The sequence below is a fragment of the Nannobrachium achirus genome (assembly GCF_963921795.1).
Source record: "Nannobrachium achirus genome assembly, chromosome: 5".
NCBI lineage: Eukaryota > Metazoa > Chordata > Actinopteri > Myctophiformes > Myctophidae > Nannobrachium > Nannobrachium achirus.
Genome location: NC_137814.1, coordinates 45,309,398 through 45,381,486, shown reverse-complemented (window position 1 = coordinate 45,381,486; position 72,089 = coordinate 45,309,398). Strand labels below are relative to the sequence as shown.

General features: G+C 41.7%; 4 protein-coding genes across 6 annotated transcripts; 2 read left to right on the top strand and 2 right to left on the bottom strand.

The window, feature by feature from the left end:
• Positions 1–991: 991 nt before the first annotated feature.
• LOC308285112 (uncharacterized protein) lies at positions 992–3,079 on the top strand (the record flags this gene model as incomplete). The annotated part of the gene is made up of 2 exons (XM_080725830.1): positions 992–1,352; positions 2,643–3,079. The coding sequence occupies exons 1-2, from the start codon at positions 1,016–1,018 to the stop codon at positions 3,077–3,079; spliced, it is 774 nt and encodes a 257-aa protein (XP_080581956.1). The 5' UTR covers positions 992–1,015.
• A 14,399-nt stretch (positions 3,080–17,478) lies between these two features.
• On the top strand, positions 17,479–31,067 carry LOC308285111 (calcyphosin-like protein; the record flags this gene model as incomplete). The annotated part of the gene is made up of 4 exons (XM_080725829.1): positions 17,479–17,555; positions 19,217–19,394; positions 20,342–20,548; positions 30,960–31,067. 4 exons carry the CDS (start codon positions 17,479–17,481, stop codon positions 31,065–31,067), a joined length of 570 nt encoding a protein of 189 aa, XP_080581955.1.
• Positions 31,068–35,311: 4,244 nt separating this feature from the next.
• Positions 35,312–58,230, bottom strand: ranbp3b (RAN binding protein 3b). 3 transcript variants are annotated; one of them, XM_080726033.1, is made up of 17 exons: positions 58,179–58,230; positions 52,796–52,851; positions 52,418–52,454; positions 52,211–52,300; positions 52,039–52,110; positions 50,518–50,583; positions 47,772–47,864; positions 46,635–46,750; positions 46,323–46,439; positions 46,055–46,149; positions 45,487–45,562; positions 45,267–45,363; positions 44,944–45,068; positions 44,724–44,844; positions 42,166–42,308; positions 40,725–40,917; positions 35,312–37,230 (listed from the first exon to the last, which is right to left on the bottom strand). In XM_080726033.1, exons 1-17 carry the CDS (start codon positions 58,198–58,200, stop codon positions 37,181–37,183), a joined length of 1,569 nt encoding a protein of 522 aa, XP_080582159.1. In that variant the 5' UTR covers positions 58,201–58,230; the 3' UTR covers positions 35,312–37,180. The 3 variants fall into 3 exon arrangements, with proteins under 3 accessions (XP_080582159.1, XP_080582158.1, XP_080582157.1); XM_080726032.1 differs by lacking the exon at positions 58,179–58,230 and adding an exon at positions 57,347–57,379; XM_080726031.1 differs by lacking the exon at positions 58,179–58,230 and having other exon boundaries at positions 52,796–53,099.
• A 2,677-nt stretch (positions 58,231–60,907) lies between these two features.
• On the bottom strand, positions 60,908–65,771 carry LOC308285110 (putative ATP-dependent RNA helicase DDX5; the record flags this gene model as incomplete). The annotated part of the gene is made up of 3 exons (XM_080725828.1): positions 60,908–60,944; positions 61,085–61,115; positions 64,316–65,771. 3 exons carry the CDS (start codon positions 65,769–65,771, stop codon positions 60,908–60,910), a joined length of 1,524 nt encoding a protein of 507 aa, XP_080581954.1.
• Between the last annotated feature and the right edge of the window lie 6,318 nt (positions 65,772–72,089).

The window sequence follows — 72,089 nt, the reverse complement described above, 5'->3', positions numbered from 1 at the left end:
TGTGAGCTTGCAGAGCGGCTTAGGCCTAGCAAGTTATGTTTTTGTTGACATAGACAAAGATACAGTTTTATTTCTGTCCTTTTTTTTCTTTCTTTTTTTCTTTTTTAAACAAGCCCAAAACTCCACAGACCAACCGCATACAATACAGAATCTAATCTGGCAAAACACTTTAGAAGACTGGTCTGGATTTGTTGTTAGACGTTGCCAGTATACCATTTCCGGGTCTGGGAAAATGTTTTGCAATGCATGCTTGTGTTGTGATATAAAAAATACAAAACAGCGGGCTTGTGAAAGCTCTCCAGTGTCTGTGGCAGGAGAACAGAGATCGTGATTCTTCCCGACTGTCTTGTCTGTGCGCTCTCTCGTGAAAGAGACGTCAAGTTTGATGGAGGGTGTACAAACACAGAGGTTTGCTCAACATGAGGCCCCGCCAGCCTGACGTAGCCAATACGTGTGGTCAAGGGATTCCTTTTAGGGCGGGGGGTTGAGGGCCCTTAAAGGCATTTGATCTATAGCACAAACTGCATTCTTACATGTCAACGAGTAATGTCATTTTTGCAGATGACTTTGGCTACAAGTCATATGACAGCAGTCTTAATTTGACATGAGACTAAGTAAACCGGTGGGCATTTCAAAGCCCTCTTAGGGAAAAACGTTGGTTGAGGGAAACATTTTGCGCAAGGTCCTGGAAATGAAAAGAAACGCAGGAAAACAATTAGGACCTTGTTCTATTATGTTCTGAGACCTCAGGAACTGTCACAAGGTGAAATCATAGTGAGTGATCATCTTACAATTCAAACAGATGTACTCACATGGGCTACGGATACTTGGAACTAACTGCGGTCCTCATAATCGGGTGGAGAAAGATGGTTTATATTATCGCAGGTGTAGGACTGTTGTAACATGTCTAAACTTTGTGCCTCCCTTTTATGCTCTTTCTCTTTCTGTCTGTCTCTCTCCCCGTCTCTCTCTCTCTCTTCCTTAGCAGAGTTTCAATGCTCCTCCACGTTCTAAGATGAAGTTATGGAAAGGTGCTACTTTTGCCTTCATGCTCTGCGGCGCTGCGCTCTCCCTCCTCCTCACTAGAAACATGGCCACTATCGGACAGTTCAAACCTACCAGGGTAAAATATCCACAGACATCCTCACTCTCATCGAGACCATCATCATCATCCCCACCATCATCATCATCATCATCATCATCGTCGTCATCACCATCATCAATATCACCATCGATGACCACAAAACCATCCTCCTCCTACTCATCGTTGTCTTCGTCGTCGTACCGACGAACGGGTGGTCTCCAGCGGAGAGCGAGATCGACAGACGGCATGAACTCTATCTTCACAGAGTGTAAGATAAACTGTTTTGGTCTTCCCTGTAAGCAACCTGTAAGATGAGATGCCACGTGAGGGGGCGTCCGGCAGGCAGAGAGCCCCAGTCTGTGTTGTTTATCTCACACATCTTTATGCCGTACAATAACCCATGCAGTCACTTAACACCTCATGGTTCACTGGCTGTCCATATGGCTGAGGGGCCGAAGGGGTTAGGTGGGCAGAAACCATAAAACCTTCAAGGGGCTTGAATAGAGGGATGATTTAGCCATTTTATTTCCGAAGGAGTGCCGTTTTAACACGACCCGAGCGGAACCTCCTCCACTTGTAGTTGTCATCTTAATTATCACGCCGCGTCAAAGCCATGTTATGCTTAACTTTTCGTTTCATCACGTTGAGATTTTAATTTAATTTTGTGCTGCCAGTGATAAGAACCTGAGGTTCTTCCTCATAACTCTATAGGAAGAGCTGTAACAATGTGACACTGTTGAAATTAATTAAAACTAGGTTGGCAGTACACTTAATCACACCGTTTCACACATTCTTGACCACAACTTTAAGAATGTAATTTAGATTTCAATGTACAGATTGTTATTTCGATAGTATATTGTTTAGACAGATGTTACGTAGGTTCTTGGTTCTCCTGGGATCCTTGTTAGTGTAGTTGCCCTAACAGGCCTAACACAATAGTACTTGTCCAACTTTCTTCCATTCCATCCATCTTTGCCGCGCTACTCCTCCCACAGTTATGGTGGCACGCACTTGGGCCATTTGTCAAATCGACCGTCTTCATCTGGACTCGTCTGCTTGCACTTTGCTAATGCGTTATATATAGTTTAATTTAAATTAATTCATTAGTGAATAATTATTTCCATTGACTTGAATGGGAAAACGCTAACATTTAACTGTTCCCAAATATGGAGATGACTTCATAGACCACATGAGACTGACACAGTATGTCCATATATGGGCATTCCAAGATATGGGCTTAATATTGATGATATCAGGGATCTCCATATATGGGCATAAAAGGGACAAGGGTGGAATTCACACTTCCACGGCAACCACACTTGCAATTTTTCTTATTGTAGTCGCTCTGGATAGGAGCATCTGTTAAATGCCTGAATTGTAAATCTAGAGTTTTAACATACACTGAGCTTTACACAGGACATTAACTGTACACAGAACACCATATTGTGATTATATCAGAAACGTGCACTTGCATGAGTCACTGAAGTATCACAGCCTTCCTGTGTACGTGTACTGTGAGTGTGTACACACTAAGATGTCTGATTCATCTCTCACACAGTTTCCAGGCTGTTCCAGAGCTTCACCGAGGGCGAGCTCCAGCAGGTCGTGGGAGCCTTCCTGGACAATAAGAGACGGCTGTCCCACCAGCTGTACAGGAGCCACACCCGGAGGACTAAAAGAGCCCGGCGGCCCAAGCCCTGCTCCCTGCGCGAGGTGGAGCTGACGGTTAGCGAACTGGGCCTGGGCTACGAGAGCGACGAGACGCTGCTCTTCCGCTACTGCAGCGGGAAGTGCGCCGGCCACCGGCGCAACTACGACATCACCATGGACCACATGAGGCGCTCGGGCTTCCGCAAGAAAGGCCGCAAGGACAAGGTGAGCAGCGGCCCCTGCTGCCGGCCTATCGCCTACGAACAGAACACCTCCTTCCTGGACAACAAGAGCCGCTACCACACCATTAAGGAGGTGTCTGCACAGGAGTGCGGCTGCGTATGAGGCAGCCGCGCTGCCGTGGTGGAAACCAGACAATTCACAACCTCCACCGACTCACTTGCTGCTCTCGGGCTCTCCGTTAAGTGTTACATGGATGCTAATAAAAGACAAGTGGAGGTGACTATGGAATATAAAGCTATGGCGACAACTATGGAATATATATATATAAAACCAAGGTGGAACTCATGGAATATTATGTAAAACCAAAGGCAAACCTATGATATATATATATATATATATATATATATAAAGCCAAAGGAACCTATGGAATATAGTCATGGCTGCTCACTGGTGAACGATGCCTTTTTCATAGGCAGATGTTCTTAGCATCCACTGCCTCAAGCTGGGAACAAATCACAGGAACAACACAGAGCTGTTTTTTGTGTTTGTCCACATGCAACAGGACACCGAGAATGACTGTTCATACCCAAATGGAAGCTATTTGTTGTCTTTTCTATCTGTGTAGTAACACTGTGAATTGTAGTGTAACAACAATGTAACATGATGTTGTCGATGACGTTACTGTATGGTTTCCCCATAGTACATGGAATATATAGACAAGTACCTGTTTTCAAACACGTGGAATAGATTGTTGCTGTTACGCCACTCCTGTACACATCACTGTTAATGAAGTGATGGATTGCAGTGTTATTACACAGGTGTTATTGAATGAGAAAAAACACAATTATTGTAGCTTCAGATTTGAGAACCACCATTAATTAGTGTTTAATGTAACTTATTGTCGTTTAGTTGAGAAATAATGAGGCCATGCATCAAATGAAAACCCATCAAGTAGCATTGCTTTCTCTCACCATGGAGTAAGCATGATATAAAACCATTTCTCCCTCATCCACCCGTCCTGAAGGTAACTCATCAAACTCCAGGAAATTTAGATTCTAGATTGTTCATCATCATCAATCTTCTCGTGACGATTCCCAAATCACCCAGTGCAAGTATTTCCCATAATCCTTTGGAATTATTTTCCTCCAAGTATTGCCAAAGCACATTCAGTCGACCCGAACCTCATGATTAATTCACAGTTCGAGATTTATAAACATGTCTCCAATTACAGGTGATAACAAGTCTTAAAATGTATCATCTCTGGTTGTAATTTGTGAAGTTTACACTCAGTTTTTAACACCACTGGTGGTTTGGGTAATCAGAAGCAAATGTGTGAAAAAGAATAATAATCATATCATTAAGTAGTGACATGTTTTCCTAACTATAAAGTAGTGGGAATTGGAATTGTGTTTGAGCCCATCCATCCAAAAAAGCATACATTTCTACGATCCAAACCCCACTGTTTGGCCTTTGTATTGGCCCGACAAATGCCTGCTTATTGTATTGCCTAGTAGAATTAAAGAGAAACAAGCTGCTGAAATGAATTATGATGCATATTGTCCCCCAAAATACTTTACGCCATCACGACTCGTTACTTGGTCTGAGCCCATTGCAACTGTTTGCCTGAAGTATAGTAAATTATATATGTTTGTTTTGTTTTTTGTTCTGAGCAGATGCAGTTCTGGGTGTGGATGCGGTGCATCTTTATTGTGGAATATGTGTATTTATTGGGGCTGTAAATTATGGATTGCATATTTATTTCGTTGACCACACAGAAACAGCTTATTATTGAGCAACTGTGCCAAAAATGTTTTATCTAACATTCTATACTGACTGCTGAATAAACAGAGACAATCTCAGAAGTATGAGAGCTTATTATTTATCTCCCAGCACTCCTCTTTGTGGCGTCAAACTGGCATAGATTGTATCAAATAAAGCCCAGAGAGGTATAGCAACTATAGTGTGAGGTTCTTTTGCTAGCAGGGCCCGGCAACGATATCTAGGCCTATTTCACGTCACTACTTCAAGTTGATGTCCAAAATACAATTTGAGGTATGTGACAAATGCTTGCATGCTTTACAAAGCTTATCTCTTTGTAAAGCATGTCAACGAAAGGTCAGGTGTTGTGACGAATCAAAGTGACATGGATTCCCAAAAGGTAGAGGTTGTGCAAATATTTTACACGACTTCCTGTAACCTATGTGCCATGGTTTGATTCCCTGGAATTTAGAGCATCCCTCTGAGCACGCCGTCTAAAAGTGGTCTAATAGTGGTATAGATTTGAACGTTTTTTAGTTGTCTAAACTTAGACTAGACGACTAATAGACTTCTAATAGTCGTCTAAATGTAGACCGTCTATATTTAGACGACTATTAGAAGTCTATTAGACGGCGTGCTCAGTGGGATGTCTCCGGCAAAGACAGATCCCAGCAAAGAGAAGTGTTGCACACATCTTGCATGTTCAAGACTGGTTGATGGGATGGAATTGGTGCATTAGTGCATCAGATTGCATCTCTCTCTATTATGCCTCATTCACATACAGAAAAGCCAAACTAATGGTTTGCTTGGTAATTCAATGTATTCTCTATGCAAACCAGCTTTTAAAATTTCCAAGCTGGAAAAAAAGCTTGGAATCTTTTAAAGCTGGTTTGCATAGAGAATACATTGCATTACCAAGCAAACCATTAGCTTGGCTTCTCTCAGTGTGAATGCAGCATTATGGATGGGACGATATGAAAATGTCATATCACGATTATTGTGACAAAAGAAATCGCAATTTACGATATTATCACGATAATCAAAATCCATTATCCTGGGGTTGAACATTTGCCAAACAATAGCCGATCTACAAGCTCACGACACGTCAAAAGACATTTGATAGAGAGTGAAAAAAAGACTGTATCAAGTACGTATATTATAAGTACCTTTTACCAATTATAGAGGGTTTAAATGTTACCGGATATGCATCTCGGCAAATAAAAGGTGAATTGATCCCAGTGCATGACGGAGGACAATATCACAATAAATTAAATCTCCACGATACGATTATCGTGCGTGTTTTTTATCACGATAAACAATAATAACGCGTATCGTCCCATCCCTACTCTCTATATCTCAATCCCTATCATCTCTCTCTCTCTCTCTCTCTCTCTCTCTCTCTCTCTCTCTCTCTCTCTTTCTCTCTCTATCAAGAAGACATTATGGAAACAGTCACGTCCCCTCAAATCTTCGATTAATAATCTTCCCAACCATGCCAACTTCTACTTCTAATCTACTGAACAAATGCAGCCCGAACAGCTTCATCGTACACCTCTGCACGTATTCATACTGGTCCTCACCACTGCATACCAACACAGTATGGTGAGAAAGCACCGCACACCCACCCACTGTAGGCCTACCAGCCACCCACCCTCACCCCACAAACATCTCCACAAACAGATTTTCGGCTGTTTTGACAGGTCTGGGACGTGGTCCAAGACCCACCATGTAGTATATGTGAAGCACACATATGCATTTTGCCATAAGCTTGTTTTAACTGTGTCTAGAAAAATAATTTGACATCAGCAGTTAGTGAAACCATCTGTAATTCAAGACATGTATAATTGAAACCACCACCAGAAATCATACTGTATTGCATAAATTCGCCCAAATACAGACTAATGCTAAACTTAAATGCACTATTTATGTGGATTATATTTCTTAAGACTATTAAAACAGGATAGTGGGGAAAATACAGCATTTCGTCAAGTTATCTGTTTTACTTTTCCCACTTTTCCACGAATTGTAATTTCTTTTATGGGGTTCCTTTTGGGTTTACTTTTCATATCCATAACCTGGAAAATTGTTCTCTCAACATGTTATTACAGGACAGTGAAAATGGGGATACTTTTCTCTGGTGTAAACAGACATTTCCGTTCCATGTCGTGTAAACCTGAGAGGAGGAATGGCCTTCATGGAGCAGCCTGCCTGTAGACTCTCTGGAGCGAGAGACGTCTGACAGGACGTCCTGCTAGAGGCTGGAGGGCAGGTAGATCCCCCACCGCAGCACAAACCTTACTCCTTTATCTTATTTAGACCTGAAACATAACTAAAAATGTCTTCTAAATCGTAAATACCTATGTTTCTTTACCTGTGGTGCTCAAAGTTTTTAATGTCAAGAGCCCCTAGAATTATATTTGGCCGTCGATCCCCATCTCAAAATATTTTGTTCTCGGAACCTCCCAGAAGAAAATATTTGAGTTTAATGTTCGCTTTAAATGTATATATATATATTCAAAGATTAGCAAAAAATGTCAAGATTTTTCAAAAATAGCAGATCTACAAGCTCGCAGCGTGGCACTCGGTGCCACGCTGTGAGCTTGTATATCTGCTATTTTTCAATAGCTAAAGCATGAAATAATGGTTATGGTTACAATCTAAAGTGACACAATTCTTAAAGGGTTATCTTATGAGTAAACATTATGAAATATCACACGTTTTCCCATTCAAAACTAGCGCTCTTGGTGATAAATGATCAGCCCCAACATCTGAAACACTGTGGTGAATGTACAGGTATAGGAATTTGTGGCAGGCTGCCTACGCACCTACACATCACAGTTTCTTTTTTCTTTTCTTTTTTCGGCCATGCCTTACCCTTTTTTAGCTATTTTGCAATTTTTGACCATTTTGAAAAGATTTTTTTTAAATAGTAAAAAAATAAACTAGGAGTTGAACTTCTTGGCCAGATATGGAACATGAAATAGCAAGTTTCACTTTACCTCACCTGAGGTACAGTATTTATGGCTCATTTTCCTCATTCCCTCCTGTCTGTACTGTATGTAGCCTCGGAAACCCAGGCTTTTATTTTGGCGATAGGAAGAAAAATAAAAGTACTGTATGTAATGTTGCCATTTTGCACTTGTCTGACTATGTAGTTGTTTATAATATTGGGTAGGCTTACTTAAAGCTAGAATTAGCATTATATTTGACAAGTGTGTGACACCTTGTCATAGCAATGGCAGATGCATTTTCTATGAATCAACAAAGATGTGTGGCTGCTAGTATCACCAAGCACATTGAAATACTATACGTACTACTGCTCAGCAGCACATCTGCTGTTGCTAACAGCACCGACTTGTTCTACAATAAACATGTCAAGGTTTTACAACAAGCTCCCCTGACCAGCTGCGATGGGATGGTGAATTCAGATGTCTTTAAAGAAGGATGAGGGGTCGGAGGATTGAGGAGTGGGTTTGAGAGGACGGGTGGACAACAACCGCCAAGAACACCCCGAATAATCTCAAGTCATTCCAAGGAGGAAATATTCCTACAACCTTGAACTCAGTTAAGTGTTTTACGTTTTATAGCCTACATACATTTAACTGGTGTTTGCACATGGAATACGAGTATTACAAGAGAGGATTGCCAATGAGTTTGGATGGGTCTAGTATTTCTTTCATAGATAAAACATATATATACATACATAACTATCCATAAATAAACAGTAATATCAAATAATATGGATGAGCATGCAACTGCACTCATGTATGCTGTTCACGGTCAGTGAGCTGCTTTTGTTTTATCTTGCTTTGACAGAAAGAATGAATGAAATTTCATTCTGAAAGCTTGATTATTAACCTTGTTCTTTACTCCTGTTCTTTTTAAGACTGTGGTGCCCCCTATTGTTGACCTGCTTACATGGTCCTATCCTTAAAAGAAAATGAATGAAAAGAGAGTGGGTAGTTCAGTCTTACTGAGACAGTGGAGGCGTAGGCAGAAATCGATCTTAGGCCAGCTTGAGGTACAGGTGTGTTGGGAGCCAAGCTATCACCCAGTACTGGAGACATAATATTTTGTTAAATATATAATTCTTTAGCATTCTTTTTTTCTTCTTTTTTTTTTTTTGCTTCTATTTAGGATGTTGAGTTAGAGGATAGAGAAGGCATGCAACACATCTCCAGACAGAAATATTGCAATTATGTGGCCAACACACTATCCAGTCAACTACTAGTAGGCTACATAGTACAGCTAGATCATTTTTAGGTCTCCTTTTGCTTATATAAGACCAAGGAAAATGTATAAATATAAATGCATACATATTACATAACATTTCCACTGCAAATCGAGAAAACCAACAACCAAAAATAATTGATGTTAAACTTTTACCGTACACTGTCAGAAGCTCTTCTACTGTAGATGCGTCTCCCACAGGTACAGTCAAAATAACAGTAGACTCACACTCGCTCATAAATGCTCACATGAAATAATATATATTGATCCAGAAGGCTGTGGCATATAATCATTATGTCACATTAACGTCACTTAAATGTGCATCAAGCGAATGGGAAATCACTCATGTTTTATTAATGAAGCCTATAGGAAGACACCACTCCCAAACATAGTCTACATACAATGTTTCATATGGGTCACCTTTTCTGTCTGTCTGTCTTATCTATCTGTCTTATCTATCTATCTATCTATCTATCTATCTATCTATCTATCTATCTATCTATCTATCTATCTATCTATCTATCTGTCTGTCTGTCTTATCTATCTGTCTTATCTATCTATCTATCTATCTATCTATCTCTCTCTCTCTTCTCTCTCTCTCTCTCTCTCTCTCTCTCTCTCTCTCTCTCTCTCTCTCTCTCTCTCTGCCTGACATGTTGTGAGCTTGTAGATTGTCTATTTGAACTTGAATTTAAAAAAATCAAACTAGTAAAAAATGTCAAAAAGGTTTAGGGCGAAACCTAGAATCAGCTTTTCCCTCTCAGGGATGGCAGGACTGATACCACACCATTATACCAGTATACATAACCACTGGGAGTGGTGTGGTGCTACTGTACTGTATGTAAATCAATTTTTCGTTTAGCCTATGATGAGGTAACAGTTGTTTAAGGCTAGAAATAAATAATATACAGTAAAACTTATGACTTTGAAATATTTATGATGTCTGCCTGATACAAAAAACACTTCCTTATGTGATAGGGTGAAAGAGGGTATTATTATTTTTCCATTTTTATTTCTACTTTCTTAAATACATTTTGTTGTATTTTTTTTATTTTTGTTGATTTGAATACACATTGTATTTTCGTTGTTTGTATTGTGTAAGTGTTAATATTCCTCTTTCCCCTAACCATGTTGTATTTAAGTGAATGAGGACATGAGGGCACATGATAGGATAAATGGTGGGAATGGCTCAGCAAATGCAGCGAGGGCTGACATCACCGCTGGCCAACCGAGAAGTGGCTGGGCGGAGCCACTGGGTATATGAATGAACAGCGGGCTCAGTTGCGGGGAGACGCCGCGCAGCAGCCAGGGTTAACTTGGGGACCCAGTACACGAGCATAGATGAACTTTAAGTATACCGTATAACGAACTGTGAGTTCGTTGAGATCTGTTATTAGTATTAAGAGAACCAGCCACGGAGAGACGGGCCTTCATCCTACCAAGTCCAGCATCCTGGAGAGACGAGTGCCTGGACCGGAGGTGGCGAGCCTGGCCGGGCTGTATGGAGAGGCGATCCCAGTGTGACGTACCTTATCAACGCCGGGGCAAGCATCACGCTTGCCTTTGTGTGTGAGTACCGTTCCGAGTCACACTGTCTGCATATATCGCTGTCCTGATCGAATAGAACTATCGGAGTCTTGGGAACAAGTTATCTGGCGGTTTCCCTCCTGTGCTTTCAGGTGTTCACCGAAGTAGACGAGAGAAGAGTGACTGTGTCCTGCTGTTCATTGCTCGTTCACTGAAGACATTGGGCTGCCTGGTTGAGCTGTGTTAAGTAATAGAGTATACTGTGGAAGTAATTGAGTAGTTACACTGTAGCGTGCTGCGCCTTATTCGCTTCATGGCTTTCCATGTTGCTGAGTGACTGAGTCTGAGTAGTTATCCTTTCAGTTGGATATTAAGTAACTAAGTACGAACTGTGAGAGTAACTGAGTATATTGTGAAAGTAATCAAGTAATTATACTATAGCGCTTTGCGCACTATTCGCGTCATGGCATTCCACATTGTTGAGTATTAGGTATAAGTAATAGAGTAACTGACATTTTGTCACTGACTGTGCTTTTTATTATTCTTCACTGCCTGGTAAATTAGTATTTTAAATCTACTTTTTAATGTAATAAAGTTGTACTCTTATCCATATTAATACCTTCTAGAACACGGTAGTTATAGCGGCGCCTTTTAGTTAGGACTTTTTCTTTCTTTTCTTTTTAATTGTACTTTGGCGAAGATGCCTTGTAAAGGGACTTACACATTAAATGTACCTTTGTAACCCCCTGAAACCTTTGTTTGGTCTCGTTCTCTCTCCGGGGTTTACACTCCCCAAGGTTGCTCTCTCTCAAGTATAAAAACGAACCTGTGTTATTCTGTGAAGAAGCCTTTTATGGTTTCGTTGGTTTCAGCCAACTGGCGTTGTCCGGCAACATTCTTTGAACATTTGGTATAAAGTACGACATAGACAAGTAATGGTATATGGATATTTATTGAATTAATACATTTTGAACTTGAACTTGATATCGAACTTGAACCAGTTTGAAACACTTGGCCGCCTTACACTTACTCACTCCCTCACTCCCTTTAGAGCATTCCAGGAACTCAATTTAGCATTTTCATCACAGTCTTTTATTAACGTCTCCCACACGACCTAATCCTTTCTGACATGATTGTCCAGAGCCATGCCAAAACACTTTTAAGTCAACTGGAACCCATGACTCATTTACAGATGTGGCTTATATAAACACGCTTTAACTTACAGGTGATAACAAGTCTTAAAAATGTGGTGTCTGTGGCTGTAATTTCAGAATTCCACACTCCCTTAACGTCTGGTGAACTATATAATATAATGAGAGGCGAGAAATGAAAGTGAGAAATGGATATAGAGTGGGCTGTGGTGATTTGTTCTCTGCTCTGAGAGAAGTATTCCTATTTCCATTTGTCTTTTTTTTTTTGTGCAAATGGCGAATGGATTTTGATATAATGAAATGAATAACAATGAAATATGTCTTCTTCTTCTTTCGTGTATCATCGTCCTTGATGATTGGTTGACAACATTGTATTTCACAAGATTTCTTGGACTACTGTATTTCAGGAGCTTTTGAAATGAATCTATGTACCGTATATCCTTTTTAACTTTTACCTCCACCTAATAATAATAATCTGACATCTGACATCATAGATGTTTGACATCATAGATGTCTTATGTTATATAGACCACATGGGACTCACACAATATGTCAATATATGGGCATTCCAAGCTATGGGTTTAATATTGATGACATCAGGGATCTCCATATATGGGCTACAAGGGATTGTGATGTCACAATAATGTGATGTCATAGGTCATAATTAACTGCGACCTACGGTCGCAAGTAATCTAGCTGGTCGAGTCATCATTGTGAAGCCAGAACAGGTCAGCTCCATATCTGGAGTCTATGAGGTCAGATGCAGAGGTATTGGCCAGCTCCATATATGGAGATATGTCTTGGCCATATATGGAGCGTGACATGAGGCGTCCGTGAGGTCAGATAGATGTATTGGCCAGCTCCATATATGGAGATGTCTGGGGGCAGTAGTGGCTCAGGGGTAGAGAAAACGTCATTAGAACACGGAGGGTTCCCTGTTCGATTGATTGGAAGCGCAGTGTCTGGGGGCAGAGTTAGTGTCGAAGAGTCCTTGAGCAAGACTCTGAACCCCTAGTTGCTCCCGATTGGTGGTTGGTGCCTTGCATGGTTTCCTCTTAACCTGACTGCACCAGATAATGGCAGCAGTGCGTATGCCTGGCTGCATACAGCTCTGCTTACCATCATCTGGAATCTCTCGGGCAGACCCAATGTAAGGGGCGGGCCATTTTTTCAAATTCTTTAGCAGGTGATTGGATGTGGCCGTCTCTCTATCACAGTCTGGGAGTGCCAACTCCAACCACTCATATTGGCCTGTCTGCATCCACGTGGTCTGCAATCAGACTCTACTGGCTCAGAGACGCTCAGAGCCCGCCCGTAGCTGCCGCTGATTCGTCCGGCCCGGGACTTTACGAGCGTTATCAACTCCCCCGAGAGATCTCAGATGGTAAAGTAGGGCGGTAGCCTACGCACTACTGCCACCATCTGGCGCAAGTCAGGTTAGTTTCCTCTGCCATCGGTGTATGAATGTGTGTGTGAAGGGGTGAATGTAATGCGCAATCTCTGTAAAGCGCCTTGGATAAAGGCGCTATATAAATGCACTATTTACCATTTATGTCTTGGCCATATATGGAGCGTGACACACTGACGGACAGATCTGCAGGTTTTCATACTAAATGCGACCTACGGTGCCTAGAAAAAACTGTTCCTAGAGAAACTGTGTGCTCGTTGAAAATAAAGTAAATATGTTTAGCATTTCACAGGAATGTATCTTCAAATGTGCAAAAAGGAGAAAAAGCTGTTGAATAAAATATTGATTTAAAAGCATGAATATATTTTAAATAAATTATATTTGGGTGTAATGTAACTTGTAAAGTTGAATAAATGTTTGAGGTAGCTTTAGATGATGGTGCTGAGAGGTACCATCATCTAAACTAAATGTGACCTGGTGCGGCTTTGCATTTACTCTTAATGTACCAGACAACGCCACCTCTATTCAATAGAGGACAACTCAATACACCTTAAATTAGGCTCCCCAAAAACAGGCTCGAAACAAGGCTTGAGACAAAGGTTCCTCTACACACAGAGGATTTTATTTAAATTTCTGACAGTTTAATAGCAATCAAAATAAAAACTTCAGTGATCCAACATTCGATATCAGGCAACAATAGAATCAGTAAATCAGTGAATATTCATATCAGGCAACAATAGAATCAGTAGCTTTAACTGTGGCTGAGGGGCTGAGTAAACACGTATGACACAAGCAACAGGGGGGCTAAACTATGTGGCTAAGCTAAAAGAAATTAACTCATGCCCAAACTATAAAAATAAGCACACGCACACAGCATGCAAAGGGAGAAATAAAGCGACACCGTGGAAAAGGGGTGATCGCGAAACTTTCACACAATTCTTACTGTGGTGGACTAGCAGTGTCCTAAGCCGCAGTGAACCCCCCTGAAACCGCCCGACTGTGCTCCTCAGCTCCCAGCAACCCTCCGATCGGCAGCCAGTTGTTGCATTTAGAGAAAACAAAAGAAAGCAATTAAAATACAAGAAATGGCTCAACCAAATAAAGCAAAGCAAAACAAACAATAAATCCTAACTAAACAAAACAGCAGTGGTGATCAATCTAAATAAATAAAAAGCAACCATTATGTACAACATACAGTACATTTTAGTATACTGCCAAACAAAGTCAACTATCAAACTAATTTATACCTTGAGTGTGCCTTTAACATCCCACGGATGGGAAACATGGATCGGCAGCCCTCAAAGTCCAACAGCTCTCAATACAGGAAGCATGGCTCGTCGCATTGATACACTGCTAGGCTGCTCTCAACCTGGGTGAGTTGAGTTGAACAACAACATATTACCATACTAAACAATAAAACATAAGCAATTAGTTTAAACATTAAATACAAACACAACATAAAAGCAACATTTACTCACCCAGGAAGGAACAGTGAAACTCACAAAAAAGGACCCAGGTCGCAAGACCCTGCAGCCACCAAACCCAGAGCATTGTGTTTGGTGCTGCTGACTGAACACTTAAGTACCATCCATAATTGATTGGAATGAGGAAGTGACATGCCGGTAGCCTACGGTGGCCCCACTAGCTCACACCTAGCCGGCCACATAAAGGTAACGACAGAGTAATACAAGGGCATGTGCAGGCACTATCTGACCACTGAATTATGATATGCTAGATATTTGCAGTGATCATCATAACTATACAGCTATTATAGCAACACTTCTTAGAATGTACTTTAAAACTACTGGTGCCCACTGCTTACAGTAATTGAGGACAATGCCCCGTACCTACCAAGTGCCTACCAATATCTACCAAGTACGAAATGTTTATTAAGTGTGCCTGCCATGCAATGGCAAAACACTTAATGTAATCCGCCATACTTAAATAAGTGATTAATGTTCTTGCAAATTTCTGCACGTAATAACTGCCGCACAATTTACGCCACCCCCGCAATATATACATCAAAACGTGTGGCTCGGCCAGGAATAGGTTGCTATCCGCGTTACCATGGCGACGTAATTCGCAAAAAACGACACCCAAAAACCCCATTGACTTTGAATAGGGGACTCTGAAAAAACTTTGGCGCCACATTACTCTGGCAGACTTTTACCTAGCAATGTGATTTAAACTTTAAAACACTCACACCACAGATATAAAGAGCTAGATGCCTCGTCCGCCTCTGCAGTTCATTGATGTGCAACAGTTATAGTCTGGACTTCCTGGAAAAACCAAGGGAACGTCAAGTCAAGTGACTACTGTCCAATCACAGCGTGTCTTTTCCGGGACTTATCCAAGGAGTACAATTCAATTCAACAGAGCCAGTTCCGATGTTGCACGGCTCAGCTGTTCTTACAGGCTGCGTACGTAAAGACCCGCCCCCACCTGCCTCTGATTGGCCTAGCAACTTCCCTATGTGTGATGCACGTGGAAGCAATGCTGCAAGCTGAGCTTTAAACAGCTATAACTCCAGTTTGCTGTTTTTCACCTTCTCGAAACTCGCTGTGTGCACTTAGACAGCCAATAGGAATAAGCTGTAATTGCTGAAGCCCTAGCCCCTCTCTTCCTATTGGCTGAGCTTTAAACAGCGGAATTTGGTGGGTGTTCCTACAGTCCCAACAGCTACCCGCTAATGCTAACCACTATTTCCGCTAATGCTAAAGCTAAAATGCTAATGCTAATGTAAAAAATTCTATTGCTAACAAATGCTAATGTTAAAAATGCTAATGCTAAAAATGTTAAAAAAGAAATTGGAGGAACTGGTTGGAATAACGTGTTCCTTCCACGCGCTACGTCCATCCCGGGGAAATCCCCCCTGTCAGGTGAAAAGAAACAACTTGGACTACTCATGCATTGAAGGAAGCATGAGGTCAGTCCGTTGTCTCCCCAGGCGCGGCAGAGGGAGAGCAGAGCCCAGGATTACATAGGCAATTGGCACTGGGTGAAAATGGGTTGCAAAATCGTGGGATAAAAATTATAGAAATAAAAAAAGAAATTCTAATGCTAATGCTAGCTAATGATAAAAATGCTAATGATAAAAATGCTAATGCTAATGTTAAAAATGCTAATGTTAAAATGCTCATGCTAGCTAATGCTAAAAATGCTAATGCTAATGTTAAAAATGCTAAAGCTAATGCTGATAAAAATGCTAAAAATGCTAACACCAACCACTAAACAAGGTTGCACACACTTAGCGAGCTGCAGGCACACTTAAAACTTCTTAGACATTTTCTTTTCTAGTTGCTAGCTGTCAATACATCACCCTTGACCCTATACTTCATCATCATTCATGACAAATGGCAAAAATGAATGTCCTTTGACACCCTTTTTTATTTATATTTTGTATTTTTTAATAAATCTTTATTAAAAAGTCATGACATACAAGACAACACAAAACAGACAGTGAAAGACAGAACATGCTTTTCACTGGTCTTGAACCACCAACCTTTGGTTCCCTACGCAAAGTTCTTTCCTCTGTGCTATAGAGCCATAGTAAATCTACAGGGGCAAAAATGTATGTCATTTGATACATTTTTGAACATTTTCTGTCCTTCACTGTCCACCTAAATGGAAAAAAATAACTTTAAAATTATGAAAAGAAAGCTTAGGCTTCTGAATCCTATGAGATTAATAACTTTGTTGTCCCCTATAGAGTTAATGTGGCTCTATACAGAGGAAAGAACTTTGCCTGGAGAACTAAAGGTTGGTGGTTCAAGACCAGTGAAAAGCATTTTCTGTCTTTCACTGTGTGTTTTGTATTGTCTTGTATGTCATGACTTTTGAATAAAGATTTATTAAAAAATAAAAATTAAACTTCACCAAGTTGAAAAAGATCCACCAAATGTTCCTCCTCTTAGGAAATGGCACAGCACAGAGGCTTTCCACCTATTCAACCGCTTGTGGAAAACATAGGTGGAAAGGCTCTGCTACACTTATGGAATTGAACCTTAATTAGTCCTGTATCATTTGGTAACCTGTCAATATGGCTGCCGTAAAGGAAAGAAATATTCCTGTGATACACGTATGTGTGTGGTACACACACATACTCAAGTAAATATTTAGTATTTCAAAACTAAAGGTGTCCATAAGTACAATATTTTAATTTGAAATGTAGGGAAGTGAAAGCCAAGTGCTTGCAAAATACCAGTTACTGTCCATCACTGCCACAGTCACAAAAGCCCAAAGTAAAAAAAAAAAGGTAATCTGCTGAAACGGTTCACAGTTCCATTCTCCACAGACAAAGGGAGTGTGGTTTGTTGTAAGTTGCCTTGACAACTACAGTTGCTGATGGAGAATAAAAACAACTTCCTCACTGTTACCAAGTGCACAGAACAGAACAGGACTCAGGTGCATCTCATCGAGCTCTCCTCCCTGCTGCTCTAAACTTAAACCAGGTCTTCTTTTCTTCTCCCTGTCATACCAGAGACACTATGTCTGAAAGCCCTTTGGAGAGACTGAGACAGCGATGTCTGGCCAGGGGAGCTGCTGGGATCAAAGGGTTGGCAAGGCAAGTAAAACACAACAAATAACTAGTCGTTTTGTCAAGTCTGCCCATTCTCTGAAGCCAAAAATGTGAAGTGAAGAGACACAAACAACAAGGGAGTCATCAAACTTGAATGGAATCAGATGCTTTATTTGATACAGAACAGTTAAGACTACAGTTGTTGATCTGTGACACAGAGTTAACTAGGACATGTTGCTCCTCGAGCACAGGTCTCCACCAGTCCAGGTAGTAGAAGTCAATCTTAGACCAGGGGTCTTCAACGTTTTCAGGCTAAGGACCCCTTAGTTGAGAGAGATGAAGCAGGGACCTCCACAACCTTTTCATAGATTCCATATGGTTTCATCGTTTGACAGCACGATCATCAATCAGTGTATTTTGGATTCATGTCAATTTGTGTTTTCAGATATTTAACCACTTGAACCGTCAATACTTAATAAACTTGACCTTTCACTCTGTACTTAGTCTGCTCTTTTTCCCCTCTACAGCAAACCTCTTTGCCGAAAATAGCCGATCTACAAGCTCACAACGCCTCGCAGCGCAAGGCGTTGTGAGCTTGTAGATCTGCTATTTTTGACTAAAGTTCTCAGAATATGGACGCTAGGGTTCAAGTGGTTAATATGAAAAAGGAGAAAAAAGGTCTCTATCACACCAAGATTTGGAGGACCCCCTGTAGTAACTCTGAGGACCCCCTAGGGGTCCCGGACCCCCTGTTGAAGACCCCTGTCTTAGACAATAAGGATGAAATATGAAACATCTGACAGGTCTGTCTTGATGACGTGACTATAGAAATAATGTAACGATTTGCGTGATGTTTGGACAAAATCTGTAGGAGTCAAACAATGTGTTTTGCTAAAATCGGCCTCCTAGTGTCACTAGGCTACTGCAGCCAAACAACACAACTAGAATACTACTGGCTGGACTAACAGAATTTGCTGTGCACCGGCACCCCAGAGAATGGACTCTATCCCAGAAAATGTTTGTGTTATCCTTTTAGCTTTAATGTCTTACTGCACCATGTGCTGTTTACATTTCTGACTAATAAAGTATTTAATCAATCAAAAAGAAAATCTCCATGGCCTTTCCTCATGCGCCACCATTAGGCCAAAATTCAACCATCCAATACTTGTGTCCCAAAAACACTACTACTACCTGGGCTGTTGGGAGCAGCACAACCTCATGGGGACCAGTAGGCCTACTAGTGGGGCTTGTAGACTCAAGGGCTCTATTTTGATTGTCGTAAGTACCAGCTCTTATGCCTTAACTTAGAGGCCTTCCATACTGTCTCCGACCACCGAACTTTTCGTCGGAAAGGTCCGGTTCAACTACAAAATGACGTCACTCACATCTTCTGAAAAGCATTACCCCGAATTAGAGTTCGGAAAGCTGCACGTCGGAAAGTCGGAACTCTCTGATGAAAAGTTCGGTGGTCGGAGACACTATGGACAGGCCTTTAAGTTAAGGCATAAGAGCTGGTACTTAAGAAATCAAAATACAGCCTATCTTATTTCTTTTACTTTATATTTCTTTGTACAGTATTTTATTTGTATTATTGTTTTATATAATTGTGGTATGTTTGCTTGATTTTATTTTTCATTTCATAATAATAAGTAGGCCTACTGTATACAAATAAAAATCCAGTATTTTTGCAATTGTTTGTCTGGTAGGACCTTTCGTATCATGGATGATAATGGCAGTAAGTCCTTGGACCTCCACGAGTTCATCAAGGGTCTAAACGACTATGGTTTAGCCGTGGACATGGAAGAAGCCCAACAGCTATTTGAGGCATTTGATAAGGACGGAAGTGGAACTATTGACTTCGATGAGTTTCTGAAGAATCTGAGGGTAGGTTAAGTTGACACATATTTGGCATTACCCAAAAAAGGTAATGTCCATTTTACTGGTGTGTATGAGGTAGAACTTCAATAGATATTTACCAGAATTACATATTGGAATAGGATAGTGTAAGTAAGTGTAAGTGCAGCTGTGAGGCATTACTGGAAATTATAACATGGAATAGGCCCTGCATATCACTGCATTCTGCAGTCTGCCTTTTCTTGATAACAGACAAATGCTATGAATAACAGACCATTGGTATTTTTTATATATATTTTCTTCTTTTGTTGAATTATTGATTTCTTTAGTAAGTAGGTGTGTAATAATAAGCCAGATAATGAGCAGTGAGCTGGTCATTATTTCAAAACTAATCTCCGGCAGTGTGATGCAGGATGCAGGTTTATTTTCCAATAATGACCACCTCGCTGAATATTATCCCAGTTATTATACACAAAATATTGATTTGAAACTGATATATTAGCCTACAAGTTTCTGATTCCATAGCAACTTTAACAGAGGCAAGAATTAATAGACAGCTGACTGCTGCGACTGTCAAATCAGAACATTTGACAAAGCCATGTAGTAATTACATTTAACACACTTTCTGAGGTAAATGGGTCGTTTTTGGCGACAGCCAAAACCAAGTTAGTTTGAAATGTTCCTGTCGCTCTCTCTCACTGTCACGAAATAAAAGGATGTAAATACAACAACAAAAAAAGAAATAATTCTGTGCTATAATTTACTTCAGACTCCAGAATCCACCAAAGCTTAAATTAAAGCTAAAGTTTGCTTTAAAGGAGTTCCAACTTCGTCTAGTATTCAAGTATGTGCCTGTATCTGACCTGACCCATTGCTACATCAAGGACATTAAAACAAACCCTAGGAATTGTTTCAAACTTATAATTAAACAAAAGTCTGATAAGAAAAGAATGACTACATTGCATTGTTTCCATTAGTCAATGTCAGACACCAGGATAAAGGTGGTTCTAGAGGCCTTTAAGAAGCTGGATAAGACGGGAGACGGGGTGGTGACTGTGGCAGACCTGAGAGGGGTGTACAACGCAACACAGCACCCCAAGTACAAGAGCGCCGAGTGGACCGAAGACCAGGTGTTCCTCTGCTTCCTGGAAAACTTTGAATCTCCCAATGACAAAGATGGAAAGGTATACTAGTGTGCTATTGGTTCTTGACAGATGTCAGTGACCTTTTCTTTTCTTTTTTGTAAAGATGTTATTTAGATAAATGTACACTAGCACTCATCAAGCCGTGGCCAGTCTGCACTGGCCCCTCTGATTCTTCCTCTCCACAGAAGACATTAGCACTAATAAGTTGAAAAGATGATCAAATGTGTTCAACAGTTTTGTAAATAGAAAATTAACCCCAAATTGTATGAGTTGCTGGTTTACCCACATTGCATAAGATATTTCCTGGTGTACATATTTCAGTGACTTGTGATGCGACAATTCATGTCCCGTAGCCTCTTTAGGTAAAATAAGTCATTTGAGAGGCAACATGCAGTCTCGTGTCATGAGTAATAGTGAGATCAAAGCCAGTTTAGATTTAGGCCCCTATTAGACGAAAACGCGGTTCACTGTAAACGTAATGGTTTATATTCGTTTGTGGGGGGTCATTTAGACGAAAATTGCGTCTTCGGGGGGTGAAACCGTAACAAAGTGAAACCCCCTTTGAAAGTGGAAAAGGTAAAAACGCTTTGTATCTCCCGCTTTCATCTAAATACCGTAAACGCAGCAAACCACTGAAAATGATAAGATGTGGGACGTCCTAATAGGGCTGTCAGATGATTAATTGTCATACAAATAATCGGCGATTGACGAATATATCGTCTTTTTTTCCCCCTTCATTTTATTCCACTATGAAAAATAGCTTTGAGCTCATACTCATACTGTACCTTAATGAAGAGCAATTTAATTGCCAAAAATAGCCGACGCTGAAAATAGCGACAGTAGCCTATAATGTTTATCATGACACGATCCAACATCTATAGCTCGTCGCCGTCTGTGTGTAATCATCATCATCCCCTCCATAAGCTGCAGTAAAGGCATTGACTCCAGTCCTCTGTGTTGAAACGAAACGTGAAGTGAGCGCCTTTTTCTGTATCGTATCATAAGGAACAAATATAGTCCCGGGATGTGTATGGTACATGTGTCTGTTCCGACCGTCTGGAACAAACTTTTTAAGCATTTTTAGTTAGCCAGCCAGCCAGTCTGCCTGTGCTGTGTGACGGCAGTGAGTTGTGTTGACTGACTGAGGAGTAGAGGCGGGATGTTCGCGAACGAATCGAGTCTTTTGAACGGCTCTTTGATATGAACGATGGGATCCGGTTTGCAGTATAGGGAGCCGTTCCTTTCTAATGAACAACAGTGGTGGGAAAGGTACAACAATGTAGAAATACTCTGCCACAAGTTGAAGTTTAGAATAAAAAATGTAGGCTACTTGAGTAAAAATATCAAAGTATTGGTATCAAAATGTAGTTAAAGTAGGCTACTAATAGTAGCTAGAAAGTACTCATTATGCAAAATGTTACATTTCACAATTTTTCCAATGAATAAAATGTAGGGAGAAAAAAACATTTGAAAATAGCAGATCTACAAGCTCACAGCTTGTAGATCGGCTATTTTCAAATGGCAGGTAGGCCTATGTACCTATTATGTCCGAAATAAATGTATATAATGTATAAGTGATAATTATAATCAAAATCTACAAAGTAACTACAACTAGTGACTAGAACGAGCCAGTCTTTTGAACGGCTCTTTGAAAGGAACGGATCCCAGAGATTCGGCTCACTTCAAAGAGCCATAAATCCCATCTCTACTGAGGAGGACCAGAGAACGGAACTTGGGCAGTGCGGTCATGGCGACATGCGCCACCTAGCGACCTGGCATGCAAATTACCGCGTTTATGGACAAATTGCGTTTTCATCTAAAGACCACATAAAAAATGAAAACTAAACGGCTCTTAGCCGTTTATAGTGAAGCCTGTTTTCGTCTAATAGAGGCCTTAAATTATACCCTCTACTGAGTAGGATTTCCTCCGTGATGTAGAATACATTCAATCATTACTGGTGGCAGAGCAGTTCTTTAACAACCACAAAGCCAATTACAAAGCGCCCATCCCTCTGGGTTACAGGATCTAAACATCTGACACAACATGCCTCTGAGTTGCCTTTCCCAAACGTTAGCTGATTATTTGTATTTTTGCCAGGGTCTGTGAGATCTGTGGATCTGTAGTCCCTATATCCCATACTAGTGTTGACGGACATAGCCACGCTGTGGCTTTAATGGTTGTTGGTGACTGTACTGGGGAAGGAATGAGTGAGTGAACGCAGTATGACGTCAGGCCCCGCCAGGCTAGATTTCTCCCTCCTGTGGGCTGTGCTTTGGGTGGAGATCAGTGGTGTGATATTGATTTTAGAAGTGTGGGTCCTCTAAATTCATGACGTCATGCACGCACGCTGTTTTTATTGTTAATTTGTGAGCATATGAGGCGCGCGTGCGTGCAGCAAAATAAGTGTGGGCTCGCCGAGCCCACGCGAGCCCATGGCATCTCACCCCTGGTGGAGATGGGGAGTGACTCACATGAGCAGCGTCAGGGTTAATTGACCAGCAGGTGTTTGTAATTGTTTAGTTGTGCTCTCCTCTTTATTATAATTTATGCCAGACTTGACAGACCAACACATTGGTCCCAATATGCCAAAAACTTTTTAACTTTTTAACCCTCCAGATGTATAAAAATCATCACTGTTGGGCAGAATCATCACTGTTGGGCAGAAACCTTGTATCTCCGAGTTTCAAATTTGTATGTTTCTTTTGTAAAGCAAAGCCCTGCTTCATCACACTGTCGCACAAAACTAGCGAAAATAGCAGATCTACAAGTACACAACGCCTTGCATCAGCTATTTTCACATTCAAAATAATAAATACAAAACAAACTGTTTTGGACATACAAGGTTTTAGGTTTCCACCTGACAACAACAAAATCCTACTGATTTAGCTGACCTCCTGCCCTTTCCCCTAGCACTACCCTCTAGCACCACCCTCAGGCCAAAATTGACACTTGCACATTTTCTCAAAATACTACTGGGCAGATTGCCATGATGACACTTTGCTGAGCGGCATTACTCCCTGGGGAACAAACCCCAGTACTAAATACTGGTGACCCCCATGGCCTTTCCGAGGGCACATTATTTTATTTCCCTCTGAAACTTTTTTCTAGTAAACCCTGGGGGGAAATGGCTTCTCTGCATTCGACCCGTCCTATTAGGAGCTGTGAGCTGCAGCAAATGAGCGCACAGGGAGCAATTAGCCTGGGTTCAGCGTGTTGCTCAGGGACACCTCCCCACAGGGGCGTCACACCAAATTCTGGGCCCTGGGTACAAGGGGTACAAGGATTCACTGCGGGCCCCCCATGAATGTTAACTATTGAAAAATAGCAGATATACAAGCTCACAGCGCGGCACCGAGTGCCGCGCTGCGAGCTTGTATATCTGCTATTTTTGAAAAATCGTGAAAATGTGTGCAAGAAACCTGGGGGGTCAAGGACCCCCAAGATGATATGTATTTGGCCACGGACCCCGATCTCAAAATATTTAGTTCCAGGGACCCCCCAGAAGCAAAATTTGAGTTAGAAATGTTCGCTTAAAAAATGCATACATATTCAATGATTTTCACGCATTTTCACAACTTTTCAAAAAATAGCAGATCTACAGGCTCGCAGCGCGGCTGTGAGCTTGTATATCTGCTATTTTTCAATAGCTAAAGTTACTAGGGCCCCTCCACCTTGGGCCCTAGTAGGCCTAACTCAGTCCCACTTTCCTACCCCTTGTGACGCCCCTGCCTCCACATGAAGCCGGCATGGAGGAGGCAGCCAGCCATGCGCGGCTGGAACAGGGGACCTTCCCGTTCCCCGGCGGCCACTCCACTGCCTTCCTCTGCCTAGCTGTTATGTGTTGATCCTTCATCGAATATATCAGTGGTTCTCAACCTTTTCAGGCCGCGACCCCCCCAAAATAATCATATTTGAACTGGGGACCCCCAAAATAATCATATTTCAACTGGGGACCCCCCCCCCCCCCACACACACACACACCCTGACAAGCACTAAGAGTTGAGGCATTACATTTTGTAAAACACGGTTGTGTTGTGAAAAAAGCACATCTAGAGACTACATGCTCACAACGCCTCGCGCTGCGAGGCGTTGTGAGCATGTAGATGTGCTTTTTTCACAATTTCTGCCTCTAATATTTGACAATTTGGCCAATGTTTAATTTGTCATTTTAGAGGTATTAAAAAGTCCTTAAATTGTCACTTAAGAAATGTGCAGATACCCTCTATAGTTTATGTTGGTTTGTTTGCTGTTGAGAGAGAAAACAACGTTGCATATTAAGTTCATCATCTGTGGACCCCCAAAATTAATTTGGGGACCCTCCTGGGGGCAGGCCCGGTTCCACAGGGGTGCTCAGTCCTGCTAAGCACCCTCAGTTTTCAAGTGGAGCACCCTCAGATGAGATTTAGAAAAAGTTATTTTTTTTATTTTTTTTATTTTTTCGTTTTGTCTTCTAAGTTAGCTAACAATGGCATGTTAGCTTTGAGAGAACCTGCAGCTTGCGCCTCCCCTCCTCGCTCCTACATTTGCATGCACATGACATGCATGCACGCACGTGTGACATGTGGGGGGCTGACTATAGGGTGTGTGCCAAATGTAGTTCTAAGAGCGGCCATTTCTTGTGACAACACAGCCTTACACAGGTGTTCTGATTAGACTATAGCATTAGTTCTATGCAATCAAACAATTGAAACACCTGTGTTTTGTCACAAGAAATGGCCGCTAAGGACTACAATGACGTAGCCGCTGGCACACACTATAGGTTAACTTAGCCCCCCCCCCCCCCCCCCCCAGTGCCGAGGGAAGTAGGGGTGCTGGGGGTGCGGCCGCACCCCCTCCCCCACGTCCCACCGCACCCCCCACCGCACCCCCTAAAGGGGGGTTGGGGGAAAAATATTGCCGATCGGCAAGTAGAGGCTCTGACATCAGTGGCGTGAAGTAGGAGCTATTGGCTACTTCTATTTCCAGTACAATTTCAAAATAAACATGTGTTGAATGATCGATTGTATAGACAAAAAAAAAAAGAAAGGCTCTTGTTTTGAAATGTGCTTCTGGGCACTGTTTAGACAGGAAATGGCTTTCAAAGGACTTCCCTTTTAACTTGTCTAAGCGTCTGTCTCTCTGTGCGTAACATATGCGTCATGGACGTATCGGGTGAATTATAACAATACGGGCATAAAAGGAATATACAGAACACCAAGACAACACAACCTAGGCTATGAAGGCATTACACATCGCCCTCTGCTAGCCCTGGCGTCCTCACTGGTGAGTCGTGGCTAAAGACTTGTAATGATGAATGCTATGTTATGCTGCTGTGCTGCCTGGCTAGGCTAATGTTTGGGCTAGCTAGTGGCTAATGGCTATGGTGTACCAGAAGTTGACCAGCTGTTTCCTAACACTGGGGTCTGGACCGATGCGGCGGACAATATAGCATCTAATAATATCCTGCTGGCTGCAATCAGATCAGTGGCATATGGCCACTGTGTGCGCATTTTTGGAGCTGTGTGAAGCACAGGCTCCCTATACGTGGCCGTGTGGGTCTGTCTGTCTGTGTGTGTGTGTGTCTGTATGTAGCCTGAACTTCCTAAACTTCGGCACGCTACTAGTCCCACAGTTTTGCCACCACACACTCGCGCCATATGTCAAATCGACCGGCTTACTCGGGAATCGTGGGCTAGTAACTTGCTAAGAGAAAGGTTCAATAGTTTAATTGATATTAATTTATTAGTGAATTAATTTTCCCCATTGACTTATAATGGGAATCGCAAAAACTCACATTCAATTATTTGTCTCTCGCAAACCATAGGGGCTAGAGTTTCAAGACTTGGAGAGGAGGTTCATAATGATTTCAAGGATTAAATAAAAAATAATTGTGTCATTTGGCCGCATGGTGGCGCCATAACACCCCACTTTACGTTTTGGCCTGTAACTCTTGAACCGTAGGTCGGAAAATTAAAAATATTTTTTCCCTGGATTCCTTGGGTCATGACGCATCTCCCCATATAGGCCACGCCCATTTGCGCCATGATAGATTTTCCGCCATCTTGAATTTTCTCCAAAACACACTTTTTGCTCCTTTTCCTACACATTTTCTTCAAATGTCACAAAAATCGGTACACATGATCCACACACACACACACACACACACACACACACACACACACACACACACACACACACACACACACACACACACACAGCTCCACTTCACACGGGTGTGATTTTTTCATAGGCATTTCGCATATGTATATATTTTTATTTTACTATTATACATTTTTACTATTTTTTACTTTTTGGAGCTGTGTGAAGCACAGGCTCCCTATACGTGGCCGTGTGGGTCTGTCTGTGTGTCTGTCTGTGTGTCTGTCTGTGTGTCTGTATGTAGCCTGAACGTCCTAAACTTCGGCACGCTACTAGTCCCACAGTTTTGCCACCACACACTCGCGCCATATGTCAAATCGACCGGCTTACTCGGGAATCGTGGGCTAGTAACTTGCTAAGAGAAAGGTTCAATAGTTTAATTGATATTAATTTATTAGTGAATTAATTTTCCCCATTGACTTATAATGGGAATCGCAAAAACTCACATTCAATTATTTGTCTCTCGCAAACCATAGGGGCTAGAGTTTCAAGACTTGGAGAGGAGGTTCATAATGATTTCAAGGATTAAATAAAAAATAATTGTGTCATTTGGCCGCATGGTGGCGCCATAACACCCCACTTTACGTTTTGGCCTGTAACTCTTGAACCGTAGGTCGGAAAATTAAAAATCTTTTTTCCCTGGATTCCTTGGGTCATGACGCATCTCCCCATATAGGCCACGCCCATTTGCGCCATGATAGATTTTCCGCCATCTTGAATTTTCTCCAAAACACACTTTTTGCTCCTTTTCCTACATATTTTCTTCAAATGTCACAAAAATCGGTACACATGATCCACACACACACACACACACACACACACACACACACACACACACACACACACACACACACACACACAGCTCCACTTCACACACGTGGCCGTGTGTGTGGCCGTCCGTGTCTGTATGTAGCCTCAAAGTTTGGCACGCTACTCCTCCCACAGTTTTTGCACCACACACTCGCGCCATATGTCAAATCGACCGGCTTACTCGGGAATCGTGTGCTAGTAACTTGCTAAGAGAAAGGTTCTATAGTTTAATTGATATTAATTTATTAGTGAATACATTTTCCCCATTGACTTATAATGGGAATTGCAAAAACTCACATTCAAGTATTTTTCTCTCGTAAACCATAGGAGCTACAGTTTCAAACCTCGGAGAGGAGATTCATAATGATTTTAAGAATGAATCCAAAAATAATTACATCACTCGGCCTCATGGTGGCGCTATAACGGCCCACTTTGCGTTTTGCCCCGTAACTGTTGAATCGTAGATCGGAAAATTAAAATTCTTTTTTCCCTGGATTCCTTGGGTCAATACGCATCTTTTTCCCCATTGACTTATAATGGGAATCGCAAAAACTCACATTCAATTATTTGTCTCTCGCAAACCATAGGGGCTAGAGTTTCAAGACTTGGAGAGGAGGTTCATAATGATTTCAAGGACGTAAACGTAACCCGCCCGCGCCCGCCCCGCAGAACAATATAACCTATAAATCAACGAATCCGCCCGCCCCGCAACCCGCATTTAAAAAAAAAGATGGTAGGCTATATCATCTCCACAATAGCTCATCTTTATATACGGCTCTTCTAAGTACCCAAAGTCGCTTTACAGAAAGGTTTACAGTAGCACAATATTGTCATGGGCTAAATAAACAAACGTGTTGTTCAAATTGGGGTTAAGCCTAAAAGACATTCATTCAAAGACGTTCATTCTCTCTGGGGCATCGTCGGGGTAAGAATGGCGTTTCAGGTTTTATGTCAATCATATTTATAGGTACAGCGCCTCGCACTTTAAACAGACAGCAAAAGACGGACAATATTAAATCCTGTTGGTTATTGATTAATCACCAGATTGGAGAGATGGGAGCGACTGGAGAGGTGAGCGTGGTTGGTTCATTCAGTCAAAAAATCCGCCTCACTTGCGAAAGTTGTGTTTCAAATCGTATCCGTTGATTGGCTGGTTATATAACTTAACCGACACAAAGTATTTATAAACGGACTTGTGTGGATGACAGAGACATATAAGTGAAATCCTGATCGCTGATGTACACGCTGAATAGACCGTTTGTCAGCCTTCTGATTGGTCCCTGAGACTCCCTGACTGGCCAACCAGAAAAAAACATTCACTTTTTGCTATCGGGGGTGGAGTTTGTGCAGTGGAGAATATTGAATGTGGCTTTCAACAACTGTCCGCAGTGCGCGACATGGAGATCGGCCGGTACGGTGATAGCGACGGCAAGCGTCAAGCGATCTCGCTCATCATAACGAATAAGCTTCAACAAACTAGTTCACATGTACCTTATCAATGGTCTAAGAGTCACGATTGGGTACATATAATTTAAATGGGCAGAATTACGAAAAGCCAGCCTATTATGTGAGGAGAAACATTCTCTCTGTCCTCTTCCTAGTACCCAAGATGCAATGCGCTTCTCTTTCTATCTCTGATCCAGAGGATTAAACTAATTAAAACATTTATTTTTCGGGGGAAAACTACTGTTTTGCTATGTAATTACTGTACCTTTTTCTTCCCTTTTTATTAATATCACGTAGATGTGTTTTTTGTGGTACTTTATATAGCTGTAATGAGGCTATGAAGGGAAAAAAAATCCCATCCACTACCACTATAAAATAATCTGCAAAGAGGATTCTGTCCCACTGGGATTAAACAAATTAAAACATATATTTTCGGGTAAACCCCCTGTTTTGCAATGTAACTACTGTACCTTTGTCTTCCCTTTTTATTAATATCACCTAGGTGTTTTTCCTTTGGTACTTTATATAGCTGTAATGAGGCTATGAAGGGAAAAAAAAATACCATCCACTTCCACTATAACTAGACCAGGTCAACCTGGTTGTGCCAGACCCCCTGTCTGTCATCATCATTTATGACATCATGCCTTTTGTAGGCATGTCATCATCATGTCATCATCATATATACCCTTTATATAGAAAAGGGACAGACCGACATTTGCTTATGTAGGCCTACCCATTTCATGGGTCTGGCAAAAACAATCTGCCCAGGGTTAATGTCCCATCATAGTAACAGGGCAGAATGGGGCGGGATTTGCAAAAGGGTTTATTGTTTGTGCATCTTCTCTGCTGTGCTCGCGACCTCACGTTGTGTAAAATGTTGGCAAACTGTGGTTCGCGGCCCCAACAGGAGCGGAATTGGGACGGGCCTGCCTGGCACCGTTGTGTGAAACTGGCGAATATAAGCTGGCGAATATAAGGATATCTCTTCAGAATAAGAGTACCCCTCAGCCAATTGAAAAATGTTGAAAAACGATTAATTTACCCAGGATATGCACATTCAAAACAAAGATTAAGCATTTAAACATACATACACAATGATAATTATATTTTTGGGTGAAAAAAAAAAGTTTTAATAACATTAAAAAATATATAAATGGAGAAATGCTGTTCAATAGAGTGCATAGCCTTTACAAATTGGACACTGGACAGGAGACAACTCTTCGTGTCGGCACTTTGGACCCATGCACGCGTTCAGAGAGACCTCCTCTACCACACCACACTCTCCGCTAAGCGGGAGAGGCGGCATTGCAACTACTGCAGGCCGTCCAGTGCAGCCAGGCGCTCAAATGGCTTCAAAAGGCGCCATTTTCAGACTCTAGTGGGCGCTGGAGAGCAGGCGGCTCTTCGTGTCGGCACTTTGGACCCATGCACGCGTTCAGAGAGACCTCCTCTACCACACCTACACACATCGTAAATGTATTATTTTAAATAAATGTACGGTCTTTACAAACATTAATTACTGACATCTTATTTTGAAGGTCTTATTATCTTATTCGCCTGCTCATACACCGGAAGTCCTATATTCGCCAGTTTCACGTTGCCTCCTGGCACCAAGGAGCGGAGGAGAAACCTCGCTCCTCTCTGGCGCATTTTAAAACTCGCTCGCTCGTCGTGCTCGTATTCAAACGTTGTATTCGTATTCTTATAGGCCTACTCTTATTAAGAATAAAGGGCAAATAAGAACAGGTGATTATTCTTATTTACGTTTTGCACATGAGTGGTGATAACCCGCCCGCCCGCCGCCCGCCAATGGAGTCTGAAAACCTCGACCCACCCACCCGCGTGCGGGCGGGTTGGCGGGCGGGTGGGGGCACCGGGTCGATGCGCGCATCACTACTAGCTACTCATGGCACCTACTCATGGCCACAACTACACACGCGCGCGCACACACACGTGTGTGTGTGTGTGTGTGTGTGTGTGTGTGTGTGTGTGTGTGTGTGTGTGTGTGTGTGTGTGTGAGCTTTACTCTCTCTAACAAATGTCATATACTTGCAGGTCACTGATGAGGAGTTTCTGAACTACTACAGTGGAGTGAGTGCCTCAATTGATAATGATGCCTACTTTGTGCAGATGATGAAAAATGCCTGGAAACTAAATGAGTAACTTTGTGTGAAATACGGTATGTTTGATGATAGATCGCATACAGTACTATATGTCACCTGACAATCAACATATTTTGAAGTTTTCTAAACACAAAATGTAATTATAATAAAATGTTCATCCAGGTGTTTACACATTTGTGATTGATTTCTTTCATTTCTTTGATCACTTCATCTGGCCTTACAATTTGTATTTTTTCAAGTTTTACAACAATTAAAACATTTCTCATTACTGAGAGAACTGTTTCAAAACTCTTCAGACAGCATGACAGCAGTCTATGTGGACGAAGATGTGAGCGTTTTGAGTTTCTTCATTACATTGATACAAAAAAAGCTTTCAACTATTATAGCTTTCATAATTCCTGATTTCTCCTCTCATTCAAACACATCCACCAGCAAAACAGAATACCATTTTGCAAATGACCAGATCAGGAGTCTTCAATTTCTTCCAAGGCCAAGGATCCCTTAGCTGAGAAAGAAGCAGGGGCCCCTACTACATATTGCATAAAATTGTTGCAGATTAAACTGCTTCATACAGTATCGGGATCAGTATCTTGGTCTGTATCATGGACAATATCACATTCAGCAATCAGTACCACTAGCCCTTACCCGTTCAAAGATATGAGCTCCAAAATGATGTGCAGTGTGTGGGTTATGGGATGTGCACTGCATGTGCACACAGTATATGAGGGATGAAAAGTAACTTTAACTGGTGCTTGCATGATGTAGGAGCATAAGAAACCCGTTTCGTTTAATGGCTACAGAGATACTGTATTTGGGAATATAGGCTATAGGTTTATAGGGTGTGCCAAATGTAGTTCTAAGAGCGGCCATTTCTTGGGTAAACACAGCCTTACACAGGTGTTCTGATTAGACAATAGCATTAGTTCTATGCAATCAAACAATTGAAACACCTGTGTTTTGACCCAAGAAATGGCCGCTAAGGACTACAATGACGTAGCCGTCGGCACACACTATAGTGTGTGCCGACAGCTACGTCAAGATAAACGTCAAGTTAAACAAACCGTTGATTTAATTACAATGTGTCCTACTCCTATATTCAAACAACTGCTCGTGAGTCGTGCTGCTCACTAAACGTAGACTATGTGTCTGTGCTTGGTGCGTTGACATCGCGTTCCGTTTTACATTTTCATTAATAGGCTAATCACAATCCAAATCATATAACGTTACTCTTTATGTGGCGAAGCAGGGGGATCCGAGGCAGAGATGCTAAGATTTATCTCTCAGCCACAGCTTGTAGATCGGCTATTTTCCACTAGTTGTTGTAACCCAGATTGACAGTCTGTTCTGCTGGTTAATCTCTTCAAATAGCGCAGCATTTTAGCAACTAAGTTCTACCGGAAAAGGATGATCAGCACTGCCTGTGGTAACTTCTTAAACATTCTGTTTACATCATATTGATTTTCTGTGGGTCTCATGCTGCGAGTTTGCACACCGTGGTTTGAGCAGTGACATTGATGTGCGCCGTTGGCTCAAAAAAATCCTCTACGTCCCGTCTGCGTCCCAGGGGAGATTAATTTGCGTCCCAAATATATATATTTACGTCCCCGGGACTTCGGGAGTCCCTTAGTCTCGAGCCCTGATGGTCAGTAAGGTCAGTATGAGTTCAGTATCATGGTCAGTATCATGTCAGTATGAGTTCAGTATCATGGTCAGTATCAGTTCAGTATCATGGTCAGTATCATGTCAGTATGAGTTCAGTATCATGGTCAGTATCATGTCAGTATGAGTTCAGTATCATGGTCAGTATGAGTTCAGTATCATGGTCAGTATGAGTTCAGTATCATGTCAGTATGAGTTCAGTATCATGGTCAGTATCATGTCAGTATGAGTTCAGTATCATGGTCAGTATCATGTCAGTATGAGTTCAGTATCATGTCAGTATGAGTTCAGTATCATGGTCAGTATCATGTCAGTATGAGTTCAGTATCATGGTCAGTATCATGTCAGTATCATGGTCAGTATCATGTCAGTATGAGTTCAGTATCATGGTCAGTATCATGTCAGTATGAGTTCAGTATCATGTCAGTATGAGTTCAGTATCATGGTCAGTATCATGTCAGTATGAGTTCAGTATCATGGTCAGTATCATGTCAGTATCATGTCAGTATGAGTTCAGTATCATGGTCAGTATCATGTCAGTATGAGTTCAGTATCATGTCAGTATGAGTTCAGTATCATGGTCAGTATCATGTCAGTATGAGTTCAGTATCATGGTCAGTATCATGTCAGTATCATGGTCAGTATCATGTCAGTATGAGTTCAGTATCATGGTCAGTATCATGTCAGTATGAGTTCAGTATCATGGTCAGTATCATGTCAGTATGAGTTCAGTATCATGGTCAGTATCATGTCAGTATCATGGTCAGTATCATGTCAGTATGAGTTCAGTATCATGGTCAGTATCATGTCAGTATGAGTTCAGTATCATGTCAGTATCAGTTCAGTATCATGGTCAGTCTCACGTTGAGGGATTTTGCCCGTCAATCATCGCCTTTGCTCCGCCCTCCAGGGGGAAAAGAGAGAGGGGCTCGGGGGTGGGGGGAACCTCTAATTAAGGCCAGGAAACCTAAAACAAACACTGAAAACATCTCACAATTCTTTGCATACGCTTGTAGCCAGGTCGGCTGTTTGTTTGACTTCCCAAATCTTGAAAGGTTGTCACAAATCCTCAGAGACAAAACTGTGGACAATTCAGTGTCCAAAATGAACAAACTGACATCAGAATTTGACAGTAGAATTGTGGATGTAAACAAAGTCAAATAGTTTGTTTTGTATCAAACCCTTTCCTTAGTATTGACATAGAACATATATCAGTTAAAAGTTCCCATGCAAAATAAGGAATAATATGGTAATAAAAGACTGTCTTGTTAATAAAGCGTCACTGTCTCTCATTTTTGACAATGTATTTGATATTACCTTTATATTATTTAATAGATTAATGCATGTCATCCCTATATTGCCAGGCAAAAGAGGCAAAGAAGGATTATATTGAGAAGTAGAAATGGTTAAGTTTGTCTGTGGATTATGTTTTTAAAATAAATATTTAACCAAAGAAAAGTATAGGCATCATTACTGATGGTTGTAGATCTGTTATTTTCAACAAGTGACACCGCTGTATGACTAATAAGGAATCAAGCTTCAGTGTATCTGATTAGAATCTCATTTCAAACCACTTAGGAATATAATTCAAATCTGATTATTATATAAATCAGTGGGGAAAAAACTAAATAAAATAAAAAAAAATGTGAAAAAAGCTTAAATACAAGCTCACAGCACGTCTAAATGTGACATGTTGTGTGCTATTTTCACTATATTAGATTGTGCGTCAAGTGTTATCATGGATGTTAGTCTTGGCATTAATGACCAATGTATGTATCATACCTGTCATGAATAGTCCGTTAAGGTTGTGCAGTCTTTGATGCCCCCTAGTGTTGACCCAGTATACTTAACCTTGGCATAAAACTCTTAAGGTTTCACATTTAACAAAATAATAAATGTAGTTAATAAACTCAATTTGAATTCACTGCTGGATACGGGGCTCTGCATGGTGCCCTAAAGGTCACATCTAGGTCACATTGTATTCCCAAAAGAGCAAGCTATTGAATGTATGTACCTTATTATGGTCAAAGCAACAATGAGGTAGCCTCGTAAACCAGTCTCTTCCTGCATGGGAGGAGTCAGTTTACTAGGCTAACAATGAGGTACTAGTGAGAAACATTTATAATCAGAGGTGGAAACTATGTACATTTACTCAAGTACTTTTTACTTTGCTGGAGTATTTCCAGTAATACTTTTACTCCATTTCATCTCAAGAGGCAAATATTGTTTTCCTCTTGTACAATTATTTGAAACGTGTCATTTTGCGACACAATGAGTTTGTGGATCGTCTATTTTAAACCAGTTGAAGTGGTTAGTGTATGTTTTGTAATAATAAAACATACAAAGTTACTAGTAACTATATAGTTTTCAAATAATTGTATTGGAGTAAAAACATTTGCCTGAGATGTAGTGGAGTAGAAGTAAAAGTATTGAAAATTGGAAATACTCCAGAAAAAACAACTCAAAACTACAAACTACAGTAATTGAGTGAATGCACTCACATTCCACCACTGATGAGTTCTTGAAGTATATTTTAACCACTGCTTATAATAGCATTACTGTGTAACTTGATGGAAAAAAATAAAATTGTGTCAGTCCAAAATGTTTTATTTTGTAAAGGGGCAGTCGGAGGAGTTGAGAAACATGGTGCGCTACGAAATGATAATATATTCAAATGTACATGACATTCAAGGGTATTACAGTTATCACTCAAAACGTTTTCCACACAAAATAAGTGTTCTTTCAAACATGTTTTTCCCCCAAATGAAAATTGATAAAAAGTTTCTATAATATTTTCAAAATAAAAAATATGTATCAACACAATATAAACCTTCAGGATGTTGGAAAGAAAAAAAAAAGTTACATGAGTTACGTGCAGAATGACGGTGGATGTTGAATTAATTTCTGGTTTAACAAAAATATTTTGAAAAAAAAACAAAAAAAAAAAAAAACATGGTGAACGATGAATGCATCTTTATGAATCTGATAACAAGTGAATCGTTTTGCCCTCCTTATACTCATGAATTCATATCGGCATTGTTTTTAGTCCTTTTATTCACTATAGTGGAGGTCAATAGGAAATATAAGAAACTGCTATTGTCAATGACTCCGTGGTCTTGGCTAGCCTTTACAAACAGTGCATACGTGTTAACGATGCCTCGTGGAAACGACAGATAAATCACAGAGCGACACTTATTTTACAATGGCCTCACTCTAGTGTATGAAGCTGTGTTGATCTACCTGTGGAAGAGAATAGTAAATAACCCTCCTGTGCATACCTGCGATGCAGATGCATTGATCTTAGTGGAAACTTGGAACAAATTAGCACTTGCACACGTTAGGGTGGTTCTCACGGAGTACTACTAACAGCATAATGATGCACTTAGAAAACAGCTTTTCATCAGTTTAACACAATCAGAATAAGACCACTGTGAAATCAAGTGTTACACCTAAGTTACACTTGTCAGATGCGGAGGACATCAAGACCTGGAATTATTTTATGTTTTAGCTGTTGAAAAAGAGCAGATATACAAGCTCACAGCGCGGCACGAGTGCTAAAAAAAAAAAAATCGTGAACATTTTGTGCAAATCTTTGAATATATCTGTTTAAAAGCGAACATTTGTAACTGAAATTTAGCTTCCGGGGGTCCCTGGAACTAGATATTTTGAGATGGTGGTCCGTGGCCAAATACATATCATTTTGGGAGTCCTTGACATGAAAAAGTTTGAGAACCACTGATTTAGAAGACATTTATACAATCAGGTCAAAAATATTCAAAGACTTTCACAGATTCTCACAAATAAAATAAAATAACACATCTACAAGCTTGCAGCCAGCTTGTATATCTGCTATTTTTCAATAGTTAAAGCATAAAATAATGGTTTAAGTTATGAGTTCCCAGGCCTTAATGGGTTAAAATGTTGAAACGACCTGTACAATTAGTCAAATACATGGTGAATGAAGCTCCTCTGGAAGTGGGTCTCCCGAGAGGCACAGCCGTAGAGAGTGACGTAAAAAGGTCCCAAAGTAGTAGAAACTGCAGTCTTGACATGTGCCATACATTTTTCTTTTTTTAAATGTAGAGGAAAAACACCCTTACACTCATCAATATGATGAGCAGACAAGTCCCAAACCAAAAGCTTTGAAAAGTCTTTTATTTTTGCTATCGAAAAAAAAAAAAAGAAGTAATACTCGAAAACAAAAATAAAACACAAAACGGGAGGGGAGGAGGGACAGAGGGGACAGTAACGACTCCAGATATTTACGCTGAATGCAGAGTAGATGAAAACTGCAACGAGTTGGGGGTGTGACACTCCGGCACAGGGAGGGAGGGAGGGGTTTATTTCCTGGAGCTAGACGACTTCTAAATATCCAAAAAAAGTACTGGTCTTTAGGACCCACATTGGTCAAGGGGGGGTGTCCATCGAGATGCCTACGGTAAAATGCCTCCAATGGCAGCATCTTAGCAGCAGGCCATCGAACAGCGTTTGACGCTATGTGCTTCCTGCCGCTCCTTGCTGGCTCTCTCCTCCCTCTGAATTTCCTGTGGGGAGAAGGCGGCGGTGTTAGCAAAGTTGGTGTTAAAGGACAACTCCGCCCTAAATAACATCTAGGCTCATTTTCCAACTTATATTGATCCAAAAAGACTAATAGACAAAAGGGTCTATTAGGCAGAAATGCCCATGTTGTACAGTTTCCCCAGCAGAACCTAGCAGCCCTCATAGCATAGAGTGGAGTACATAAGCCTATCACTTTTACTATATTTGTTGCGGTCAAAAGTGTGTTTTTTTCTTTTATCAATCTCTCATTAGTTGTCATTCATGCCATGGCTGTCCCACACGAGCCGCAACATCCTGCTAAACAGATGTTATGCCATTATGCGTTTTGCCAAGTCACGCAAAAAACTGTGATTGACCAGTACAGTCACTTTGAAAGGCAGTTGATGCTCACCCCAAAACATGATTTATGAGACTGTGGCGGCTTGTGTGGGACAACCAAGGCATGGATGTGTAATGACAACTAGTAGTAACACATTCATGAAAAATAAATCACTTTTGATCACAACAAATAGCGTAAAAGGCTTATAGGCTCCACTCTAATCTATGAGGCTATGGGTTATGCTGGGGAAACAGGGGCATTTCTGCCTAATTGACAGCATGGACAGTAATTTGGGATAAATATAAGTAGGAAAATTAGCCTAGATGTTATTTAGGGTGGAGTTGTCCTTTAACATATAATTCTCAGGCCTGACTAACGTACTTTCAAAAGAACACAAGGGCTGAAGCTTTTACTGTTGAAGGAGCACTGTTTCAGATCTAGAGTTCCTAGCCTACAAACCAAGCAGACAAAATCTAATCGTATTAAAGCTGTACTGTGGAAGCTGCTCAACTAGTGGTCAGTAGCGGTATTGCTTTTTTCGGCCGGGGTCCGCGGACCACCGCGGCCGTCGCGAGCACCTCCGCCTCGCTGATACGATTCCGTAGAGCCGTCTCTCCTTCACCAATGTAAACACAGTTGCTGAGGGAAGCTACTTCCTTTAGAGACAGCAAGACTCGCTGTGATTGGCCGGTGGTGTATGATCGGCGCTGTGATTGGCCGGTAGTGTATCATGTGGGAGATGACATCATTTTGCCGGGAAATTCTCCCCCCCCTCACAACTCATAGAAAACATATGAAGAGAAGGCTTCAGAAGCTGAAAATAACAGAGTGGGGGTTCTAAAACTTTAGCGATTTAACAGTTAGTTCAATTTTAAGATTTGTTTTATAAAAAAAGTTACATGGTATAACTTTAAACCAGAAGAAATTCTAAGGCTCATTATCTCAGCCCCATCTACTCTACATTTGTATACATTGAAGTATATAGCATAGTATATAAATGTGTGGGGAATTAAGCCTTGTGAACATGCATCACAAATTACCCTCTCTGTTAACTCAACCTCTGCCAAAGAAATACCCCTTTGTACCCCTTCCCTGCCATGCCCGAGGAACCCTAAGATTTAATAAGCTTTAATTAAAAAAAATGTTTTTATCGAGAAGGAACTAAAATAGGCCGGAACTAATGCTCCGTGATCGGTTTCTACACAGACACATTATTGAGCGGACCAGTTAACATTGAGACCGTGAACCGGAAGCTGATGGTCCGTCGTCTATTTTGGCCCGTTGGCTTTCTGTGTAAACACGGCAGCTTACAGACGGAGAACTTATGGATCAATTGAAAAAAAAAAAAAAAAGGATTTGAGAAGCTGATGGAATACGCAAACACACCATGCATAGCAGTGTTCGATCACGCACGATGGGAACTGGATTAGCGGCCGCTTTAACAGGTAGGAGAAGCCAGCAGTGAAAGACATAGCTCCTCTGCCGTTAACTACGAATGAGTTAAACTACAGATGGGCAAGATTTTACAATAGAATATTATCTTGATATAAGATTAGATATCGTCTTGAATTTAAGTAATTGTAATAGTATCACTTGTGATATATCTTAAAGACTAACTTCTGAATATTAAACTGGTATATTAGAATATACACTGGGGTATAAAACAGAACAGACTAGCCCCACTTTAACCCCAGGTAAAACCCTGGTTTAGTTCGGCCAGGGATCTCAAACACCGGTTTAACCCATTTAGAACGGGTACACATTTTGTGTATCATTATTTTATGCTTTAACTATTGAAAAATAGCAGATATACAAGCTCACAATTTTTGAAAAGTCGTGGACATTAGAATTTTTACCCGATTCTATAAGTGTCTTTTGAATCCTTCTAATTCTAGGCCTAAATGGGTTAATTCTTGGCAGACCTGACCATTGGCTGTATGTCCCTCCGCCTACTATCTCTCCTTGAATCCAGTCTCTATATTGTACCCATCAAAATAAATGCACAGAAGGCCACCCCAAAATAAAATAAGCCAGCCCTACGGTCAACACACAGCCTCAGCTGAACCTCTTGCAAAGCCAGCTGCACAAATCTAGCATGGCATCAACAAACAGAGCAAGCAGCAGTGAACACAGCCAAAATCTGATTTCAGAACATAACATAAACCTCTCATAATAATAGCCTCTTAATGAAGCGTATGGGTTGCAACCAGAATGGAAGATTAAGCAGCCAAATCCTCACAAATGTTCTTCTACTCTACCAGGCATATATTGGCAGGTAACCACCAAACATAATTTGGGAGATTCTGTCAAATTCTATGAATATCAGGTTGGCTGAAATGATTCGAATATAAATTAAATAAAAAGGTTTCACACACACCCTCTTTCACCCAGTGCCAATGCCTAAAAAAAACTGTAATCCTGGGCGCTGCTCTCCCTCTGCCAACCTGGGGAGAGCAACAGACTGAGTTCGTGCTTCCTTCAATGCACGAGGAGGCCAAGCCGCTTCTGTTCACCTGACAGGGCGGGGGAGGTTCCCCCGGTAGGACGTAGCACGTGGAAGGAACACCTCATTCCATCCAGTTCCTTTGCCTTCCATCAGGCACCCCGGCTGACCAGGGGGAGGCAGTATAGACCAGGATTACTAAATGTTTTTTGTGAGGGTACCTACCCTAGGCCTAGGAGACACGGAACATGCCAACTCCGCACAGAAAGGCCCATCAGTGCCCAAGGGTATGGGCACTGATGGGCATGTAATTTGGATTTTTATTTTATTTATATATTTTTATAGGTGTTTTGTCTACCTTTGTTTTTCTTAGATTACTATTTCTATGCATTTGATGTATTGACCTTGCTATTGTAAATCGCTCTGGATTAACTCATTCACTGCCAGAGTAAATACATAAATAATCCAGCTCCTGCCAGCAAAATCAGCGTTTTCCATTTAGTCCAGGGGAGGTTTTTCCGCAAAAAAGAATACTTTTTATAAAAAAAGTTTATAAAAGTTGATCGGCAGGGAACCCCCTAGTTAAATTGTTGATCAGGCAGTTGACCGGCAGGGAGTGTGTTAAGAGCGTCTGCTAAATGCCTAAATTGTAAATTGAACTCGGGACCGACAGCGCTCTCCCACTTTCTCCCTCACATACACACAGGTGGACTGACCTGTAGCTGGATTAGAGGCTGAGGCTGTGTTGGCCACCTCGTCCTCGTCACTGTCCTCCTCGTTGGACTGGGGCACCTCCGCCTCCAGGATGGCTGCTGCCGGAGGCTCCGTCTCCTGCTCCGCCCGGCTCTTCAGGGCCAGGATGCGGTGGTGCAGCGCCGCCGCCAGCTGCCCTGTGTCTTTAGAGCTGGCCTGAGAGGACACAGCCATGGCCAGTTCAGTGAAACGTGTACACCAACACCAAGTGGTTCCCAAACTTTAAGAGATCAGAAGTTTGCCACTAGTTTTTACAAACTAGTGAGAATAGCAGATCTACAGGCGAGATAGTAGATCAGCTATTTTTGTTGCTACTTCTTAATTATTATGTCCAGAAGTGTCCTGCTCAGCAAAGACCTTGTGGAGTCCAATGGTGGAATAAGTAGTCATGTTACTTACATAAAAGTATCACTACTGCAATATAGAAAATGCACTTGAGTAAAAGTATTTAGGTGTTGGCATCAAAATGTACTTAGAAAGTGCCAAAAGTAAAGGTACAAAATGTTTGAAAATAGCAGATCACAATGCGTCGCGAGCTTGTAGATAATGGCCAAGGGTATAAAATAGGGCTTAAGTGGTTGATGTATATTTTATAATATTATAATTTAATCTGCAAAGTAACTAGTAACTAAAGTTCTCAAATAAATGTAGTGGAGTAAAAGTACAATATTTGGATCTGAAATGTAGTGGAGTAGAAGTAAGATTATTGGAAATTGCTCTTTTTTTAGTGGAGTAGAAGTAAGATTATTGGAAATTGGACATACTGTATACCTCAAGTACCTAAAGTACAAATACCTCAAAATTGTACTTAACTCTAAAATACCTGGAACGCGCCGGAGTCGCGTTAGATTTTAACCACTTTAACCATTATAGTATGCTTTAACTTTAGAAAAATAGCAGATATACAAGCTCACAGTGCGGCACCGAGTGCCGCGCTGCGAGCTTGTAGATCTGCTATTTTTGAAAAAACGTGAAAATGTGTGCAAGTCTTTGAATACCATTGACCCGATCTTTGACCCGACTTCTAAATCCTTCCTCTAAATCAGTAGTTCTCAAACTTTTTCATGTCAAGGACCCCCAACATTACAGGTATTTAGCCACGGACCCCCATCTCAAAATATGTTGTTCCAGGGACCCCCCCAGAAGCAGAGATTTGAGTTACAAAAGTCTGCTTTGAAAAATATATAAAAAAAATGATTTATGAGACTGTGGCGGCTTGTGTGGGACAACCAAGGCATGGATGTGTAATTTGCACACATTTTCACAATTTTTCAAAAATAGCAGATCTACAAGCTCGCAGCGCGGCACTCGGTGCCGCGCTGTGAGCTTGTATATCTGCTATTTTTCACTGGTTAAAGCATTCAATAATTCAAATGTACTTAGTTACTTTACACCATAACATACCGATATTAGGAAGACCTTGACGCCCTGGTCCTCTGTGTCCATGGCAGTGATGCGTACACTCTTGTCACTGGCTTTGTCCACCTGCATCTGAGACCACAGCTTGGTGTTGAGGATTAACCGCAGGCTGCCCTGGGTCCTCATGACTGGAGACACACACACACAGCTATTCATCAGGATACTGAAATACCGTATTGGACCGAATATAGGACGATATTTTATTCTAATAAACATATTCTCAAAATAGAGAGTCGTCCTATAATTGGGGCTTAGACTTTTCACCGGGGAGATACGTTATGTATCTTTCAGGACCTTTCCCTGCTCTCCTCACAGCCCCCGCGAGCTACTGCAGTCATGTAGTGTACCATAATTACCGTACACTACATGATTGATGCGCAGCGAACGTTGGACCTCGGCACATTTCACCTCCCGTTTGGCAAAGTCGGATGGCTTTAGCATTGGACTTACCGGGCCGCGTGCGTGTGCGTTGTTCTCGCGAACATCGGCGTGGATGACGGGCGCATATGTGATCTTTAGCGTGGAGGTTTAATCCCAACAGCAACTGAAGCTATGCAAGCTAACGCTGGCTGCAGCCAATGGTTCCTGTTTACTTTACAATGAACCGTCGCATCTGAATGATGAAACGGGCCGCAAAGCTTGATGGGAAATGTAGTGTTTTTATTGTGCTTTTCGTTTTCACAGTCTGAATTGTGAATGTTGTTTTTGAATAGAAGTTGACTTTGATGGTTAATGCAATACAATACAGCATAATGTTATCTCTGTATGAGCTTTTCTATAATCATTTTACAATAATAACGTTTTTCTTTATAAATAATATAATATAATATAATATACCTGTAATATATTTTGTCTTCAACATATTTTTTTCCCAAAATGATAATTGAAAAATAGGGGTCGTCTTATAATCAGAGTCGTACTATATTCGGGCCAATACGGTACATTTTGTTCCATTTTTCCATAAATTCCAAATAGTTTTTTTTTACCAGACTAAATGTGTTAAAAGTTTGTGTATAAGGTAGGGCATTCACCAAATATTCGAATATTCGAATATAAAAGTCACTATTCAACGTTGTTCACCGAAGTCGCTTATTTTAATTTTTCTATTGTTTTCTCTTTAAAAAATATATAGTTTATAAAGCTTGGCTAGATAGGAAGTCATAAGAATAAGTTGTCAGTGCCCCTGGTGGATGAATTTGTTAATGCTCTATACCAGGGGTTCTCAAACCTTTTTAGGCCGTGACCCCCAAAATAAACATATTTGAACTGGGGACCCCCACCCTGACAAGCACTTGGAATTGTAGGTATTACATTTAATGTGACTCGGTTCCGCAGATAAATATTGTGAAAATAGCCGATCTACATGCTCACAACGCCTCGCAACGGCTATTTTCACAATGTTCACATCTTGCTTACTTAATATTTGACAGTTTGGCCAGTCCAGTCGAATATTCGACTATTCGAATACTTTGAGGTCGAATAATTCTAAGATTTGTTTTGGGGCTTTTTTAGGCCTTTATTGGATAGTACAGTAGACTGACAGGAAACAGGGAGAGAGATGGGGAGAGACATGCGGCAAAGGTCGTCCGGATCGGGAATCGAACCGGCGACGCCGCCAGGCATCAAGGCCTATATGGTATGCGCTTAGACCAGTAGGCCACTGGGCGCCCCGAGGTCGAATAATTCTAATACTAAAAATCACTATTCGTGAATGCCCCAGTATAAGGCACACTTAGGCTTGAGGGGGACTCACACCGGCTGCGGACGGCACGCGTCAAACCAGCCGCCCCTATTATTTTCAATGAACATACCCACACCGGCAGCGTCAGATCTGGTCTGGGCCTCAAGCGGATACAGAAGCCGCGCATGCAAATTAGCAGATAGGGAAAGCGGGCTCTAGGCCGGATCACACTGGTCAATTTGGAACAAAAGCCATGCCTTGCACCGTGTGGAGTGCAAAGCATGGCTAGTGCCACATGCATGGTGGTACCAAGGTTACTGACAAAAGCAAAACACTGCCAGGCGACCATCACTGCGGGAAATATAATCCTCATGAGAGGCCTACTGTAACATCACCGCCCAGAGAAGCTTATTGAATCACAATAAACACAGGCCAAATGACTCTACAAGCAGTCACTTTGTGTGACAAGAGTAAAAAAAAAACTTTACCACTTTTCAACCAATATTCATATAATTGGTCCTCATGTTCATTATAAAATAGCACAATTACTTTCGAATCGGTCTATGTCTCTTAGGAGGGCTGTGTGCAGTTCAGAAACCTGTCTAAACGTGACAGCATCGTTAGGCATGATTTTTTAACACAATATTTAGATTTGTTATCGTGAGAACAATGGCTTCCATGAAAGCATGGTTACTTTCCAGGAATAGAAAGCCTGCAGTTTCTATTAGCTTGGATTCTCCATCAATGATGTCACTGGTAGACGGGTTTCTGAACTGTCCACAGCCCTCGTATGAGACACGGAGAAAGTAGGATTTTTTTAAATGTGGTGAAGTCATCCTTTAATATTCTGCTGCGTTATTACCTAGACGGGACTGTAGCGTGCCGTTGTCTGTGGATGCCATGTCATTGAGCCTCAGTAGACCTCGACCCCTCTCTATCCACGACTGAGCCAGCTTCTCAAACACAAATAACTTGCACTGTATCTAAGGAAACAAAGAGGGCAAACAAACCAGATATCTCAAAGCTGCTTTCACTTCAAACGTATTAACTCTTGTGTCGACAAGGACCACCGAATCACACACCTGTAAAACATTGCTTTCCGATTCCTCTCCCGTTTTCACATCGACTTTCTCTAAGATGCACTTCTTGGCTGTTGCTTTGGTGTACGCTGCTGCAGACTCCTCCAAAGACTCTGTCACACTGTTCACTATGTATGAAAAAGAAAAAAGAATAATAGGAAATCTTTACTTGGCCACATAGGGAAGTTGTTCATCTAAGCCTTATCCGAGCAAACATTTACTAGCGCACACTCTCAGATTTTTCATTTTTACTTTTATGACTTTTATTTGCACAGAGATTTGTGGTATTAGTTGTATTTATGACTACATTGTCTGAGGGTGTTTACCCTTCTCTGGGGTGGCTTCCTGTGAGGAGGACTCTGACGCAATAGCAGACGACACATCTTTATTTTCCTCACTTGATGACTCACCCTTGGGGGGACTCTGAAAGAAGACAAGGCAACATACCGCATTTGGAACTCATGCTATCGTTATGGGGCTTGGCAGTGTGGTACAAGGAAACTGTCAAAAACAGCAGCAGAAGAAAAATAAAACGGAACTACTCACGAGAACTCGTTCAGACATGTTCTGTCCAAAGACAAATTTCGCTCCGGTATCCGTATTGTTTGTGGGATTTTTTGAACTGCGAGGGCAGAGGTGACAAACATGTCAATACAAATCAACTGGCGACACTTTGCCAAACTAGACACTTCATAATTGTGTTGGTTGTTTTCTGTTTGTTTTTTGAAACTGGAAGGGCATGAATAACTTACAAGCTGCAATCCATTACATTCTTTGTGCATATGTTACGAGTAAGTTAATACAATAAAACTAACAACTGCGGTGGTTGGAGGTGATCTCCTACTGCTCTTCTATTGAGACTTTTAGATCCTGTGCTCAGGTAGGACCACTACTGGTTGACAAGAGGTGAAACTCAAATGGAAATACCTCTCCTCCACAAATGTGCTTTCCATTACATGCAGCTCAACAGTTTAAATGTGAGCGCTTGCACAGGAGACCCAGGCTCAAATCTCAGGTAGGACATGAAAGTTACAGATTGAAACTTTAATGTAATGGAATTGATATCAAATCAAAACGGTTGAAAGGTCGCAGTCCTCCAAACCGGACACATTACCTGGGGGTGGAGATGTATTGTAAGAAGTAATTGGTGCCTTCTGACTCCGGCGCTATACCATCCTTCAACTTGTCTTCTGTACTGTTCTCTTCCAACTACATCGAGGAAAGCCATGTTAATGGAAGCACTTGATGGAGGCAGTGTGAACCTCACTATGACCATGGGAATAATCACAAAACTAAACGTAATAAATTAATTTATACATTTAAAGAAAACAGGACTGACAAAGATGTCACAACAGGGAGAGAAAAGCAAAATGTGAGAAAACCTTTGCTCTGTCTTTGATATTCTGACCGAATACAAAACTGGACGCTACATCAGACTCCATTTCCCCTCCGCTCCCATCTTTGTTGCCACTTGCTCCATCTTCCTGTTTTTCGTGTTTCTGCAAGCAGACAGACGCACATCATGGTCACTTCATTGTAGCCAAATGAGTACTTTCCATCTCACCCGCACTTTATTTATTTAATCATCTTAATGTTGTTATTCTTCACCGCGTTTTTATTCCTCAGCTTTAATTAAATGTATAAATAAACTGTTGCAGCTGAGAGCATGGAATCGAACGGTCTGTGCGCCTCACCAGTGATTTGGCCACGCTGGCCGAGTGCTCCGTGTTGTTCAGAAAGAGGGACCCAGTCCCAGTCCCATGTGCTCCGTCTGATGACTTCTTCATTCCGTTGGTCCCACAGCTGGAGTCTATGGGAGTGGGGGGAGGGAGAGGGAGGGCCGACTTCACAATTATACTGGGTAGTGACTGCACTACTTTTCTGTGGCATTTCAAATAAGATGTACTCTGTAGTGACTGCACTACTTTTCTGTTTTCCATTTCAAATAAGATGTGGTTATTTCAATGTATTTCAATTGGCTTTTATCAATCTATTTTGCGATTAGGTCGAAGTGTTCTCAATTTCCTCTGATTTGAGTGTTGTAAAAAATAATAATAATAATAATAAAAAAAAAAAAAAAATATATATATATATATATATATATATATATATATATATATATATATATATATATATACACATTACTACTTGTTATCACTGTGCAGATAATATCTATCAGATAAACCACCAAACTCACTCACTCACTCACACACTCACGCTCTAACGCTCACGCTTATCTACGTTTATCTATTCACTCGCTTCAGCAACTGATCCCAAAGTTCACATGGTATTGGCCATTAGCATTATACCAACGGTGACGGAGCCCGAATTTCATTTCTCCCAAATAAAAGCTGTTTATTAGCGTTTTCTTAGCCTGTTGTCAGGGTTACGGTCCGTTCCTCCAGGCCATGGGATCTGTAGCCCCACACACACCCCTCTCTCTCACAGTTAGGAATGTGCATTCTCTCTCTCTCTCTCTCTCTCTCGCTTTTACCAGGCACGTTTGATGTGTGTCTCATCTTCCAACGGGTATGAAAAAACTATGTGGAGCAAGCGCATTCATACTTCTATTCACCATCATAAATATACACTCCTCCATGAGCTGCTCCTTACATTATGATGCTCATAATGTACGCACGCACCAGCTACAGTAACTTTCCCCACAACCCACACTCTGCACATATTTTGGAGCACATATCTTCGAACGGGTAAGGTCTAGTTAATTTAACTAAAGACAGATAGCCAGGCAGGCACATCAGACAAGACGATGTTCATTGGTGCAAATAGACATGTTGTAGCTTTTATTAAAATAAGATAAGGTTTTTGCTTACTTGACTCTGCGTGGGTCTTGGACGGAGGTGGCTGCAGCACGGCCGGGCGGAGAACGCTGCGCTGCTGCTCCTTGGGCTTCTGACTCGGGACCCCTGAAATACAAAGTGTAACCATGTTTGGTTCTGAGGGTGGCGTATTTATTCTAGATTAACATTTGACATGTCGGAGCACAAGCACTACTTCTTGTTGCTTGTCCGAGATGGGACAAATACACTTTGAATTGGATTTGAAGGTCTTGATGTACTTGAGGGTTGCATAATATGGTATAGGCTTTTCTACTCAATCGGCTGGTTTAAAGTGGCTTTTAATGATAGAATTAACAACAACTTCTAAAAGGTTAGACTTAACTTCCAAAAGGTGCCTCTTATTGACCAATCTAACTTCAACTCTGCATGTGATTGGTGCACTTAAAGACCTGTCCTTTTCCTCTTACTTTTAGCTCAGTGTGAGCCGAGGTTACTCCATTATTTATCCTTGGTATGTCCACTCAATAGATTTACTTTAAAGGAGTAGTTCACCCCCAAAATGACTTTTTTTTTCCTATTGATTAGTCACGCCATGGAGAGTAGAGTTCAATAATATTTTTAGTTTTTTGTCGCATTCCTAAGACAAAAATGTGATAACAATAAATGTACCCCCATCCGAAATCAATGGGGGTAAATGTAATCGAATCACATTTTTGTCTTAGGAATGTGACAAAAACCAAAAGATATTATTGAACTCTACTCTCCATGGCATGAGTAATCAATGAAGGGTGAACTACTCCTTTAATTCTAATATTCTGGTGGGAGATTTGGGTCTCCATCCAGAATCCATGGGTATACATTTATTATAATCAAATTATTGGCTTAGGAATAAAAAAAGTCATTTTGGAGGTGAACTACTTTGGAGGTGCTAAATGTTAAGAAGGTCCAACTCATATGATTGGTAGCGGCTCGATTGCATCCTGCCTGGGTTTCATTCATTTGGGTCATTCAATGCATGGCAACCACCACACAGAGTTGTTGAGGCCATATCGTTCGATTAACACATGGGCTGCCATTTCTTTTTTAAATTCTATGTGCTGTAGAGCGCCGCCGTTCACTTACGCTTTATTTTGAAGAGTCCTGGAAGCCACGTGCGTGTGCAAGATGTGTAATCTGACGATTTCAAAATGGACATCAGTTGGTTTACATTCGGTCGCGAAACTAAAATCCTAACCGCGGCCGACTGTCACGGCCCAAAATCGCTATTAAACAGAGCGGCTCTCGGCCTTCTTGGCGTTTTGGAAGTAGATTCTGAGATAAAGCCGTTTCTTTGCATCAGCAATTAACCGGAGCCTATGGAGAATAGACGCTCCATGATGCTGGCAGCCGAGTTGCATGGTGGGATATGTAGTTTTCGCTCATCAGCCGCTACAGCGCCACTTGTTTAGCTGGTAACCATGGCAACAGTTAACCCATCAGTGGACGAGATAACGGGGAGCTGGCTCACGACCCCCCCCCCCCCCCCCCCCCCTTATCTCGTTCCTGGACGTGTTTGGCTCCATGAGTAACTATGACTGTGGCTCAAGAAGGAAGATGTTGTTGAACTTTGCTTGCAAGACTGCACAATTATTCTCACATGATCAATCACGCAGATTTTCAAGACCATGAAATGTGCTTAAATTCCTGGCAGGAAATTTCCTTTCATTGTGTACATTACCAACGCTAACTAATTTGCTTGGCTAAAAACATATCTTCCCTTTTAATATATGCAGTTCAGTCTGTTTTTACTTAGCTACTTTTCCATCAAGTGTATGTGTGGGTATTTGTGGTGAGGTTTGTCATTATTGGGTTGTTTTATAGCATACTTTAGTGTTTGCCTGAGCTTCTAAACAGTGAATCATGCAATGACTTGGTGAGTCTTCGTAATGTACGTACGTATTGTGCCTACCCCTAATGCGGTATCAATATGAATCCAATACTGTTCAGCCCTAATGTACATTTTAAATTCAAAACAACCCAATGTGGAGCCATATTAACCCATTTAGGCCTAAAATTATTGAATGCTTTAACCAGTGAAAAATAGCAGATATACAAGCTCACAGCACGGCACCGAGTGCCACGCTGCGAGCTTGTAGATCTGCTATTTTTGAAAAAGTCGTGAAAATGTGTGCAAATCTTTGAATATATGTAGCGAACGTTTGTAACTCAAATTTTGCCTCTGGGTGGTCCCTGGAACTAGATATTTTGAGATGGGGGTCCGTGGCCAAATAAATATCATTTTGGGGGTCCTTCACATGAAAAGGTTTGAGAACCACTGACATAGTAGTCTCTCAAGAACAGACTAACTGAGCTCCAGTTAAGTGAAAAGGACCTTTTCTTTGACGATGGCTGGCCAGATTGCTGACATAGAAACTTAGGTTTTTCAAAAAATCTTAGAAGGATTCAAAAGACACTTAAAGAATCGGGTCAAAATTCTAATTTTCACGATTTTTCAAAAATAGCAGATCTACAAGCTCGCAGCGCGGCACTCGGTGCCGCGCTGTGAGCTTGTATATCTGCTATTTTTCAATAGTTAAAGCATAAAATAATGAAACACAAAATGTGTACCCGTTCTGAATGGGTTAAAGAACAGAAGGTCAGACCAGAGGTACTTTGCTCAATCGGAGACCAGCTGTAAGCACGTGCAGAAAACAAATTAAGCTCACAAATCCTCCCAGGAGAAACTTTGTGAAGAATCTACTTGTTAAACAGATAAATGTAATATAACTTCATCACCCACCTGAACTGGGTGCCTGTCCATGTATGAGAGTTGGTGGTTTTAAACGGAAACCCACAGGCTTCTCCTCTGGTGAGATGAAATGAAAAGACATAGCAGAAATTTAAAAGAAGAAAAAGAAGAAAAGAAAATCTTTGCCACTGGGAGCTTCATGGGCACCTTGGAAAAGAAAAAAGGTTGCCCGGCTCCCTTTGCCTTTCCATCTTTACGAACACAAGACAAGAAACCCAGAGGTGTGATTTGGTCTTCATTCTGTGCCACAGTATGGTGGCCTCGAGGGCCTCCATCATAGACTACATCCTACATCAGTGGCTTTATTAGGTTCTGCCCAAGCATTATTATAGGAGCTAGCTAAATGCGCTGTAAAACGCATGCACGCACCGTCCATTGCCATAGACCAATATAAGAATACTCCTTTGAGTCTGAATTTCCCCAGGGGGATCAATAAAGGTCTCACCTTATCATATTGAACAGTACAGATCAGAGTTTGAGGCAGCTTTGACTATAATACTGTACATCAATGTACATCAAGTCCATGTGTTAACTGATAAAAAACAGAAAAGCATGAATCAAACCCTATCAAGTTCCAGGGGTTTATTGTCAGCGAGGGTCACCAATCCTAAAAATGTGCACACACATGACATTGCAAGCTGCTACAGGTTTAGTTTGGCAACATAGATCATTTTTCAAGCACACCTTAAGTTACCATTCTAACAGATGTGTGGCTAACACCTTTCTCCTTCTCTCAGTTCTCACATCCATCTCTCCCCATATTTTTCCTTTATTTTCTTGGCACTCTCTGAGCACTCCTCAGAAACGAGACCGAGCCTCTGACCTGAGTATCAACCTAACTACCCTGCTCTAACCACCCACTGTACCCGAGAAACCTTCAACTTAAATCACTCATCCCATCATCCGACTGATTCAACTCCTCGTCCAGACCTTGACCCCCTGATCAATACCTTCATCCTTGACCCCGGTTTTACCCCTTCGGCCAAATTCCTCCCCTCATCCTTGACACCTCATTCATCCCTTCCTCAATGCGGTTTCCAGTAAATATAGTTATTCGTTAGTTGTGATCCTTGTTAGTTAAATTCCATTGACTGCCTAGAAAAAAGGCAACTTTCATGGCTGCCTGCCGCGATAAAATATGATTTTCGTAATTTTTTTATGTGATGCAGCAATCGTGCCGCGTTTGTGAGAGGATCTAGACCGAGAAAAGAGGGTTTGTCCCCGGATTGATCCGGATCGTGTTTCCGACACAGACAGGAAGCAATTTTAGGCACTTCGGCACCTTTTTTCTGTGATTATTTTAAAAATATGATTGTTAATGAATAACTCTGGAAACTCGGGCCTGGCAGTCAGAGACATCGGGAAAAACTCGGGAAAGCTTGGCAATCAATTAAATAACATATGGTGTGGCAAACAAGACGTTCACATTACACTGGCTCTCAAAAGGCACGACTGCTAACAGCAGAGGCTGGTTAAAGGAAGCAGAATGAGTGGCGGTCTGAGATGGCTCACCTGGCTCAGAGTCAGAGTTCCCAGTCGGAGACTGGCAGAAACTTGAGGGCATGAACACATTGTTCTTGGGAACTGCAAAAGAGAGGACAGGCGTGATGCTCTGCATACAAATCAATGTCTAGATTGCAAACAGTAAAAAGGAGAATGGCTTGCTTGCTGCTTTGCCCTTTACCAGAATGGGAGGGTGGGAACTGCTGTGTTAACGACGATGTTCTCTCCCTTTTCATCGGGGGGCAGTAGCTTCCCTCGTCTTTGTCTGAATCTGGGGAGAAGCAAAACACACACAGATGCTCCAAATGACCCCAGCAGATGATTCATACTGACGTTTGTAAAAGCTATCATAAAAGGACAGTCTTCTTCATTTGGACATTAGATTTACCTTCTCCATCCTCTGCACTCGATCCCTCTGCCGACCGCTGTAACAGGAGGCCACATATGGCAGGTTATTCATCACAAATAAGAGTATAAATGGTCTTAATGAAATGTTGATCAAATAGGGAAGAGACTCAGCATACAAAAGAAAAATAGAACTGTCCCATACTGAGAATGAATTTAGCTTAGTTTCTTCTGTGCAACATCAGTTTCAACAGATTTGGATGTTTCGGTTTAAGGCTTGTTCACTGTATTCCACATAGAAAGATTAACCTCGCTACCAAACCAAAACAATATTTTAAAATAAATTGGGGGGGGGGGGGGGGGATGAAGTGGTGCTAACACACAGAATAGATCCACATTTGAACAACTCAGGAAGCCTTACCTTCTGTAGTTTATCTTTTTGGAAAACAAACACAGGAGGGGCTATGGCAGGCTTGTCTGTTAAGAGAAAATGTAAGCTAGTTATACAGATTACAAATAAAAGACAAAGAATTATACTGCAATCAAGTCTGACAAGGTCCACTTTATTTCTGGAACATAAATAGCCCAGGCTATACCCCAGTAACATCTTGGCCTGGTTTTCCCATCAAAAATAGTTAAAGGTTGACTGCTGAAGCATTCACAAGGACTGTGTAGTTTAAGGCAACACTCGCTAGCATAATTGTCTTGGATGTTGCAAAAGAATTGTGCATATTCATTCAGGACATGACAGCAGAATAGATGCCTCAGATAGATACCATATCGGATCAAAATATCATGACCTATATAATCTTATCATGTAAAAGGTCATCTTAAAGCTATACTGTGTAAGTTGCTCAACTAGTGGTCAGTAGCGTTATAGCAAACCGCGGTCGCGTCTGCTTTTTTCCTATCCATAGAGGTCTTTCGTGTCCCTCTACGAGCCTCGGTTGGGGAGATACATGCTAGACTCCTAGCCCATTGTAAACACTGCAGTGTATTTCCTGAAGAGCTCGGCAGTGTATGATCTGGGCTTTGATTGGCCGGTAGGGAGACACGTGTACAGAATGTGCCCCGGTCACGGCCACCAGGGCTCAGTAGAACACATATAAAGAAAAGGCTTTGGGAGCTGAAATGAACAGAGTGGGTGTTCTAAAACTTTAGAGATTTAATAATTAGGACAATTTTAAGATTTGTTTTATTAAAAAAGTTACATAGTATAGCTTTAAATAATACCATTAGTATTTTCAAACTGTCTTTGAAATAATATTTTCATATGGGGATCTGTGGCCAAATCCACATCAATCTGTGAGTCCTTGACAAGAAAAGGTTTGAGAACCACTGCAATATTACAGTTTCTGCAGCAGATCAAACACATTTGTGGGTTTACTGTGCCACTTCTCGTGTGCAGCTGGCTATAATTAGGAGCCTGTGACACCACACTGCTTAGATAGCATCATGAATGATATCTAACAGATTAGTGCCAAACTGAATTCAATCCAAAGGGGAAAGGCAACCTGACATGTTACTGTGGTGAAACAAATAGTGAATAGAAAGGGATACTCAGTGGACTAGGGCTGCAACATGTAATCAAACTCATCAATTTAATAAATGATAGATAGATATATAAAAGCTTTGTGTGCAAGGGGAGATGAATAAAATAAATACAATCCATCATATGTTGAAAATGTCTTTAAATACACTGGCATTAATAGACCATGAAGTCCAATAGGGCTAGTTTAGAGCTTCTCAAACATTTTAATTTCACCGATCCCATGTGTGTACAAATACAACCATTAGGGTCCATTAGAATGTGCAACTCGGTTTTGGGAGGCCAGTAGCAAGGAACTAATCTAAAGCCATTTGAAGACGTAATCATAAAGTTTGGTCTGCCACATAATCACTTTTTGCAATACCTACAATTGAGACACCTTTTGGTGAGGACATTTAAATGTGCATTTACATTTTCAATGAATCAAAAGCATAATCAATAGAATAATCTATAAGAAAATAATCGATAGTTGCAGTCCTACACTGGAGCGCAAATCTCAGCGAGAAGGCACACACCCTATGTGTAGTGCATACATTGTTATCTTTATGCCCATCGTGTACGAAAAGGCACAGGGCTGGGGAGAAAGGCTAGCTCTGGTCCAGAGTGTTTGGCGAGTTCTCTCCTACACTCTGCCAGGCTCGGTGCCATTCCCATAGACAGAAACCTCTATTACATTGCAAGGTCTCCTTGCAGTAAAAATAAAGAAAACAATATCGCTACTCACTAAATAAAGGCAGTTTAACAATGCTGAAAGACTATTCTCCTTGGTAGGACACATCTCAGAGCCCCACCTTTTGTATAAAATCCGCTTTTTGGGCAGAAAATAAAACATGTGTGCCAGTCAGAAATGATTTGATTTACTCAAAAGCGCCCTCCGCAGCTCTGGTCAATAGGAGCAAATCTTTATTTTTACTACAGTTGACCTTATGGGAGAGGTTTCTGTCTATTGGGAATCGCACCACACCTGCCAGAGGTGAGCGTTAAAAACAGGGGCATAGAAGGGGCGCCCGCTGGCCTGGTGGTCAAAAACGAATCTTTAAAAAAAAAAGAAAAAATTAACAGGGGCATAGTTCCGCCGTTTTAAAATGATTCCAATATGGAACTAAAACTTCCTATGATTGGCCGCTAGTTGTGCCGTTTTCCTCCCCGGCCAATCGCAAAAAGAATTAGCCAGTAGCTATGCCCCTCCCCTAAAAGCTTTTGTCCAATGCTAGCTTAGCAACCTGCAGCTTGCCAAGGCTGTTGCCAAGGCAAACCTTGGCAAGCAGGAAGTTATTCTAAGCTAGCATTGGACAAAAGCTTTTTGGGAGGGGCATAGCTACTGGCTAATTGTTCTCCACTGGACCCCATTCATTTTCCCCTTTCGTTTTCTAACCTTAATTAACATTTTCATAAATACTTTATGGTTCCTATCACTAGTTAAAAATTGCCTTTCAATCACGATGATATGCGTTTTGTGAAAATAAGGTCCCATTTATGTTAAAATTGATGATAAAGTTGCGGGGGGCGTGGCCAACTAAACTGATACCAGCCAGCTGTGTTCTTCTTCGTGTGCTGTATTTCGGGAGGCTCCGACCACATTCTCCCATGTATCTCTGCGGTTGCACGTGACCGTTGGCAGCCAATAGCCTCCTCTGGTCGCATTTCAATCTATGATGGCGACACCCATGCCAGGCAAGGACCCAAAATACTTCAGTTGCGCTGCATAGAAACCAATGGCTTCGCACTGTCCATATATTTTACGGTCTATATGGTTAGATCTTGCCAATGCTCGACAGAGCTAGGGAAAGGCTATGTATGACAAAGAATGCTGAATGTTAATACCTTTACATTTGTACACGGTCAGACTAGGAACAAAAATCAGGGCATGAATCTAAGCAGCCACCATGTCGGTCCAACTTGACATTAAAAATAATGTAGTTAAAGCAGGCAGCCAAAGCACAACAACCAGCTTATCAGTTGTTTCTGTATTGCATGTTTCTTATCTGTGGATGGATCATAGTTAAATCGCTTTTGGCTCTGCGACACATGCATGCTTTTTGGCATCCTTTTTAGACAGGCCCTCCCACAGATTTAGGACGCCATTTATAGTCAATCCGGATGGATTATCAAAAATCTGTATGAGACATTTAGAGAGCTTGTGTAGCAATTATTGTGTAGCAATTATGTGGCATTTTGCAAGAGGAGAAAAGGGGGAAATTGTTCAGTCTACGACCTGCAACAAAACAATCAATCCCTGGCCTACTGGCACTGTGAACAAGAAATTTGCTGATTAGCCTCGAACACAGGGGTGAAAACAATATCTCGGGCCTTCAGGTCTGGCGGAGATAATTCTGCAAGGACAACTTCTGTAACATTTTGCCATAAATCAGCCAAGAAAGAAAGGAACCAATAAAGCGAATAAGATAGATATAACTCCACATAACGGTAATCACAATAGACTGCTCAAGAGATGCCACCAGTGATCACTTTTACATTTAACAATATTCAAAACCAGACCAGTACGAAATATGAACTGTAATGGGGGTGGTACTGGATAAATAGCTTGCAAAACACCAAACGTGCTACATCAGGGGTCTTCAACAGGGGGTCCGCGAACCCTAGGGGGTCCGCGGAGGTACTGCAGGGGGTCCTCGAAAATTATTGCAAAAAAAAAAAAAAAAAAAAAAAAAAAAAAAAAAAAAAGATTTCAAAAAATGTTTTTCACATTTATGTTAAAAATAAATCATGATTCTATCCATTTTGAATAGCTTGAATACATGATTACTATGTAATTGACAGATTGTTGATATTATTGACATTGGTTCTCAGTTAATAAGTAGTATGTTTAGAAATGGTAGTGGTACGGCCCACCCTGGCCATGCTCGCTGTAACTTGTACATGTTTAAAATAAAAAATATGTAGTAGCCCCCCCCCCCCCCTACGAGGTGGTAGGGGGTCCCTGCTCCGTCTCCCCATCAGTTTGGGGGTCCCTGGCCTGAAAACGTTGAAGACCCCTGTGCTACATAAATATGAGCACATAATTCGGCCCAGCACTGATACTTTGCATGAGAACTTCAACTACTGTCAACAACACTAGAGGAGCAGCTACTGCGATCAACATAATGACACTAGTATTTGGCGTTGCATTAACGCCAAATTTGTCATGCCATAATAAAAGCAACGGTTTGTTGTCTGACTGAGATAAGCCTATTTCAAGAGGCTAACCCCATGGCTACCGTAGCTACACCCATCAAGTGCCAGCTCTGATGGAGCAAGATTGCACTGCATACACGTGAACCCGGGGAGATATGATATTTATTTACCAATACTGGCGCAAACCTTCAAGGCTGAACCAGATTACTAAATTATAACAGAAATCAATGGCAAAAAAAAACAAGGAATGTGCGACCCATATCACTCAAGAATAGGGTGTATCCTCACTGCATGCATGCACCATGTAGTCATCCAGATGTATGTACAGTACAGCCTTACAGCCAAGTAACCCAAATAACCCGCGTGACGTTCGTTTACATTAACTAACGTTACAAACATGTTTGCCATCTGATCCGTTCCAGTACATAGCCGCCACCCCCATCGGCTGTCCCGTCTCCTGTGGTAGCTTGCCTGGCTAAAGTTAGCTTGCCTTGCTGGCCCATGAGTCATCTCGTATAATCTCATATGACAAGCAATGCAACGACCAAGCTTCTCGGAGCTCATAGCGGAATTGTTGCCCAACAAGCAATACGACACTAGTGCATCATCATAATAAAAAGGAAACGCCATCTGATGATGGTTCTTCAGCGATTAGACAGAGTCGTCGCCTCTGCTTTGGCTTACATTATTCCATCTACCCGCCTGAAATGCAACTGCAGGAACCCCCTCATATTTGACAAGTTTTCAACATTCACGAATTGATTTGACCCTCCGGGAGACAACATTAACCAGCCTAGCCTGCCCCACAAATCACCAGATCAGTCACTTATTCTATAAATAACCCGGTGCATGCATGGTGCCAGGAGTTAGTTGGCCAGCTAGCGGCGTCCTAACGGCACGCAATTTCATTCCAGGTATTAGCCGAAGCCCTAGTGTAAGCTAACGTTTGTGTTGCCTTTCAAGCGCAACAGAGCCTCAAATAAAACAATAGGTCCAAGCCGGTTAATAACCACAAAGATGCGTAGCTGCCGTTTCATTCACTGCCAGTGATATTGTCCTACACGTTTCGTGTATAAACGCCGTAGCCTTTGTTTTGTTTTCTCACACCGCCACTACTCACCTTCGTTTGCCAAGTCCGCCATTTTACTTCTACGCTCACACCCACAACCCACCGCGCAAAGAACACAAGTAGCAAAGCACTCATCCCACTGTAGGCTACACTCCAGTACAAGCCATTCCTGTTTAAAAGTTATTTTTATTTAATTTTATATTTTGTTATTTTATTGCAATGTAATCTAGATGTAATAGATCTGGATGTACACTTTTTTAATTGCCGTATTACTTTTTTTTTTATTGTAGCCTATTATAGTGCCTTCTAGGCCAAGATTCAGGAACGATGCCTGTTGGGAACGATACCACCATACCCATTGGCGTCTGGAAAACATGCCCAGGGGCCATATGATGCCCCTCCGCCTCCGCCTATGCAATAGCCTACCCGTTGTCCCCGTCATGGCGTTTATTGCAACCGTAGGTGTCATGTCACATCGTTGTGACATCACATTGTGACATCACATTCTGTCCTCGTCCCGTATGCCCATTTATGGAGATATCTGATGTCATCAACATTAAGCCCATGGCTTAATGCCCATATATGGATATATTGTGTGAGTCTCATGTGGTCTATTTAGACTCTATAACATAAGACATCTATGATGTCAGACGTCAGTCATTTCCATATTTTGTCCACATTTTGTCCAATTAAACAGCCAACAACTCGAATCACACTTTTTTTCTTTTTGAGCGGTACAAACCGCTCAAAAACTCCTATAAGTGGCTGTGCGTGTGTCCGTAGCCTTTTTCCTCAGCGTTTTGCTATAGTAAAATGTGTGTGCGTAGCATCATGTTTGTCTAGTGATGTCATATGTCGTATGTCTGTAGCCTTTTTCCTCAACGTTTTCCGTGGCTGTGCGTGTGTCCGTAGCCTTTTTCCTCAGCGTTTTGCTATAGTAAAATGTGTGTGCGTAGCATCATGTTTGTCTAGTGATGTCATATGTCGTATGTCGGTAGCCTTTTTCCTCAGCGTTTTGCCATAGTAAAATGTGTGTACGTAGCATCATGTTTGTCTAGTGATGTCATATGTCGTGTGTCTGTATCCTTTTTCCTCAGCGTTTTGCCATATAGCAAAACGTGTGTGTGTAGCACGTAAACCGCTCCATAGAGTGGCTGTGCGTGTGTCTGTAGCCTTTTTCCTCAGCGTTTTGTCATAGCAAAATGTGTGTGCGTAGCATCATGTTTGTCTAGTGATGTCATATGTCGTATGTCTGTAGCCTTTTGAGCGGTGGTCACACCGTCTCCATAGCGTGGCCGTGTGTGTAGGTATGTTTGTATGTGGGTGGGTGGGTCTGTATGTAGCCTCAAGCCTGTGGTTGCGACCGTCAGGGAGCAGTTTACTATGAAAACCTCCACCGGCCGTCCGTCCGTCCGTCCGTCCGTCGGTCGGTCGGTCGGTCGGTCACACGTCACACGTCACACCTTTGCCCTGCTCATATCTCCGCATCAGTATATAGGGCTTGTTTGTTTATTGTATGACATCACGCCACATCATCAGCTGTGGACTCTGTGATGTCATCGTATCGCATCAGTATATAGGGCTTGTTTGTTTATTGTATGACATCACGCCACATCATCAGCTGTGGACTCTGTGATGTCATCGTATCTCCATATATGGCCATCTCCGTATATGGAGATATAAGTCGTCCATGCCCAAGTATGGGCTGGTGAGGTCAGACTTTGTGTGATGCGTAGGTTATCTCCATATATGGAGATTCAACATTCCAGGCAATGCTCTCTTCCCTGGTGAGAATTGCCCCTTTATATAGGGCTTGTTTGTGTATTGTATGACATCACGCCACATCATCAGCTGTGGACTCTGTGATGTCATCGTATCTCCATATATGGCCATCTCCGTATATGGAGATATAAGTCGTCCATGCCCAAGTATGGGCTGGTGAGGTCAGACTTTGTGTGATGCGTAGGTTATCTCCATATATGGAGATTCAACATTCCAGGTGTAACTATGGCTACCCGTATGACGTGAGAGGTGGAGGTTGTGATATTTGTGGAGATAAGCGACCAACGGTCGCTTATCTCCCGATTAGGGAGTCTTACTGGTGTAGTACCTTTTATGACCACACATGTTAAGGGAGGGGCGCTGTTTTCAGGCCAGGCCAGGCCAGGCACACACACACACACAGGGGGGAAGGGGGGAGGGGTTCACAGAATTCATAGATCTAGAACACATCGAATTCATAGATATAGAACACAGAATATGTACAGTACAGTACAGTTAGGTACAGTAGAGTACAGTATACAGTACAGTTAGGGGTTGGTGGGTAAACCACCGCTCAGTTCACACGGGTGTGATTTTTCCTCTGCGTTTTGCCATGGCAAAACGTGTGTGTGTGTAGCATACATCCTAGACTCAAATCCTAGTCTGAAGATGTTATGCAAGCACGACCACCGCTCACTTCACATTGGGTGTGATTTTTCTTTTTTTTTTGCCCTTAGGCGTCTTACTGGTATATATATTTATATGTTTTAGTTTGGCTTTTAAATAAAGATAAACAGATAGGGTATAGAACCTAACAAAGTCAAAAAGCAATATTATTACTTATTATTTTACTGTCTTCTTCTTTCGTGTTGTCCTTGATTTCATTCCCAATGTATGAATGAATGAACCATTGTAAAGTGCTTTGAGCACTTGGAAAAGCGCTATAAAAATGCAATTCATTATTCATTATTATTCTACTGTGAGAACAGAGGAGGCATATATAGGGTATGGCTATGGCATCATGGGCCGTGGTGGTGGTTGCTGTGGGGCCTGTGCCTGCAGGGGAAGGTGAAAGGTAGATGGCATGCGCCATTCTGGGCACCACCAAACTGCTGGGCCCAGGGCCGGTTTCCCTCTAGCCAGGGATCAGTAGCATTTCGGGTTTATGATCCGGTCGGGAGGGGAAAACAACCTACCTCATGTTGTAGTCATCAGGCGGACTAAAGGCTTGCCGGAAAGACCAAACCGGAAACAGAACTCAGAGATGTTTAAAAAGTGTTTAAATTCTATATATATTATAATCTTTTCGTTTCTTTGAGTATAATAATCGTTTGATGTGTTCCTCTTTTATTCTAACTTGTAGCACGACTAGCGAGAATAAACAAATTGATTCGCATTATTATGAAAATAACGGTAAGTCATGTTGTAGTTTGTTGTAGTCATCAGGTGGCCGGTCTTCCTGTTTCCGGTTTAGGCCATGCCTAGACCAGATCACAGAGCCTGTTTAAAACGAATACTTGGCTTTCCTCAGAGGTGGAAAGTCTGGTGACGCGAGGTTAGTTTCTCTCCAAAGGAGTCTTTTTAGTTTTAGTTTATATTTGGGATGAAGCTACTACCTACTAACTGGTCACTACCACAGCGCTGAGGAGAGTAGCCAGTAAACTCACCACAGAGAGCCGAGCAACGGTCTACAAGCGACAGGTCTGCATTGTCATGGAGTACATTGTCCCTGGCATGCAGTCTCTATTTTCATTGTTCCAAACTTGTATCGTTCGATGGGCACAGTTCTAGTTTTGAGGAAATCCTTTTTTGCTTGTGCGTGCCTGTGACCCCCTGGTTTTTGGCCAGGCCCAATCAATACTTCAGTCCTATCTGGCCTGTGACGATTCACTTCTTCCCGATTCGATTCGATTTCGATTCATTGGGTGACGATTCGATTATATCACAATTAATTGCGCTTTCCTGCGATTTGCGATTCGAATCACGATTATTGCGATTTTTCCCCAAAAATTACAGCTTTTTTTATATTGAAACATTTTAAAACAATTCTAAACAATATAAAACATTAAAAGTTGAATCATATACTTCAAAATCAATGCAGCCAAATCAGGGCTCCAGACTAACTTTTTCATAGGTAGCACTGGTGCCACCTACCTTTTCATTAGGTAGCACCACCATAAATTAGGTAGCACCATCTTTTTCTTTGTATAGCGTGATAGCCTTATGATGCTGGTGATAGTTGTGTTCATTTCCATACCATAGTTTGCCTTGATGTAGGCTAAAGATTAACAATGACCCAAACTTTTTGGGTTTCTCTGCATGAGCAGCCATAGTTGACAAAACACTAGGGCTGTGTATTTTAGGAAAGCCTTCAATATTCAATATAATGTTGAATACCTCGATAACAATATGTCTCATACAAAATGCTGTATTAGCCTATGTATTTTTGCTTCAAGTTAATTGAAGCTAACTAATTAATTCAAGAAAAAATAACAAATATATCTAGCCTAAAGGCCCATTCCCACTGGGCCAAACAAAATATCTGCCACATTCAAAGTGGATGGTAGATATACAGATGAAAAAAATAATAATCTGCCACATATATTTATTCTTATTATTATTTTATCTATATCTACCATCCACTTTGAATGGAAAAATATCTGGATATAAATATCTGTTATCTGGCCCAGTGGGAATGGGCCTTAACAGAGGCAATATAACTGTAATACCTAGAACTTTGACTTTCAGTTGCATTAATGCACAACGTAGGCTACTGTAGACTAAATGAAATAATAATATTAATTTAGGCCTAGTGCCATTCAGGATGGAAAAATAAAACTGTCCTTTTGGAGTGAAGTAGAAGTCAGTTTCAAGAGGAGATACTGGGAAGTAGCTGGCTACTTGATATCATAGAAAGCATTCACTTGGACACACACACACACACACACACACACACACACACGCACGCACGCACGCACGCACTAACAACACAGAACACACGCTACATCAAAGACAGAAAAGTTTAGCAGGTGCGTTCATTTCAGCTGATTATCTATGAGGTAAAAAAATGCGCATTTTGGAACTTAACGAGCGTTACGAGCCACAGCTGTTTCGCACGTAACAGTAGTTTAATGTCTCTAACTTGAGGTTGAAGACATACACGAGCAATTGCTAATCAATAGCTAATCTAATAGCAAACAACAGCTCCATGGATTATAGATTATCCAGTTTGAGGTGACAACAGCAAAAGCATCTATTATTACATTCCTCCTATTGCCGCATCCCACTTCCAAGCCCATTCACGCCCCCTTTACATCGACTTCAACTCATAGGTAGTCGTCTAGGACGTAAGGAATACCGCCCATAACGCTATCATTCGCCCCCCGTCGCCATGGTGACCGCCCTCCATTGGCTCATTCCCAGCTATGGGACCGGCGGATCCTATTTCAACCGAGGGGGGCGTAGCCACACACACACACACACGCACACACACACACACACACACACACACACACACACACACACACACAGCCCCTAGAGAGCGCAGCCCCTCCGAGAGTGCAGAAGCGCGCGTGGAGAGAGAGAGAGAGAGAAAGAGAGAGAGAGAAAGAGAGAGAGAGAGAGAGAGAGAGAGAGAGAGGCACGTGCCCCTCACAGGCACAGTCAGTGAGGGGAGGATGGGGGGGTGGAGAGTAGAGAGAGTAGAGAGAGTGAGCGGAGCTGAGCGGACAGTGTATTGAATTACAACAGAGGGAGGTGTGTCGTGTTTTCCACCGAACGTGAAGCCAGTTACACAACATTTGGTTACCCGTCGAATTATGTTCCACCTCTGCCTGGATCCTGCTATGCATTCACAGAGCTTTTCCTGTTAACAATGTGGCGAGGGGGGATAGACAGGAGCGCCGCTTGCGGCGCGACTTTCTAGTGGTTATACAAAGAAAGGTTAGTAGACTATTTGAGAATTGAGATCTCATCTATCCATGGTGAGCGAGAGAGAAAGAGAGTGAATCTGTCGCTCCACGATGAGTCTCCGCTATAGTTGTGTGTGTGTGTGTGTGTGTGTGTGTGTGTGTGTGTGTGTGTGTGTGTGTGAGAGAGAGAGGAGGAGCAACGAGGCTCTTCTGCACAGCAGGCAGAGAGGCAGGCAGAGAGAGAGAGAGAGAGGCGATCCTCCAGCATTTCTTCTTTTTTACTCATCCTCCAACCAGGTCGCACCAAAGAGAGAAAGAGAGAGAGAGAGAGAGAGGAGAATAACAGCTCTCCTCTGTCTTTCGCCTAAAAAAAAAAAGTTTTTTTTATTTTTTTTTATTTTTATTTTTTTTAATAAAATCGGGAAAATCGATTCTGAACTTTGAAAATCGATTAATTGAATCGCCGGCCTTAACATCGCGATAATATAGTGAATCGATTGTTTTGCACAGGCCTACTATCTACGCCTCTGCCTCCTCTGCCTCCAGCCATCTCGAGGAGCTTGGGGTTGATGGCCTGACTGGCCTCACGGAGCACAGCAACCAGGTCACCGGCGTGCCTCATGTTGTCGGGTGTGAAGAAGGTGTAGGCCGTGCCTGTCTTTTGGCTACGTGCCGTTCTGCCGATACGGTGGACATAGACCTCAGAGTTAATCGGGTAGTCATAGTTGATGATAAATTTTACATCCTCAACATCTAGACCCCTGGAGGCAACATCTGTTGCAATGAGGATTGGAGCCTTCCCAAACTTGAACTCATTGAGCACCGAGTCCCTTTTATTTTGGCTCTTATCTCCATGGATACCCAATACTGGCCATCCATCTCTACTCAGCCTTTTGGTGATTTTATCACACTTCCTCTTGGTCGCCACAAAGATAATGGTCTTGTTCTCCTTCTTGCTCCTGATGTCCTTCAGCAGGGCAAGCAGCTTGGCCTCCTTCTCTCCGTCATTGCAGACATCAACAGTCTGCAGGATGTTGTGATTGGCGCTGAGTTGCAGTGCTCCGATTTTGATCTGGACGTATTCCCTTAGGAAGTCCTCTGCCAACTTGCGGACCTCTTTGGGCCAGGTAGCACTCCACATCAATGTCTGACGGACAGGTCTGATTTGGCCCACTATTTTACGGATCTGTCGTTCGAACCCCATGTCAAGCATTATGTCAGCCTCATCCAAAACAAGGTATGTGCATCTGCGAAGGTTGGTCTTTCCTGCTTCCAGGAAGTCAATGAGTCTACCCGGAGTGGCGATGCATATCTCCACACCCCTTTCCAAGTCAAGGATCTGCCGTTCCTTGGGTGCACCCCCATAAATGCAGGTGGACTTGAGGCGAACGGCTCTTGCATATTCTGCAGCCACCTGCTGGACCTGCTGTGCCAGCTCACGGGTGGGGGCCAGCACCAAGCAAATGGGACCATCTCCACGTTCCAAGAATGGCTGGTGGTTGATGTGCACTATAGCAGGCAACAGATAAGCAAGTGTTTTCCCAGAGCCAGTCTGTGCAATGCCAACCATATCCTTGCCACTCAGTGCTACAGGCCACCCCTGTGCTTGGATGGGCGTTGGTTCACTCCAGTTCTGTTTAGCGATCACATCCATCACATAGGATGGGAAAGAAGCTTCATGGAACTTCATGATGGGGTTTGGGCAGTCTCTTCCCTTCACTGTAACAGTGTTGGCTCTCCTGTACTGTTCCACCTCTTGCGGTGACCTCCGGGCCACATCGGGGTGCTGCTGATAGACGCCCTCGAACTTTGGGAGTTCGTCAAGCTCCCGGTGCTTTGTGAGCAGACCTTCATCTGGGTTTCCATCCTTGTCACCACTTCCACCACAGCCACCTCCGCCACCACCAAAGCGAGGAGGACCACTACCATATCCTCTGTCTCTGCCACGACCTCTGCCATAAAATCCAGACATTTTGTAAACAAAGCATAAATATAATATATACTCAGCTTCAATTGGTAGTCAGGATAATGAATTACACCAAAATAAATGTGATTTTTAATCATTCTAGTTTGATGACATACAAACGTGGGCCTACCAAATATGGTTATGGGGCCATCCAATGAGGAGAAAGTAACGTTAATGACCAAATATGGCTATGGGGCCAGTCAATGAGGAGAAAGTAACGTGAATGACCAAATATGGTTATGGGGCCATCCAATGAGGAGAAAGTAACGTGAATGACCAAATATGGCTATGGGGCCAGTCAATGAGGAGAAAGTAACGCGATATTCCCGTGATGACATAGGTGACTAGGTGACGATATGTAGAACAGGTCTGCAACCTGATAATTACTCGCGCCAGCAGAGTTTACAAGTAGGCTACTGCGTTCGCTGTATCCGAGCGTCCTGTGAGTCTGTGTTTACGTCATCCAATAGGAAAACCCTTTAAAAAACGGTGTTTACGTCATCCAATGGGAAAACCCTTGAAAGAACAGAGGGTTACCACCAACAATGTGACCTGATATAAGTAACAAGGAGCAAGTTGGCACCTCGGCAGAGTGCCAACTTGCCCACCCACATACATACTTGCTCTGCTGGCACACAAGTAGGCCATTCATGGCCACAAGTACACAAGGAGCAAGTTGGCACCTCGCAGTCTAGTTAATAATAGGTTTCGAAGAAGGACCGACAGACCACAGACTGAGGTTTCGTTGAAATGCTGCCGGTAGTCCCATTATTATAGTACTTGGAGCCGAGGCCAGACTATGGTGTCAGTATAGATGTCATGAAAACAGGGATTTCCATATATGAGCATAAAGAACACAGACAGATGGGTATAAAAGGAGACAGACACAATTTACAATTAAGGCATTTAGTAGACTCTCAGAGAATTCTATTACTTGCGCCAGCAGAGCAGGCAAGTATTGTACAACTTTCGGGGTCGTCAGTTCTCGTCCGTCTGTTTCCGTCGGTCTGTTTCCGTCCGACAGTACAAAGGCATGGCCTTTAGCCAATGTGGGAGCCACCTTCTTGGTGATGTCACCACCAACAAGAACAAGTACGACCTGATATAAATAACAAGGTGCAAGTTGGCACCTCGGCAGAGTGCCTGCTTGCGGACAGCACCAAAAAGCACTGATCGCATTAATTGCGCACTCTGCTGGACACAAGTAGGCCATATATGGCCACCAGTGCAGAGTGCACAAGCGTAAGTTAGCACCTCAACAGAGTGCAGTCTAGTTTCATTTTAGGTACTTTAACTAACTGTTAACATAGTTAACTATTAATGCCAAGTTTAAAAACAGTCAATTCAGAGGCCTATAAGCATAAATGTTCTCAAAGCCAAGAAGAATATGTCCAAACAGAGAAATGTGACATTTTGTAACAACATAATAGTAATGGGGGGGGGGGGGGGGAGGGTTGTCATTGCCAGTGGCAATGACTGGTAACATAGTCTCGACCCTGAGCGCAATGGTGGGGTGCGGGGGGCTGCAAGGGTGTTGACGACGGAGGCGTGCCGTCTCAGGCGACCATGAGCCACGTGAGACACCGCCGAGCGAGTGGGAGCGAGCAAGTCGCCGTGTCGAGCGTTGTGATGGTCCCATGAGCCGACTCAGCGTTGTTACAGAGTTATGTGCCGTTATGGACAGAATAGTAAATCTTCGCCCCTCCGACTTTCGGCACCTACTTGCGGTCCAAGTGAACAGAGCGAAGCGCTCCCTTCCTCCTTGCCCACCACTGGCCCCCACAGCCCCACCGTTGCGCTCAGGGTCCCTGGGAAAACCGCGGTCGAGACGGCCATGCCTTTCGGCCTGGCGGAGACAAGTAATGTGAGAATTGCATATTTTTATATTTAGAAAATTAACTTAACCCCAGATTAGGAGAAATCTGCCATCTAGGGGCAATCTTTACATGTACCACTAGATGGGGTAATGTAACTGGCAACTACAGATGCAAACTGATTTAATCTGATGATCCTGATAATATGTGGGTTCTTGATATTATTCCCACATTTCTGAGAAGGCAACAGTAGAATATAAATTCCATGATTCCACCAGAAACTGGCATATGAGTACACAGATAAACCAAAATAGTCTATACAATTCTGCACCTTAGTGGAGCTGTTTCTACCAAGTTTATGTTTTAATGAAATTCATGCCAGCTATATTTGTGCGTTTGTGCAGTTATCTGGATATACAGTATGAACAGCCTAAACTGGAATATGAACTGAATATTTCTGGTGTTTGATATCCATTTTCTGTAAAGTAAACAGCACATTTCCAGATGTAGTCTAGACCAGTGGTTCTCAACCTGTGGGTCGGGACCCCCAAATTATTTTGGGGGTGAACTTAATGTGCAACATTGTTTTCTCACTCAGCAGTAAACAAACCAACATAACGTTTAAGTGTATAGAGGGTATCTACACATTATATAAAGTGACAATTTATGGACTTTTTAATACCAGTAAAATTATAAATTAAACATTGGCCAAATTCTCACATATTAGAGGCAGAAATTGTGAAATAAAAGCTGATCTACATGATCACAAGCATGTAGATCTGCTATTTTCACAATAGAACCATAAATACAAAATGTAATGCCTCAACTCTTAGTGCTCGTCTGGGTGGGAGGGTCCCCAGTTAAAATATGATTATTTTGCCTGAAAAGGTTGAGAACCACTGGTCTAGACCATAGTTTTGTAATTTATTCTTTATATAACATCATGATTTCCCTTCTGCTCACTATTACATTTTATTAATGTAGTGGTGAATAATAGGTCTACAATTCGATAGAAAATAGTATAATATTGAAAAAAGCAGAGACAATATTTTGTAGATAATAACAAGTAGCATTTTGCTCAGGTTCTCAATCTATATACGATAGTGTCATTGAAGTATAGTCTGGAGGTTTGACGCAAGCGGTTGAAAACATGAGACAGTAAGAAAAGCAGGCTTTGTATAATAATCAAAATAGTTTTATTACACAAAATGAGAAAAGGACAGTCAACTGTCCAGCTTGCTGAGTGTGGAAAAGACCGTGAGCAAGTGCAAGGTTTCCTGTCCTCAGGCCTTGCTCTTATACTATGTTCTGCCAGCTATGTGTGTTCACATGCACATCAGAGATATCTTAGTACATGTGTGAGGCCTCTGTGATCGTGCATGAGAGTGCATGAGACCAAAAAAATGTACGTGGCACTGTTCAACATGTGTGTCCCTGCACATTTATGTACTGTAAATATGGCTCGCTGACCATTACCTTGACCATTACCTGTCCGAGCTACCTTCGGTACCTCTATGTGTAAACTGAGGGTGAGAAAAGTCACAGCTTGTGTCATGTGTTTTGGGACAGGTCAGGTGTACTGGAATGTACTGTAGTGTACTGGAGGCCTTCGGTCAGCTAGGCATGCAGGAAGTTTCTGTACACATGTATATACCGGTATGTGTGTGTTGGTGTGTGCAAGATGTATGAATATATATTTGGTAATACACTAAATCATAGCTACCGGAAAAGAAGAGTGGCAGAAACAAATCCATACCTATGTGGCCAGGAGGATTGGTAATTAACAACAAGCTATTCTAAAAGGCATTTTAGGTGGATTCCAGCAACTCTATATGTGCAATAGATACTGTAGCTGCTGCTGTCTGCCTTGATCTATGGATCGTTTGATGTCTCCCCTCAGCTTGATACTGTTACATAACTGGAATATCTTTCAAGCAAGGATGATAACTAACGCCTGGAGGGTGCAAAGCTAAAAAAAAGAAAAGGAGAAGATGTGTCACTGTAAACCAAAATATATTATGCAGATAAATTCATGTAACTCATAAACTGCTTTGCACAATTTTTGTTTTGCATTTTTTTTAAAGTTAATGACAGAGCAGATATGGCATCCACATGACAGATTCATAAGGCTCCATGACAAAAATAATAATCGGTTAATAATAAAATAATAGGATCAGCTTAAAGCTGCACTGTGCACTATGTAACTTTCTTCTCCTACCCTGGATTTGAACCTGGTTTGCTGCGCAAGTTGCTGAAATGTTTACCATTGAGCCGATAGAACCTGTCTGCTTGCTCAGGGGATAAATTGAATCTTGATCATCAGGTCAAAATGTCAGATCCTGTGTCTCTGTGAGACATGGCCTTTGACACAATCAGGGACGTGCTGGCCATTGGGAAAAACGGGACAACTCCCGAACGGCCGGTTCATTCCCGGCCGGTCCAGGCCGGCCATTTGGAAAAAAATAAACTGTTTGCACAAAAGTAAAATTTTACTTTTTGCACAAAAGTAGTGAAAACAGCAGATCTACAAGCACACAACGCAGAGATCTCTCTCTATAGCGCGCAATGAGGGCCTCTCCAACTCTTTTTCCCGGGCTGAATCAGGGGCCCAGCACGTCCCTGGACACAATCTAAATGTTTGAAGCAGATCTGGTTAACCTGCTAGCAGTGGTGAACAAAGTAGGCCTACTCAACCCCAGTAGCCTGGTCAAATATAAGTCAACTAAGTGAAAGTTGCACGTTCAAACTTGTAATTCAAACAATACTTGAGTAATAAAAAGTAAATCCTTAAAAAGTGTTTCACATTTCACTATTTTACTCAGAGAATCTTTTACCTACTTATGTAATATTTTCAGGCAAAGGACCTACACATGTCTGCTATCATAAACCACTCAAGGTTTTTCAATTGATAAAACAGGTCATGAGTTATTAAACCAAAAGTGGGCGCTGTTCCGATGTTACATTTGGGATTATTTGTAACAGCATGATTTACAAATGTAACACAGATAAAGAACTGCATTAAACAAATCATTTTTAGTTTAAATCAATTATATTTCATTCAAGCAACTCTTTTACATTGTTTTCATACCAAGGATGTGACTATATCATATGCAAGGAAAATATGATGTACCAGTTCGAGTATTTGAGTGAATTCCATGGGAAAATACATTGATTTAATACCTAAATAAATAGAAAGTTTGATTAATGCAACACCTTATACATCCCTAATATGACTTAAAATACACTGTAATTGAATGTCAGCTGACTGAACACAATATTGGCCAATATGTCAAATATGTCAATATTACATTATCATGTTATATTGTGAACCGTTTTGGCACCCCTGCTTTGACGTTGCCTACAGAACAGAACTAACATGCATAACATGTTAAAACGATGTAAACTAATGAAGAACAGATACTGTACATGCAGACAGCCATCTAGATTTTATCTCAGAAACATTAAAGAAAGGATTTGCAGACCAAAGATACTCAAGGTGAAACTTTTAACGTATTTTGACTTTTGAGAAATACCAGTTTTTCTGCAATAACTCATTCTAGGCTGGATAAAAAAAAATCTTACTTCCAGTTCCTGGACACGTTCATTAGCTGGTCACATACTGATGCGATGACGTCATGATGGCATTGACCAATCAAGAGATGATATGCTTGTTACAATTATGAAGTGTTACAAATGAGGCGGCTCTCACCTAAAAATTCAAGTAAACAAAATAAATTAAACAAAAATAGTAGCCTACATGTATTCAATCAATCAATCAATCAATCAATCAATCAATCAATCAATCAATGTCATGATCATTGAGGAACATGTGATTTGGTCTAATGATTTTTTTTAATGTAGTATGTATACATGTACAATGTCAACATCCACTTTAGGAGGAGCCCCTGCTGGTATAGCATATTAATCCCATTCTGACACCCAAATATTCACATTGAAAATGTGTAGAAGGCACTATCCAGTAATTTTCCTAAGAACAATCTATACAATGTTTTCATCATTTCTGATGATGATGCTGCACGGGCAAAGTTTTGAGCATCTGGACCCTCATGATTAATTTGTCTGAAAAATAATAATAATAGTACATTTAATAACAAGATTTCGCAGCCCTCCTTGTTGCTCGGAGAATCTGTTTGTTTTCCCAATCCGAGTTACATACAAAATAAATGTTAGATCATTATCAGTAGTTAGTCATAATTTATTCTACAGAGTATCGTAAACGTTGGTATTCATTCTTAAACAGACAAGTTTGGTGCCAAAGAAAAGATTCACTAGAATTGATTAATGGCTTCTCAGACATATCTCGTTCCAGACGGATGAAAAAAATGACAGCGACTTTGATGGGCTAAAGCAACATATCATATTGTCTAATGGAATGTTGACGACAACACGTTGTCATCTCATGGACTCCATCCAAGCTGGCTTGGCAGTAGACCATCATCTTCGTAAGACCACCATCACAATAACAAACATTATTTCCCATTGTTACCCT

What these genes read in the sequence shown, in the direction of transcription:
- ranbp3b (XM_080726031.1), bottom strand. Translation starts at nt 52,981, where the DNA reads ATGTTACTGGGGTATAGCCTGGGCTATTTATGTTCCAGAAATAAAGTG. An exon ending in GAGTGCAGAGGATGGAGAAG is followed by an intron (nt 52,301 to 52,417) that starts GTAAATCTAATG and finishes GCTTCTCCCCAG; the next exon opens with ATTCAGACAAAGACGAGGGA. An exon ending in ACATGTCTGAACGAGTTCTC is followed by an intron (nt 45,364 to 45,486) that starts GTGAGTAGTTCC and finishes GTCTTCTTTCAG; the next exon opens with AGTCCCCCCAAGGGTGAGTC.